The 72089-nt window shown below is 40.6% G+C and overlaps 1 protein-coding gene across 1 annotated transcript; it reads left to right on the top strand.

Moving 5' to 3' along the window:
* The first annotated feature begins 25830 nt into the window (after nt 1–25830).
* Nucleotides 25831–54180, top strand: klhl36 (kelch-like family member 36). Its single transcript, XM_060837982.1, has 5 exons — nt 25831–25946; nt 29585–29664; nt 41784–42857; nt 48434–48591; nt 49477–54180. Exons 2-5 carry the CDS (start codon nt 29605–29607, stop codon nt 50006–50008), a joined length of 1824 nt encoding a protein of 607 aa, XP_060693965.1. The 5' UTR covers nt 25831–25946; nt 29585–29604; the 3' UTR covers nt 50009–54180.
* The last annotated feature ends 17909 nt before the right edge of the window (nt 54181–72089 follow it).

The following is a 72089-nucleotide window of genomic DNA, read 5'->3' as shown; positions in this document are numbered from 1 at the left end:
AAATCTTCATCTCACCTTTGGGTCTTTTGCCAATTATTTTGAATCCAAGTACTGAGGGTACCAACTCTTGGAGCATTGGAAAGGTGCCTTAGGAAAAGGAAAGTTTGTTGAAGTTGCCTGGGGACCAGACAAGGGTATTGAGGCAGGAATGGTTCCTTTTGAATTCTGAAAGGAATGGGAAGGAGGCAAAGCAATATTAAGGTGGCAGAAATAGAAGAGTATATTCCATTGAATTTACACACTGCTGCAGTGGAAATGGAGGACATGAAGATCCTATTTATGGTTCTGAGAGGGAGTGGAAAGGGTCTGAAGGGAAATGCTTGAAATTGAACCTTCAAAATGTGTCTGATTTAAATAAATCAGCACTATTCATTCTCCTAAATTTCACATGAGCATTTTACAATGTCTTGATATTCTCTCTAAAGCACTGTGCCAGAATAGAACATAATACTTCCTCCAGCTGAGACCAAATCATGTTTTATAAAGTTTTGGCATCCTTTCAATTATCAGGAATAAACTTTAGAGTTACCTATATAACAATAACACTGTAAACATCAGTTAATTACTTCAAGGGAGGAAGTCTTGCTACTCTCCAAAGGGAGGCTTTGGAAAAAAAACGCTCATAATTTTAAAAACATCATACATTGTATACAACATAGGAAGCAACACAGAAACATTAATAAGCTTATCAACCTCTTGAACGTGTTCCACCATTCAATTAGATCCTGACTGACATGTTAATTTTTGTTTTAATTCAAAGTCAATATGTAGTTAAAATACTAATAAGTCAGGCATGAACAGTGTTCAATCACTGTCCACTCTAAATGGATTGTCTGTATAATTGGTGATTGATAACTCACCCATTGACCCTGTTGCCACATTTCTGATCTCTTTGTCAGAAGTTAGGAACAGAAGCAGAATCCAGGCCCTTCTGCAATTTAATTAAATCAAAATTGTATTAAAGAAATAATGTGAATGCCAGACACAAAAACATCTGGAAACCTTTTGTGATGGAAGTTGTGACTGAGGGAGAAGGCACAGCAAAAGGCCTTCTCTCTTTACCTCCACACCCACATCTTCAGCAAGAATACCTTCTCCCTGCAAGGAGGCTCTTTTGCTCAACTTCTGAATTCTTATTTAATTACTCTTGCTTAACATACTATCAAGTATCTTCCACTTTTGATGACTTCCTTGTTGCTTTTTCCCACCACTATACTTCAACATTTTCTGAATCTGATGAAGTCTCAGTGATAGTTTTTCTTTTCATGCCTGCTACTCCACCTGGTGAGTGTTTCCATTCTTTTCAATTTTGAATTCAGAGCAGAATATTGTTCAAAGTACAGTTGGACTCTGAATAACCTAGCTGAGCAATTGGCTTATATTTAAGATCATTTCCAGAACTAGTCAAGACTTGTTCAAAGATTACAAATTAGTTATTGGATGAGGTAGGCTATCTCAGTTAATCTTTTGGATAGATCTTGAAGTTTCTCCTTGTTAGCATCAGGAATTCCTTAAAGCTTTTTACTATTTCTATTGTTTACCTGGTTATTCTTTACTTCTTTAATGACAGTTTTTATATTGAAATGTAATCGAGAAGGAGCCCATTTGACATCTTTTGTTCACACCAGCCGATAAATAATCATTCAATTTAATTCCATTTTCCAGTCCCCCAGTCTCATGGGTTACAGTTCTTCTACTATATTTCCAAATACTTTGTAAATGTTATGAGTGTCACTATGTCTACCATCTTTTCAGACATCACCTTCTTGATGAAGGGATTTTCCTTCCAATCCCCTCTAAAGCTCCGATAATCTAGATTAAATCTATGCTACTTGGTTAATGACCATTCACCAAAAGGATTAGCATTCTCCTGTCCACTCCATCCAGACATCCCAATTTTTTTCACATCAATTAGGTCTCCCCTCACCCTCCTCTATTCCAGAGAAATCTTTTCCAGCTTTCCTAATAAAATAATTCTCTAAACCAGACCAGACTAGACCAAACCTTATGAAAGTATAAAAGCATTTTTCATTTTCTTGTCTCAATGAGTACCTACTTATTAAATACCAGATGTTAAAATATTGGTTAGACAGCATCTGGGCATATGTTTTTTGTTTCTGGTCAGGATTTCATCTCCGCTCATACACCATCAGCTCAAACCCCATTGATTACTTGTTCCCTGCATATATACCCCAGTTAAGTTCTCACCCAGTTACCCTCAATTAACATATAACGGTCATCTGTTCCCAAGTTTCACATGGGTGTGGGCATCCCCACCAAACAAATTCTACCTTTCTCTTTTCAAAACCTAAACTGTACAGAGTTTGCACTTTCTCCCTGAGTCTGTGTGGGTTTCCTCCAATTGCTCTGGTTTGTTCCCAGATTCCAAAAATGTGCAGGTTAGGTGGATCGACCATGCTAAATTTTCCCCTGGTGTCCAGGGATGTGCAGGCTAGGTGGATTAGCCATTGGTAATATGGGATAGCAGAATTGCTGGGATAGGGTGGGATGCTCTTCAGAGGGTCGGTACAACTCGAGGGGCCAACTGGCCTCTATCTGCACTGTTAGGGATCCTATAATTTTATGATTCCATGATTATTGTGGTACATGCCCTTCACCACTGGAGTTAATACAAGGGCTTGGCCTAAATGCAGAGAAAGTGGGGTATCAAAAGCAATCCTCTGATGATAAAGATGAAGGTGAGGATGAGGACATTGACCAGGAGGGACATCTAAGACACCCTGGTAGAACAATATATTATCAAGCATGAGAAACCAGACAGAACCTAACTGAAACCTGTGTCCAGGCTAAATAAGCTGGCTTTATCATTATGTTATTTTCTGTTAGTTAGATGGCAAGCAGCACTTGGTCAGTCCTCAGCACATATAGATGTGTTTAATTCTGCACTCCTTGAGCTTTTCTGTTCCTCAATAAATGCTAACATATCCATATGATTGTATGGATGCTGTCTTTGGCTAATCCTGCCTTAAAGTGTTTGTACTTTACAGGTCATCCTCATAGAAGCAGCGGTCAGTGATAAAGGCAGTAACATTACATGTCACTGAGGCTCCGTGTCTTTTATCTGAGTGTTGTGTAGTACAGTTCCTCATGGTAGGCAGCAAGTTGGGAGCATTCCAAAGCCACCTCCTTTTCATCTTTCCATTATCGGTTAACCTTCAAAGTTTCAAAGTTAGTGTGGACTGCCAAATTTCCCTAAAGTGCTAGAATATTGTGCAGGACACCTTTTAACACGAGACGAGCAGCTTGCTTTGGCAGACTCCTGAGGGAGAGTGCAGATGTGGAATTGCTATTGTACAGGCCCCAGCCTTCAAATCCACCCTCTTGAATAGAATGAAGGTTTTCCTGCAGAGATGTTTCCAATCAAGGCTTGACCTTTCCAATTAGGATGCTGCTTCATTTGTCCTGACTTTCCTATGTCCACATGATGGTTAGCTGATGTAGTGCACTCAGGTGTAATTCCACAGATTAACTTATACTTTCTAAGTGGCCTTAGGAGATCCTTCTGCTGTCCTTCCTCCCAATATTAAAACAGTGTCTAACTGTCACAGTATTTCTGTTACCTAGTCAAATTAAAGGATGTTTATTTTGAAAACTGTTTACCTCTCTTTCTACCCACTCTTACTGTATCTGTCAACATTCATAACTCTTACTACCTTTCACATTTGTTCCTCCTTATTCTTTTCCTAACGTTGATATCTTTTCACTACATTTGGGGATATAACTGCTTCCTGTGATCAAGAGTATTAATCAGAGAGGTCACTTATTAAACCTCCTCATTACTTCATACGGTCCACTGAATCTTCTTTTCAGATGTTCATCTTATAAAGGCAACAATACCAATACTTCACATCCTACTTGAAAGTTGCAAGTTGCTGAATGATTATTTGCCCGTTCTTTCATTTTTACTTAGGAAATGTTTTAGTGCTCTTGTGCCAAATTTCATGCACCTCTGAGTCTTTCTAGCAACATGGACATGTAATCCAATATTGGGAATTCATCTTTTTGATTCACAAACTACTCCCAAATTAATTTTAGTAGATCTCTAATCTAATGAACATAAATCAATAGACTAAATCCAGTAGGTTCATTTGGGGAATCTCTTATGACAAATAATTCAAAAACTAATTCCTTGTCCCAATCCCATGGGTATTCCTAGGAGTAGGCCCTAATCATGGTTTTCAGAGTCTGATGATCCTCTGCAAAGTTCCCTAAGTCTGTGGTGATACACAAGCGACTTCAAATCTTTTATATCCAAACTGCATATGATTTCTCGGAAAACTTCAGACAGAAAGTTAGAACCCTACTCAGACCGTATCTCAATTGATAGCCCATGAGTAAAAAAACCAAGTTAACATTTCCATTAATATCCTAGCTATAATTATCATTCAAGGAATAGCTTCTGGGAATTGGATTGTCATATCCATACTTTTAAGAATTTAATGATAATTTGCTTTCATTTTCGGTAATGGTCCTACACAGTCTACCTGCGCTCGACTGAATGTTTCTTCAAAATTGGTATGGGCATCATACTTGTTGACCTGGTTTAAATGTTGATGTTTTCCAACCACTTGAGATGTTTGACAATGTTTTATAGAACTACTATGACTTTATTAAGTCTTGGCATGTAAGGTGCCTGTCTAATGATGCCTGCCTTTTCCATACTCTGGTGTGTCCTGTCATAGGAGCTTGATGTGCTACTCACGATACTTTGTTGCAATGTCTGGTCTGTACCAAAATTTGATGGACAACCTTTTGTTCTTTACCTGGACATCAGTGAGGATGTCTCCTCTTCTTCATCAGGACTCCACATTTCACATAACAACGCTTTGGAATTCTTTCAGCTTCAGTGCTCGCTGCCAATACTAACCTATTTGACTCAGTTTTGCTTCATGGACCTCAATTAATGAAGACATGCTATTCTCATTCCTAAATGGAATTTTAGCTACCCTAATGAATGCTTTTGGTATCGCTCTGGCCTCTGATGATAGATTTTGTTTAGCCATTGCTCTGGTCACTACACATACCCAGAACCTGTTCTTGTTCCTTGAGAAGGTGGTGGTGAACTGCCTTCTTAAATTGCTGCAGTCCATGTGCTTGCTACTGTTTGATTTCTTTAGCCTTAATTGGACTCTCCATAATTATAGGTGAAGTTATAACATTCACTCCTACTAAATCATTCCCCAGAAGTAAATCAACTCTGTTTGCAGGTAATTTCTTAAGTAACCTGACTACCACTAGTCAAGCCTAGAAGTCAAACTCCAATTGGACTTTATGCATTGGAATCCATATACACAATCCCATACCAAAAATTTGGCTGTCATTATACTCTAAAGAATTAAACCCTTCCCCAGCAAGAGAATTTGAGTATATGGGTGAGTTTGTATCCCTTACTTTGCTTATAGACTTATGTACTTCATTTGAAGGAAAAGGGATTATCTTCCTTTTTGACAAAAACCCTTCATATCTCTCATCTACCTTATGTACCTCTACACTCACAATCATGTTTAAATATAGTCTCTTGATTGTATTTGAGCTACAATTTGATCTGTGGCTTTTTCCTTTTGAGTTTATTTTTCAGACTAATTCTTATGAACTCTGATCAGTCCCATGGGTTATTGCACACAACTTCCAACATTCTGAACAAATGTGTCCCATATTGTTATAATGGAAACACATTGGCCTCCAATTTTCATCTCCGCCCTCCATACTTTGCCTTTTAATCTGAGGAGGATACTTTGGAATATTTCCAACTATTTATTCTTTACGCAGGCTACTTGCTGTTATTTCACTCTCCCATTTTCTATCCTTTCTGAATTAAAAAATGTGATATGGAAAATGTTTGTTTTATGCATTAGCTCATGATTGTCAGACATCATTGTTGCCTGTCCAGCAGCTGTAACCCTTTGGTCCTCAAATGGGTTCTTATTATAGAAGATTTTTCAACTCCTCTAAGAGAATTCATATGTGGTTTCAATTTCTAATGCTACTGTAGTTGCTACCACTATGCAGACTGAAGATAGCAAAAGAGTCCCACTGGAACTAAATTGAGTAAAGGAAATCATAGGCCAATTTCCAGGAGAGTGCACACCCAGGAAAGTCCACCCTTATCTGGTTTGGAGCAGTGAAACTACTTAGCAAATCCAATTAAAAACCAATTAAAATAAACCTCCGGTTAAATGATCACTTGGTTCTCATAGAGGTCAATACTAGCACAGCTGTATAAGTGATCTCAGAACCAGTCTTTAGCAACATTCACTCTGGACTCCAATCCTTAAGATTGTACAAGACGTTAGCTAGCCTGAGAACCTTTATAGATTAAGAGTACAATTTTGGTTCCGGTCTTTTATGAGAAGCAGCTAGTTCAGTTATACCTGATGTAGTAAAAGATGGGAGCCCAAACTTGATGGGATGGAATTTTTAGAGAAAGGTTCACATTGATTAGCTCAAAACTTTCAATTGGAGAATGGCTGTCTGAGTGGAGTCCTAATTAAATATCTGGAGGTTTTTCAGGAAGGTTTAGGGACTATCAAAGGAGATAAGGCCACCTTGCATGGTGACCAGGGAACAATTCAATGATTCTGCAAGGCCCCCCACCCCCACCCCCAGTGCCATTTGCCTTTCGAGCAAAAGTAGAGGCAGAAATCAGAAGGCTGGAAGGTGAAGGAATCACTAAACTAGTCAAGTTTGGAAATGGGCTGCACCAGTTGTACTGATTGTGAAGCATAATTCGCCTTTGTGGGGATTTTAAACAAACGGTAAACTACTTTTCACAGCTGAATAAATACCCAAACTCTTGCAAAGATGATTTGTATGCTATGTTGGTGTAGGGGGCTATCCTTCATGAAGCTAAACATGAGCCATGTGTACTTGCAATTGTGGTTAGATAAGGATTCCCAAATGTTTGCTACAATTAATACTCATAAAGATTTGTACCAATGTACAGGCTGCCATTTGGGGTATCGTTAACCAGTGCAATTCTCAGCGGATGATGAAGAACATTTTACAAGGTCTACCCCAGGTCATCATTTATCTGGATAAAGTGCTAATAACAGGCAAGACCACTTAGAGAATTTGGACACAGTCCTTAGACATTTCTCCCAGGCAGACATACACTTGAGAATGGAAGAAAATGTGTTTTCCAGGCATCTCAAGTGACATAGTTGGGCTACAGAGTCTACAGACAGGTTTACACCTATTGGCAGATAAAGTGAACATGATCAAAGGTGCTCCAGCTCCCACATCAGTACCGGAGCTTAGGTCTTCCTTGGGCTGGTGAACTATCATGGAACGTTCATATATAACCTGGCCACTATCCTGCATCAACTCTTTAAAAAGGGCCAGCCTTGGAAATGATCAGATAGTCAATGGTCTTTCTCAGGATGGCAGCCAGTGATAAGAGATTTTCTGCAAGGGTCAGTGCTGCGACAACAACTTTTCACTTTATACATTAATAATCTCGATGAAGGAACTATAGACATTATGGCTAAGTTTGCAGACAACCCAAGGATAGGTAGAGGGACATGTAATATTGAGGAGGCAGGGAGGCTGCAGAAGGAGTTGAACAGATTAGGAGAGTGGGCAAAGAAATGACAGATGGAAAACAACATGGGAAAATGTGAAGTCATGCACTTTGGTAAAACGAACAGAAGCATGGACTTTTTTCTAAATGGGAAAATTCAGAAGTCTGAAGTGCAAAGCGTCTTGAGAGTTCTAGTCCAGGATTCTCTCAACTTGCAGATTTAGCCAGTAGTTAGGAAGGCAAATGCGATGTACTGGCCCTGGAACGTGTTCAGAGGAGATTCACGAGAATGGTCCTGGGAATGAAAAGCTTAACATATGAGGAATGTTTGAAGACTCTGGGTCTATAATCGATGGAGTTTAGAAGGATGAGAGGGGATCTAATTGAAACATACAGTATACTGAATGGTCTGTTAGGAGAGACTAGGACCTGAGGGCACAGCCTTCAAGTAAAGGGAAGACCTTTTAGAATGGAGATAAGGAGAAACATCTCTGGGCACCCGCACCAACCAACCCCACCGCCCCATGGCTGAATATTTCAAGTCCCCCTCCCACTCTGACGAAGACATTCAGGTGGGCCTCCTCCACCGCCACTCCCTCACCACCCGATGCCTGGAGGAAGAACGCTTTATCTTCCGCCTCGGGACCCTTCAACCCCAGCCATTAACATTTCCCCTCCTGTCACCTTATCCCAGTTCCAACCTTCCAGCTCAGCATTACCCTCATGACCAGTCCCACCTGTCAATCTTCTTTCCCACCTATCCACTCCACCCTCCTCTCTGACCTACCGCCTTTACCCCCACCTCCATCCACCTATTGCATTCTCAGCTAGCTTCTCCCCAGCCCCACCCCCTCCCATTTATCTCTCCACCCCTGAGGCTCCCAGCCTCATTCCTGATGAAGGGCTCTGCGCCGAAACGTCGGTTTTTCCTGCTCATCGGATGCTGCCTGACCTTCTGTGCTTTTCCACTGCACTGTCAACTCTGATCTCCAGCATCTGCAGACCTCACTGTCTCCCACTACTCTCGTGTAGTCTGTGTGTTCATATATCACCTTGGAAGAATGCTGTCTTGTTTTTATTGTACCAGCTGTATATGGTAGAAAGGACAAATAAAATTGCTCTACTCTACTTGGTCGAATGCAGGCTTGATGTCAAGGGCTGTCACTTTCACTTCATTTCTGGAATTCAGCTCTTTTGTCCCTGTTTGAACCAAAGCTGTAACGAGGTCAGGAGCTGAGTGGCCCTGGCAAAACTCAAACTGGACATCACTGAGCAGGTTATTGCTGAGCAGGTGCATGATTTAACGGATGCATCAGAATATGGACATCTCCTGTGCAACTGCATAATTTTAGTCTGATATCCCCTTTTTCTCTTTGTCCCTTGAATCTATAGTTCCAATCTTCGGATTTGCATTTTTGTTTGTATTCTTTTCAATTTCCGATCCCTTTCCTTAACTTTCTCTGCTTTTTCTTTATCTTTCTTCGGCCATCTCCAGTTCCTTAATTTCCTCTTCATACTGAAACTGCTTTAACCATGGCTGAATACCATTTGATTCACTAGACAGGTTAACAGGTCTCTCTTGTATTTACATTAAACCTAAGCAATGTGCCAGCACCTCCATTATATATACCTTAATAATTCTGTCTGACAATCATTATTTTCTTTCCAGAATAATAGGTCTCCACGGTCAGTGTACAGCAGCGACTTCCAGCATTGGAACTCTATGCCATGATCGGTGCTGATGTTGATCATGGTGCAGAGAACCTTGTAGTGACCGCATATCAACTCAGCCTCATAGCTTAGAGCAAAGGTTGTAAGCAACGCTGCCCAGTTTAACCAGTATTTCAATCAACCTGGGCTTTGAAAATTCCCTTAGGACTGCCAAGGAGAACTCCACCACTTCCAGGAAGTCCTTTGCCTTTTCCACTTCCACTTCAGAACAGAACCTGGCATTTCCTTTCTCCAGTATTATTTCTTAATACCAACACACATCCTCATTGTTCATTTTTCACAGAAGCAAACTTTGCCACTGCAATTTTTGCCACAATTTTCCCCAATGGGACAGCATCAGGAAATTTCAATACACCAACAACTGAAAGATACTGACTTCTACTCCTGGTTTTGAATAGGGGTGCAGCGCAATGTATTAAGACTCTGGTAGTTATTTTCTGAACAGTGCTATCAGTATTAATGGCACAGAAGGGGTGACCTGACAAGAGAGTCATGAAGGGAATGGTTTCTTCGGAACATTGATAGGAGTGGGGAGGGAAATATATCTCTGATGGTGAGGTCCGTTTGGAGGTGCAGAAGTGGCAGAGGATGATGGGGATGTATACAGAGGTTGGTGAGGTGGAAGGTGACAACCAGCAGGGTTCTGTCCTTGTTGAGTTGGGAGGGGTGCAGTTCAAGGCAGTGGTGTGAGAAGTGGAGGAGATACACTGGAAGGCATTGTCAACTAATTTTTGTGGTGGCACCCAACCAAAATTTAACTGGTCTTTCTCTTCTTTCCATTTTGTGTATCTGTGTGTGCTAACAAAAACATTTCCATCCCAGATTATCCATTCCTCCAATTTCCTCACTGAGTCCCATTTGACCGTTTTCCCTCTGCAACTGCCTGTGTGGGATATCATAGGTATCCACTGTAATTGCAAATTCTTGCAGCTTTGATACTTGATGCTCATCTTGATAAGCCTTAAAGATTGTCAAATAGTACTCCAGAATTCTTCTATAATTAAAATTTGCCCTACATTGTCATTTTTCTGTCTTCACTTCAGTGATCGACAAATGTAATTTTCAGTGTTTATTTTACTCTTGTATATCCTACAAATGCCTGATTAGGTTTCTTTCATATAATTAATATTAGATGATATCATGAAGCAACTTACAATAATTGAGTATTACACTTTTAACAGTTTTGTAGTTATGGAGTGTTCTTTGGACGAAAAAGACATTCATAGTTACACCTGTCAGGACACTTTCGGTAAGTCAAAGCATCTTTTGGTGACTTCGACTTCATAGCTATCTTTTCAAATGGAATACAATGTCTTCAAACGCCATCCTCATTAAGTTTAAGCTGTAAATGCAAATTTTTAGATAAATCAAGTCCCTCACTGGAATTGGAATTGGAATTGGAATCATCCTCTGTATTACTATCTGTTCCTTTATCCTTTACACTAAAATATGTTTGATTTCCTTCCCTCTTTTTAATTCCATTGCTCTTTTTTAAGAATTAGAAGCCCTACTGTGTGGAAACAAGCCCTTTGGCCCAACAAGTCCACACCGACCCTCCGAAGAATATCCCACTCAAACCCATTCCCCTACATTTACCCGTAACTCATGCACCTAACCTGCTCAATATCAGCTGCAGGAGACTGTGGATGGGAGAGTAATGAGTGACAGAAACACAATGCTGCAGATTGTGGAAATCTGAGAGAAGTTACGAGAAATCCTGATCAAGTGGGCCAGTGGGCTGAGGAGTGGCAGATGGAGTTCACCCCCGGCACCTTCCCCTGCAACCACAGGAAATGTAAAACTTGCGCCCACACCTCCACACTCACTTCCCTCCAAGGCCCCAAGGGATCCTTCCATATCCGCCACAAGTTCACCTGTACCTCCACACACATCATCTATTGCATCCGCTGCACCCGATGTGGCCTCCTCTATATTGGTGAGACAGGCCGCTTACTTGCGGAATGCTTCAGAGAACACCTCCGGGCCGCCCGAACCAACCAACCCAATCACCCCGTGGCTCAACACTTTAACTCTCCCTCCCACTCCACCGAGGACATGCAGGTCCTTGGACTCCTCCACCGGCAGAACACAGCTACACGACGGCTGGAGGAGGAGCGCCTCATCTTCCGCCTGGGAACCCTCCAACCACAAGGTATGAATTCAGATTTCTCCAGTTTCCTCATTTCCCCTCCCCCCACCTTGTCTCAGTCGGTTCCCTCAACTCAGCACCGCCCTCCTAACCTGCAATCCTCTTCCTGACCTCTCCGCCCCCACCCCACTCCGGCCTATCACCCTCACCTTGACCTCCTTCCACCTATCCCACCTCCATCGCCCCTCCCCCTAGTCCCTCCTCCCTACCTTTTATCTTAGCCTGCTTGGCTCTCTCTCTCTTATTCCTGATGAAGGGCTTATGCTCGAAACGTCGAATTCTCTATTCCTGAGATGCTGCCTGGCCTGCTGCGCTTTGACCAGCAACACATTTGTAGCTGTGATCTCCAGCATCTGCAGACCTCATTTTTTACTTTAATTTATATAAATGTGAGGTGCTGCATTTTGGCAAAGCAAATCCGAGCAGGACTTAGAAACCTAATGGTAAGGTCCTAGGGAGTTTTGCTGAACAAAGAGACCTTAGAGTGCAGATTCATAACTCCTTGAAAGTAGAGTTGCAGGTAGATAGGATAATGCAGAAAGCATTTGGTACGCTTTCCTTTCATGGTCAGAGTATTGAGTATAGGGGTTGGCAGGTCATGTTGCAGTTGTACAAGACATTGGTTAGTCCACTTTTGGATTCTTGCGTGCAGTATTAGTCTCCTTTCTTTCAAGTTGTGAAACTTCAAAGAGTTCAGAAAAGATTTACAAGGATGTTGCCAGGGTTGGAGGATTTGAGCTATAGAGAGAGGCTGAATAGGCTGGGGCCCTTTCCCTGGAGTGTCAGAGGCTGAGGAGTGACATTATAGCGGTTTATAAAATCATGAAGGGCATGGAGAGGGTAAAGAGGCAATGTCTTTTCCCTGGGTGGGGGAGTCCAGAACTAGAGTGCATAGGTTCAGGGTGAGAGGGGAAAGATATAAAAGGGACAGGAGGGGCAGCATTTTCATACAGAGGTTGGTGTGTTTGTGGAATGAGCTGCCAGAGGAAGTGGTGGAGGCTAGTAAAGTTACAGCATTGAAAAGTCATCTGGATGGGTATATGAATAAGAAAGGTTTAGAGAATCATGGGCTAAATGCTGGTAAATGGGACTAGATTGGGTTAGGATATCTGGTCAGCATGGATGAGTTGGCCCAGAGGGTCTCTTTCCATGCTGTATATCTCTACGACTCTATACATCCCTGAACACAATGGGCAATTTAGCATTGCCAATTCACCTAACCTGCACACTTTGGATTGTGTGAGGAAACTGGAGCACCTGGAGGAAGCCCATGCAGACACAGGGAGAATGTGCAAACTCCACACAGACAGTCACCCAAGACTGGAATCAAACCTGGACATAAATTTAAGGTGAATGGTGGAAGGTATAGGGGGGATGTCGGGGTAGGTTCTTTACCAGAGAGTGGTGGGGGCATGGAATGTGCTGCCTGTGGGAGTGGCAGAGTCAGAATCATTGGTGACCTTTAAGAGGCAATTGGATAGGTATATGGATAGGTGCTTAAGCTAGGACAAATGTTCAGCACAACATCGTGGGCTGAAGGGCCTGTTCTGTGCTGTATTGTTCTATGTTCTATGTTCTATTCTTGGTGCAGTGAGGCAGCATTGCTAACCACTGAGCCACCGTATCGATCTTTGTTTATCTTTCTCCTCACTTACCAATTCAAGCTTCTTATTTCCAGTTCTATTTTTTCTTTCCATTTTCTCACTTCCAATTACACTTTCCATGATCTACCCAGTCCATTTTTTCTGTTCTCTTCTTTTTCTTCCGATTCAAGTTTCATTTCTAACTTAATCTTGGCTAATTCTAGTGGTGACACACCAATTTCAGGTATCTCTCCTTTAGCTCTAAATGCTAAGTAATCACTTCAATCATCACATCTTTATATGGTACTGTTTTTATTTCAACCTTCAATTTGTCTGCTTACTCTCTCAGCTTAGCCGTAGTGAAAGATTTTAAGGAGGCAATACTACACTCCCAGTGAAGTCTTAGCAACAGTCAACTGCAATTTCAATCCATACACTTTTCAACAACTTCCAATTCTATGCTCAGCCACTCCACATTCTCATTTCTAAAGATCCACAGATGTATTTTAATTTCAAGTAATTTTGATCCTTTTTTGTTATGATCTCAGCAGATGATAATATTGACAAGTAGGATCCAAAGTGAAACCTGGATTCACAGACTATAGGTAGTCACACAATGGTGGCCAGTTACTGAATATAAGTTTGGCAATGTACTTTTAACAAAATATCATGAAAATTTATTATACACTATAAGAGACCATAAATTTTTACCTTTTGGGCTATAAATTTGGAAATTGTAGATCGACACTGCTGCATGTCTACAAAGTACCAGGAGAGTATTTTTTCTGCAACTTGAAGATTGAGTGCAATTGTGCGATGTCCACCTGAGCTATACAAAACAATTTTACATTTTGAAGCACTGGGGTAGATATTTTATGGGACAGACTGGTACCAGGTGTTTTGATTTGAGATAATATTGCCTCAGAACAGCCTTCAGATTGGTCTAGTTACAGTTTGTTACAGACTTACAAGCTCAGTGCACTCTGTGACACCTAGAGGCATTCAACCAAAAAGCGTCTCTCATCATTTCTCTCTGTGAGTGAGAAGAGGGAAAACTCACTACTTCGAAAGAAAGAATTCTGATATAAAAAAAGACCTAAGTCTACATGATCAGCTATTGAATTAAAGATCGATCATCACTTTTGTAGGGTTCAATCAATTACATTCCAAACTTTAAGCGGTTCAAATTGCTCCCAGACCCCGGTTCCTGGACACTGGACTTATTTAGGGGATGTGAAATGAAGAGGCAGCAGACAGATGTTTCAAGGCAAAAGAATCTCTGTGTTGATTTAGAGTAAAAAAGGTCATTGTAACACAAGAAAATAGGTAATGTAATAAATCAAGGAAATCAACACAATCAATTAAACAGGAGAATAGTAGGATTTTAAGTACACTATTAATTAGATTAACACTATTAGAACACTATCCTATTGACACCACAGAGAAACAACAGTGTTTAGTTTCAGACTCCTTAATCAGAAATCCTACCCTTGGGGTTCCAATGCATTGTCACTACGCACCTTCCCCTCCCTGCTCGCTAGGTCGAAGATTGGAATCTCAGAAATTCATGCTCACTACTCAAAACATGGTTTTGAAGTGCACCTGGCTGTTCTGCATTGCCGTACCAGGAGCCTAGATGAAGACTTCGGAACGTGTAGGCTTTCAGTTTGGGTTGAGTTTGTTAATGTGATATAATTTGTGTAGGATCTATCAGGTAAATATCTGTTTTTCTTACTTTCTACTGGTTTGGCAGGCCTGATTTTCACATCAGGTTGTGTCTGAGAACTTGTGGTTTGTATATTTCCCATGGAATTCAGACCAGCTGTGCCCTTTTTAAAAAGAAAAATTGCAAAGCCCAGGACTTTGTCCAGTATGTTAAATATTGGTATTTTTGCTCGACCCTACACATTGCAGAAGGGCCAATGGGCTGAGGAGTGGCAGACGCAGTTTAATTTAGATAAATATGAGGTGCTGCATTTCAGGAAAGCAAATCTTAGCAGGACTTATACACTTAATGATAAGGTCCTCAGAAGTGTTGCTGAATGAAGAGACCTTGGAGTGCAGGTTCATAGTTCCATGGAAGTAGTGTTAGGACATGGGGTAAACCCTCCTGTTTAATTTAAACCAGCAACACAGAACAGATTTATCCCTTGCAGTAATCTGAAAATTCAAGGCCAAGAAATATTTAAAGTACAAATTAACAACTTTAATTTCTTTAAGTATAACAGAGAGTAATTAACTAATAACTACTTACAACTCCTTCTTCTAACCTATCTTTTACTTTCCCTTCTATAAAATTAGTACGATAAAACCCCCGATTAAGATTTACTGTAAAATTCAAATTTCAAGACCAGCCTGGTGTTGAATCTTCTCGCTGCAGTTTTGCTCTCTAGATCAATGTCAATGTTTTTCTCTGTACAAACTCCTTCTCTAGACAGGTACCTCTCAGACAGTTCTGACTAGCAGTCTACATCTGTTAGTCTTTCGGCAGTTCTCTCTCAACTGTTCAATTTTTCCCAGTCTTATACCTCCAAAGCATTGGATTGTGTCATTGGCTTTTAATATTGTCAATATACCAAATTCAAACTTGATTGAAGTTTGGTATTTTTTGGGGGGGCATAATTTAAACTGATTGGCCTAATTCAAATTTGTTTTTATCTCCTGGCAATCAGCTATCCTAGCTGCTGGACCACATTTTACGTTGTATCTTTTTCAAAACACTTAATGCTGTCAAGTAGTTCTGCAAGCTTTTAACTCTCCTAAAGATACAATACACCCACATCTTCCTAACACCCACATCTCCCTTTAAGAAAACTGAACTATCATAATGAAAAGATGGCTTTGTTTGTTCTCTCTATTCTTTAAACACATTACCCTAACATACCAATAACTTTAATCAAAGTTCACCTCAACTTCTTCCCATATAACTGTGTATATATAGTGTATATATAGTTAACATATAAGTCTTATGACCTTTTAGATATATAAAAACAAAAACATTAAATAAATACAAATCTCATCTAAACATTATCAGTTAAATCTTCAATAACGTATCTGCGATTACATTCATACGACCTGCAACATGTACGATTTTTAATCTAAAAGTCTGTAACATAAAACTCCTGTGAAATAGACTCATATTTTTGTCTTTAAAGCACTCTAAGAATGTAAGAGGATTGTGATCCATGTACACCACCATTTCTGACACATTGTTCGTGACATACACATTAAAATGTTGTAAGGCCAGTACCAAACTCAATAGTTCTTTTTCAATTGTGGAGTATTCCCGCTGGTGGATGTTGGTTTTTTTTGAAAAGTAACCTACTGGGAGTTTAATCCCATCATCATCTTCCTGTAGGAGTACAACTCCAACTCTATTGTCAATAGCATCGATGGCAACTTTAAAAGGTTTTGAAAAGTTTAGTGTAGCTAAAACTGATTTGGTGCTTAATACTGATTTCAAATGGTTGAATGCTTCCTGACATTGTTCTGTCCACGGAAACTTTGTGTTCTTCTTCAGCAAATCAGTTAATGGTGCCACGACACTGCTGAAGTTTGGAACAAACTTTCAATAGCATCCGCTGAGTCCTAAGAATCGAAGCACCTCTTTCTTCAAGGTTGGTTGTGGAAATTCCTCGGTGGCCTTTGTCTCTGTCTTTGCATTCCATGGGGTCAACCTTCCATGACTGATATTACTTCCCAAAAATGTCACGTCTGCTTTCACAAATTCAGTTTTATTTTAAGCTTATCACCAGTTTTGCTTCTTGTAGTCGTTCAAAGAGCTCTGCCAACTGTACCATGTGATCTTTCCAGGATTTACTAAAGATCACTGCATCGTCCAAATAGACTGCACAGTTTGTTACCCCAGCCACAACTCTGTTCCTGAGTCTTTGGAATGTGGCGGGTGCGTTCTTCATTCCAAAGGGCATCATTATAAACTGATACAGCCCATTTGGGGTTACAAATACAGAAATTTATTTCACCGACTCTGATAAAGGTACCTGCCTATAACCACGCATTAAGTCCAACTTGGTGATGTAACTGGCTTGTCTGACTTTCTCGATCCAGTCCTCCAATTTCAGAATTTGTAAATTTGTAATGGCATTGACCTTCCGATAATCTACGCAGCTTACTAACTTATCCCACTCCTCAAGGGCTTCTTCATTTTTTAATCAATTTTGAGACACATTAAAATTCTCGTCATCTGGATTTGATTCCTCACTCTGTGGGGCAGTAACACACACCTGTTTCTCCAATTTGTTCTCTCTAGTATAATACGGTTTCAACATGTCCACTTGACATACTTGATACTTTTTTTCCTATCTGGCATCTCTACTAGATAGTCCACCTGACTCAACTTTTCTCAATTTGATAGGGACCACTAAACCTGGCATTGAAGGGATCTCCTATCACTGGTAACAGTACTAACATGTCATGCCCTCGAGGAAACTTCCGAGTCTCAAAGCTTTTATCTGTCACCTGCTTCATCCTATACTGTGCCCTCTTTTGGTGCTGTTTAGCTAATTCACCTACTCGATTTAATCTCTTCTTCACCTCTGATATATAATCAAAGTGCGAGATCTTCGACTTTGGTCCTATCAATTTTTCTTTAATTAATTTCAAACGGTCTCTCACTTCATGCTCGAATATTAACTTGAAGGGAGTGAACTGCGTAGATATGTTTGGAGCATCTCTAATGATAAACAATATGAATGGGATACCTTTATCCCAGTCACTTGGGTAATCCTGACAATATGCTCTTGTCATGGTCTTCAAGGTCTGATGCCACCTTTTTAAGGCTCCCTGGGATTCCGGATGATACGCGCTGGATTTAAAGTGCTGTATAGCTAAGCTATCTATAACCTCCTTAAACAGCCTAGCAGTAAAACTTGACCCTTGGTCCAACTGAATCTCTCTGGGTAGCCCATACAGTGTGAAGAATGCTATTAACTTCTGTACCACATTTTTTGCCTTGATACTCCATAAGGGAATTGCCTCCAGAAATCTGATAGACACATCCATTATAGTTAACAAGTATTGGTTCCCACTTTTAGTTCTCGGGAGGGGATGTACAGAATCAATTATAACCCGCTGAGATGTTCTTCAAATGCAGGAATTGACAACAAAGGTGCTGCTTTTATTACCGTCTGTGGCTTACCTACCATTTGGCATGTATGACACGTATGGCAAAAGTTAACCACATCCTTGTGTATTCCATGCCAATAAAAAAGGTTTTTGTACCTTAGTCTGAGTCTTTTGTACCCGTAGGTGACCTCCTGCAGGTATCTCATGTACTATTCGTAACACCACCTCTCTGGATGCAACCGGCAACACAATCTGGTGCATTTCAGCTCATTTCTTCTCTGCTCTAACCTGCCATGGTCTCCATTTCAGTCTTAGAGTTCTATCTTTCATACAGTAACCCGCGGGAATATTCCCTGCCTCCTTTTCGGAAGGATGCATCCACATATATATCTTTTATCATCTTGACTTGCTATTATAAGTCCCTGAGCCTTTCAGGACTAAACACTTCTGTCTGACCCTCTGCCTGTTCAGGTATTTCCTGCACCATTACATCAAACAAGGTATTCACTAACTGAACCTCAACTCCTCCATCTTTTTCTTTACTTTTCGCTTCATACAGTGACTTATGATAGTGGGATCCGGTTACCACACAGTCTGGGAAAATACCAGGATATTTCTGTTTTAACTCCTCAGTTTCTGGATCTTCCTTGGGCTTTTCCACAATATGGGGTGTCACTCCCACCTTGGATTCTGCCAAATCATTCCCAAGAGCAAACTGACCTCCTGGAACTGAGGCTCTGTCAATCACTCCCACTGTAACTTTTCCAGTCTTGAGTTGGCACTCCAATCTGATCTTACATAGGGGAATGCTAAATTTGTGTTCATTTATCCCACAAATTACCACACTCTCAGGTAACAGATCAGAAAGAGTGCATATTTGCTCATCCCTTACTATTAGCTATTGGTTAGATCCTGTATCTCTCAAAATTATAACTTCTTATCCTTCTCCCCCTGTTCTTTCTGAGTACATTTTATCCACATTTTGTAGAGATCAGGTACTAACTCCATACCCAGCCCCTGCCTAGGCTGTGCACTCTCCTGCAGCTCCTCAGCTCTTCTTGGGTCTCCTTTACTACCTTCACTATTGCCACTGGCTTAGTTTCTTTTACACATCTTTTCCCACAATGCCTTTCTTTAATGGCCTGCTGTGTGACTTTATCCTGTGGTAAGTTCTTACCAGTGCTCTTTACTCTTGTTTATGTAGTGTAGATTCTCCCTTCTCCCAACTTTTATACCTCACAGGACAAAATTCTGACCAGAAGCTTGTCTTATGCACCAACATGTGCTAATTCTGCTGCCCTTCTCACTTTCTGGACTTCCTGTTCCTCCATGTGAATTCTTATTATCTCTGGAAGTGAGTTCTTAAACGCCTCCAGCAGAATAATCTCCTGTGGAGCCTCAAAGGTCCTCTCTATTTCAAAGCACGTACTCATTGATCAAAATGACTATGTTTAATTTTTTCGAACTCAACATAAGTCTGACCTGGTTCCTTATTTGTGTTTCTAAACTGCTGTCTATATGCTTCTGGTACCAATTCATAAGCACTTAAAATAGCCTATTTAACTTCTTCATGATCTCTTGATGCTTCATCTGACAGTGTGGCAAATACCTTACTAGCTCTGCCTAACAGTTTAGTCTGAACGAGCATTACCCATAGATCCTCAGACCACTCCAGCTGCCTAGCCAATTTTTCAAATGAAATAAAGAAGGCTTCAACATCTTTCTCATCAAAATCTGGCAGTTTTGAGGTATTTGTTTCTATCACTTCCTTCTCTTTTAATCTCCATCCTGTTAATTTGACTTTGCTGACTAAGTCTCAGCTTCTCAAGTTCCAATTCTCTCTCTTTTTGCTTAGCTAAGAACCTTCTCTCTTTTTCTTTTTCCTTTCTCTCTCTATCTTTCTTTCTCCTTTCCTTCTCTCTCTCTTTCTCTCTCCTTTTCTTCTCTTTCTCTTTGCTCAGTTAAGAACTTTTTCTCTCCCCCCCCTTCTCTTTTTCTCTCCCTTTGTTTTTCTTCTAACTCCATTTTCCTCAATTGTTATTTAAGCTTTTCTACCTGTACTGCACTTGTCTGTTTTTCTGATATACCTAAGTAGTAGTAACTACAATTTCAGCTTTACTTTTATCCTTGGTTAAACCCAAATCTAACTTATTTGCAAATTCTAAAGTTATGGCCTTTTCCTTTCCTTCTAAACATCCTTGCCAAATTTGACAATTATCTTCAAATCCCAGAAGCTCTTCAGCAATTTTAAGTGCCATATCTTTGACTTTTAGTTTAATCAACCACAAGTCACTGAAATTAAGTCAATTGTCTCACCTATGTTTTAATTAAAGATATAGGATACTAACCAACAAGTGTTTCAATCTGCTGGGACTTTTCGTACCCCCAAATCTATTCAAACCTGTCTAAACGAATTCAAATCCTGATATCGAGCCCCCAAACTGTTATGACACGGGGTAAACCCTCCTGTTTAATTTAAACCAGCAACACAGAAAAGATTTATCCCATGCAGTAATCTGTGAAAATACAAAAGGCTGTTTAAAGTAAAAACTAATAACTTTATTTCTTAAAGTATGAGAGAATAATTAACTAACATCTATTTACAAGTCCTTCCTCTACCCTATCTTTTACTTTCCCTTCGATGATACCAGTCCGATAAAACCCCCGATTAAGATTTACTGAAAATAAATTCAAAATTCAAGACCAGCCAGCTGCCGAATTTTCACTTTGCAGATTTGCTGTCCAGGTCAATGTTGATGTTTTTCTCTGTGCAAACTCCTTCTCTAGACAGATACATCTCAGACATTCTGACTAGCAATCTAGTTGGTTCTCTCTCAACTGTTCAATTTTTCCCAGTCTTATACCCCCAAAGCATTGGATTGTGTCATTGACTTTTAATATTGTCAAGATACTAAATTCAAACTGGATTGGAGTTTGTTTTTCTTGGGGGGGAGGGAGTATAATTTGAACTGATTGGCCTATTTCAAGTTTGTTTTTGTCTCCAGGCAACCAGCTACCCTGGCTGCTGGACCACATGTTATTTTGTATCTTCTTCAAACCACTTGGTGCTGTCTGTTAGTTCTGCTAGTTTTTAACTCTCTTAAAGGTACAGTACACCCACATCTTCATAACAGTAGAGTCGCAGGAAGATAGAATACTGAAAAAAGCATTTGGTATGCTTTCCTTTATTGGTCAGAGTATTGAGTACAGGAGTTGGGAGGTTATGTTGCGGCTCTCCAAAACATTGGTTAGGCCACTTTTGGAATACTTGCAATTCTGGTCTCCTTCCTATTGGAAGGATGTTGTGAAACTTGAAAGAGTTCAGAAGAGATTTACAAGGATGTTGCCAGGGTTGGAGGATTTGAGCACTACGGAGAGGTTGAATAGGTTGGGGCTTTTTTCCCTGGAGCATCTGAGGCTGAGGGGTGACCTTATAGAGGTTTATAAAATCATGCGGGGCATGGATAAGATAAATAGACAAAATCTTCTCCCTGGGTTGGGGAGTCCAGAACTCGAAGGCATAGGTTTTGGGTGAGAGGGGAAAGATATAAAAGACATCTAAGGGGCAACTTCTTCACGCAGAGGGTAATATGTGTATGGAATGTGCTGCCAGAGGAAGTGGTGTAGACTGGTACAATTGCAACATTTAAAAGGCATCTGAATGGGTATATGAATAGGAGGGTTTGGAGGATATGGGCCAGGTGCTGTCAGGTGGAACTAGATTGGGTTGGGATTTTTGATTGGCATGGCTGAGATGGACTGAAGAGTCTGTTTCCATGCTATATGTCTCTATGACTCCAAGTCGCTAACCCTTTTACCCTTACAGATACTCATAACTTGTTGAAATGTTTCGCTGTCTCCATTTAAATGTCATTGCTCATCAGTTGGTTTCTGGAGCTTACTTCTTATGAACTTTTAAGTTTTTTTGGGATATATGCTGATTATTACATATTGTTCAGTACTATTTACTTGCAAAAATTGTTGCAAAAATCAGAATAAAGTACTCTTCCATATTAAATGTTTAGGTTCAATCTAATTGATTAACCACCACAAGTTCCATCCTATAAATTGTGGCATCTTCATACCCACAATATAGAAAGTTTATATCTTCTGAACTTCTAATAACCTGCAAATTTCTAAATAAACACTATTAATTTGGAATTTTCACAGACTAATCTTTCCTACTGTGCTGACCACTTCCCCTGAACTGCCCAATATTCTAGTAAGAAGGAAAAACTAAGCCCACTTAACAATGTATTGTACACAAGCTAATGGATTTTAGTGTTATTCTACCTGTTATAAATCTTCACAGTATAAACATTTTTCCATTAACACTCCAGGAGCTCGTGGTCACCTGCTTTCTGACACATTCTGAGCTAGTTCATTGTTCAGTCAGTGTGAGACCTAGTTTTATTTTTAAAATACACCTCACAATGTGACCAATACACATATACCACTATTCTGAAATCCAAATTCTAAAAATGTTATTAGCACATATAAATCACCCATTTTTCACTGAGCATTGAATTTTAGGAAAGATATGAAGCTCCTAGAGAGGTTGCAGAAAAGTTTCACAAGAATGATTATAGGAATAAAAAGTTTCATTTATGTAGTTAGATTGGAGAAGCTGGGATGGCTTCTTGAGGAAGAGAAGATTAAGAAGAAGGCTAAAGTGTTCAAAATCAGGGGTTTGAACTGAGTGAATAGGAAGAAACTATTCTTCTTTCCAGATGAAGTGCATCAATTTAAGGTAATTGGCAAAAGAAACAATAACAATTTGAAGAAAGCTTTCTTACATAGCAAGTGGCCTAGATTTGGAATTAACAGCTTGAGAGTATGATGGAGGTAGAATCATAGAATCACACAATAATAGAATCCCTACAGTGCAGAAAGAGGCCATGTCGTCCACCTAATCTACACTAATCCTCCGAACAGCACCCTGTCCATATCCGCACCCCACTCTATTCCCAATAGCCCCACATTTACCTTGGCTAACCTACTTAGCCCGTACATCCCTGGACACTTTTGGCAATTTAGCATGCCAATCCACCTAACCTACATATCTTTGGACTGTGGAAGGAAATCGGATCAGTCAAGCTTTCAAAAAGAAATTAGATAATTCTCTCAAGAGAAAAAGTGGGATTACAGAGATAAGACGAGTGAGTGGCACTAAAGTAGTCTTAAAAAGTCCTGCCTTGAAAACAATGTGCCAAATTGTTTCTTCTTGCATTGTAATCATTCTGTGATACTATCACATGATCATAGAATGATGAAGACGTAACAAGTACAATAAATAAAGGCATACAATTCATGGAGTTTATCTGGATTTTTCAAATGACATTTCATTATGTGTCATTTAAGAAGCTACTTCAAAGGAGTTCTTGATGGTAGAGGTTACATACTAGCATGGACAAAGGTTTGGCTTAACAAAAAGGGATTGGAGAATTGGGATAAATGGCTTATTGTCAGGTTGGCACACTTAATAGAATCAAGGCTAGGTCCTCAATTATAGATGATCTATACTAATGCTTTAGATTTAGTGACTGATTGTATTGCTTGAAAAGTTACCAATGATACAAAGATAGGCAGGAAAACAACTTGTGACGCGGTTACAAAACATTTATAAAGGTCATGTGAGTGGACAAAGTAGGGATGATAGAATATAATGTGGGAAAAATATGAGGTTCAACTTTGGCAAAAAGAATAGAAAGAGAGAATATTATGTAATTGACAAGAGGCTGCAGAATATTGTCCCAAAATGTCAGCATACAGATAGAGCAAGTTCTATTGGCCTTTGTTGCAAAAGTGGATGGAGTATAAAAGTGGAGAATTCTTGCCACAGTGTATATAAAAAAGTAAATTTGCCAATGTCCTACCAGAGAATAGGGCTAGGTCTCTCATCCTTATTCCTGATGAAGGGCTTATGCTCGAAACGTCGAATTCTCTATTCCTGAGATGCTGCCTGACCTGCTGTGCTTTGACCAGCAACACATTTGCAGCTAGGTCTCTCATTCAAATGAGTGACAACTGGCAGTGGTTTAACCTGAGAGTTACCATGCCTCAGGCAAAAGGGAGAGGTTGAGAAGGAAAGTCCTTAACAGTAAGGGCATTTAATCCACAATGTTGGCATCGCAAACCAGCCATCCAGCCAATGGAGCTAACTCAATAAATGTAAAGTTGGAAAAGCGCAACAGGTCAGACAGCATCTGAAGAACAGGGACATATTGACTTCCCTGCTTCTCTGATGCTGTCTGACCTGCTGTGCTTTTCCAGCTTCACATCTATTGATAGTGGCTCCCAGCATCTGCAGTCCTTACTGTCTTTAACACAGCTAACTGACAAGTGTATAGGGTACTTTTGAGTCAAAATATTGCAGATGTTGGAAATTTGAACTAAAAATTGAAAACACCAGAGAAACTGAGCAGGTCTAGTAGTATTTGTGAACAGAGAAAAGGGGTTAATATTTCAAGTTCAACATGATTGTTGGTACTGAAGAAGAGTCATAATAGACTCAAAACATTAACTCTGCTTCTCTCTCCATATATGCTGCTGGACTTTTTTTAGATTACTTACAGTTTGGAAACAGGCCCTTCAGCCCAACAAGTCCACACCGACCTGCCGAAGCGCACCCACCCAGACCCATTCCCCTACATTTACCCCTGCACCGAACACTACAGGCAATTTGGCATGGCCAATTCACCTAACCTGCACATTTTTGGACTGTGGGAGGAAACCAGAGCACCCAGAGGAAACCCACGCAGACACAGGGAGAATGTGCAAACTCCACGCAGTCAGTCACCTGAGGTAGGAATTGAACCTGGGTCTCTGGCGCTGTGAGGCAGCAGTGTACCACTGTGTTTCTCCAGCACTTTCTGCTTTCAGTTTCAATATCACTCTTCTCTGAAACCCAAAGATATGGTTACATTGGAAGCAGTTCAAAGGTTCACTAAGATGACTCTACTTATGAGGAAAGTTTGAATATGTTGAGCATAAATTAATTGACGTTGAGAAAATAGAGCTGTAATACAGTTGAAACATATAACACTTGACAGGTTGCACCCTGAGAGGATATTTCAACTTGTGGGGTAATCTAGGACTGCAGGGTACAGCTTAAAAGTAAGGAGTCTCCCATTTAAGATGGAGATGAGGAATCTCTTCTCTCAGAAGGTTGAATTCAGAGAGCAATGAATACTAGCTTACACCTACTAGGTTGACTTTTGGTTGACAAGAGAATCAAAAGTGTTACATGTCAGATAAGAAAGTTGGTTATCTTGACAGTTGGATCAGATGATCTTATTGAACAATCATTTCCTATTTCTTATGGTGTTTTGGCTGACAACCTTTCTAAGTCAAATTTCTGGAAAGGCCATTCCTGCTTTACTTTCCAAGTTTTTAACTTTATTTATTATCACACCCCACCTCCTTTCCCTGTTTTCCTGCAAACATCCCAATGCTTTTTCTAAAAATTACGATATTTTTGTAATTTTCCAATTAGCCTGATGTTGTTCATCCCCTTGGAACAGGTGGCACTTGAACCTGCGTTCACCTGGCTCAGGGGTGGGGGGCGGGGCAGGTGGCAAGCACCACGTGATTTCAGGTGGGCGTGGATACAGCTGTCAGGGTTGCGGAGGCAGTGGTAGGCGGGACTCCGCTGGGATTGGTCGTTGTCTGATTGGCGAGTTGTCCACTAGGCCCGCTCTCCTATTGGTCTGTTGCAAACGTCATTGAATTGACGTGTGCGGCCTTCCGCGCCGGGCTGGCGGTGACGGGTAATTGAAGAGATGCCGTTCGCCGAGAATGGCCAGGTGGCTGTGAGAGTGAGCGAACTCTCGGAGAGACAATCAGTCAATTCAGGCCGGTAAAGATTGAACATGTGTTTTTATTTGCCCCTTTGCTATTTTATTTTGGGCCGTGTTTGTGATGGACGCTGCCGTGGGCCAGTAAGCGCATGCGCAGATGTCACTGCTTGGGAATCCAGCCTCCCCCTGGTCCCCACCACACACCCACAATGCTCCCCATCTCTCACTATGTACACCCCCAATGATCCTCCCCATCTACAACCCCCTCCTCCCCCGCTCCCCATCTCTATCTACAACCCCCTCCTCCCCCGCACCCCATCTCTTCCAGTCTACACCCCCAATGATCCTCCCCATCTACAACCCCCTCCTCCCCTGCACCCCATCTCTCCCAGTCTACACTCCCAATGATCTTCCCCATCTACAACCCCCTCCTCCCCCGCACCCCATCTCTCACTATCTACAACCCCCTCCTCCCCCGCACCCCATCTCTTCCAGTCTACACCCCCAATGATCCTCCCCATCTACAACCCCTCCTCCCCTGCACCCCATCTCTCCCAGTCTACACTCCCAATGATCTTCCCCATCTACAACCCCCTCCTCCCCTGCACCCCATCTCTCCCAGTCTACACTCCCAAAGATCCTCCCCATCTACAACCCCCTCCCCTGCACACCATCTCTCTCAATCTGCACCCTCAATGATCCTCCTCATCTCACCCCATCATCCTTTCTCCTCTCCCCCCCCCCCCATATGTTGTGGTCTTTCATTCCCTGAAGACTGTTTTACAACAAAATTATCAATTAGCCCTTTTTAATTGCTTAATCCAAGGCCCAAAATAACCTGTCTTCTCGTCACTCTTCAACACACTGCTCTAGAAAACCAAAGGTATAGCACTCCAGAAACTCATCCGCCCAACCTTTAATGCCTCATCGGTTGACCCAGTCAAAATGCAAATTCATGCAACCCATCAACTGGAGGGCATGTAGCATACTTGCCTTCAGTGATCAGAGCCAAGAATGTAGTGCTGGAAAAGCACAGCAGGTCAGGCAACATCCGAGGAGTAGGAGAATTGATATTGAGGCCTTTATTGGTTGGAGTATTGGGTACAGGAGTTGGGAGGTCATGTTGCGGCTGTCCAAGACATTGGTTTGGCCACTTTTGGAATGTTGCGTGCAAATCTGTTCTCCTTCCTATCTAAATGATGTTATGAAACTTGAAAGGGTGCAGAAAAGATTTACAAGGATGTTGCTAGGGTTGGAGGATTTGAGCTATAGGGAGAGGTTTAATAAGCTGGCTTTGTTTTCCCTGGAGCGTCGGAGGCTGAGGGGTGACTTTGTAGAGGTTTATAAAATCGTGAGGGGCATGGATTGGATAAATAGACAAAGTCTCTTCCCTGGGGTAGGGGAGTCCAGAACTAGAGGGCATAGGTTTAGGGAAAGGAGGGAAAGCTATAAAAGAGACCTAAGGGACAACTTTTTCACGCAGAGTGTGGTACGTGTATGGAATGAACTGCCAGAGGAAGTGGTGGAGGCTAGTACAATTGCAACATTTAAGAGGCATCTGGATGGGTATATGAATAGGAAGGGTTTGGAGGGATACGGGCCGGGTGCTGGCAGGTGGGACTAGATTGGGTTGGGATATCTAGTCAGCATGGCTGAATTGGACCGAAGGGGTCTGTTTCTGTGCTGTACATCTCTATGACTCTATAAGCCCTTCCAGCACCACACTCTCAACTCTGATCTCCAACATCTGCAGTCCTTACTTTCTTCAGTGATCGGAGCATAGAGTACAAGAATCGACAAGTCATGTTGCAGCTGTACAGAACTTTAGTTAAACTACATTTTGTAATACTGCTTATAGTTCTGGTTGCTGCACCACCAGATTGATGTGGAGGCTTTGGAGAGGCTGTAGAAACAGTTTACCAGCAAGTTGCCTGGTTAGATGGTTATTAGCTATGAGAAGTGATTGGACACACTTTGTTTTCACTTAAACGTTGGAGGTTGAGGGAGTGACCTGATAGATGTTTACAAAATTGAGAGGCATGGATAGTCATTTATGAGGGGACGTAGGTTTAAGTAAAAGGAGAAAATTTAAAGGAGATGTGGAAGGCAAGTTTTTTTTAAACACAGAATGGTAAGTGCCTGGAAATGGTTGCCAGAAGAGGTGGTGGAGGCAGATATAATAGCAACATTTTAGAGATATGTTGACAGATATGTGAATAAGCACAGAATACTGGTGGACGGACCACGTAGAGACAGAAGATTTCTTGTTTAGAAAGACGTTATGTGTCAGCGCAGTTTTGGTGAGCCAAAGGGTGTGTTTATGTGCTGGTCTGTTCTTTGTACATTATTCTCCATCCGTTTCCACTATTCTGGGATGCAGTTAGGCAGACATGATTCCAGTTGTAATGGGATTCTTGGTTTCAAATCCTGTGTTTTTCTTTTCAAACAGATGCTAATTGAAAAGATTTGTAAGGAAATTAAGACTGAAATTAATTTCCAAGCTTATGGGAGACGGAAACCATACAAAAGGACTTCAAGCCATCAGAGCTCAAATGAACCTAGTAGGACATTTCAGACAGGCTGAAGATGAGAGGCTAAATGCAGAAATTTAGGATAGACAAATGTGCACATGTAGTTCTGTTGAAGCTGGGGATCGGGCTACATCCCAGAAAATGATTAGCTGCAAGTCTTTGTGAGGAAGGCAGAGTTTTGAAGGACTTTGTGACTGAGATTGTCATATGTGCTGTGTGGACAGTCAAGCTAAATCACAAGATGTACCTTTGTACCAGGTGTTTAATGTGCAGTTCATTTATAATTGACCTCAATTTGTTTATTCATGTTTGACTTGTGATGATTCTAGATTTTAGTGGATAAGTGTTAGCCAGGATGGTATTGCTTTGTTTTCCTCATAGAATCATAAACATTATTTTATTTTAAATAGTGGAATTCTGTAGCCTCATTCTTTCATTAAATAACTGGTGTTTCAAATTTCTTTTCTAATTCTATAATGATTTACTTGCCTTTGCTGGACTTTACTTGTCTGGTTATGTTCGCTTGTTGAGTCTCAATCTTATTTGTTAAAGCCCCAGTCTAGAGGCTAAGGCATGTCATCCAGGCTGACACAATCATACGGTACTGATTGAGGGTTAATCTGCCAACAATGTTGTTTCTCGTGATGTGAAACAAAGGCCTTATCTGCACTACGATGGAGCAGAAGTTTCCACATAAGTTTCCAAGAAGTTTTTGGATTTTTCATCCATCAACTCTACAAAAATTAACATTGATCCCTTTTACACTCCCTCCCATTTTCTTCTGAAATTTATTTTGATGCCTAGTTCTTCTATGTATACCAGCCACTCCTACCTGCGAACAAAAAGGAAAAGTTGAGTATCTTATGGAATTATTGATTCCATAAAGATTAGGCAATTTTGGTAAGTGAAGATTTGATCGATTTAAGGAGTCATGTGGTACTGCTTCTGGCGAGAAGTCAGGATTTGATCGCCAGGGAGATATGTTCCATCAACCTGTGTTAATGAATGTAGAGACTTAATTGGTGAATTTACTGGAGTGGTCAGCAGTGGCTGAAAGGAAAGTGATAAAAATTCTTGCACAGTATTTTGTTTGAAAGCAGCATGTCCCACCCAGCAAAACTTACACTAAGAAAAACTGACCAATTCATGTTTTTTTTTTTGGCTAGGTCTTATCAGGAAAGTTGCAATGGAGGGGACAAAACAGTCAAGAGTCTCTCGTCCACACAAGATCAGCGAATCATCAAAGGTCAGTGTCGCCTCAAATTCTTGAAAATCTGCATCTGATATTGTTAGCATTTAATGAGAGAATTGCACAACATAATACTTATTAAAAATGTTTTCTCATCTATACAGATTCAGCAACACATAAGAAACGTTTTATAGTTATTTTGTTTACTTAACAAGGCTTATTGAAGCTTCCTCAGCAGATCATGGGTTTGACTTTATTTGATATTTTATTGTCACATATACTTAGATACAGTGAAATGTTCTGTTTTGCGTGCAGTACAGGCAGATCATACCACACAAATTTTATGGGGGAAATTGAACAAAGCGAGTCATATAAAATTACAGTGCAAAGAAGGTGCACAGAAAGCAAGGTCAACATTGAATTTGAAGTTTGAGAGGTCCATTCAGAAGTTTCATAACGGCAGGGAAGAAGCTGTTCTTGAACCTGTTGGGACCTGTATTTAAGCTTTTATATATTTTGCCTGACAGAAATGTTTGGAAGAGATTATACCTGGGATGGGAGGAGTTTGTGATGATGATGGCTGTCTGTCTGAGGCAGCTGAAGTCAGCAAATGGAAGGTTGGCTTGCACGATGGACTGGGCTGTATTCAGAACTCTTCATAATTTCTTATGGTCCTGGGCAGAGCAGCTACCATACAAAGTCATGATGTATCCAGATAGAATGCTTTCTATGGTGCATTTGTAAAAGTTGGTGAGCGTTCTTATGGACCTGCTGAATTTCCTTAGTCTCCTGAGGAAGAAGTAGTGCTGTGCCTTCTTGAGCATCACATCAACATGGATAGTCCAGGACAGATTGTTGGTAATCGTCACTAGGAACTTGACGCACTCAACCACCTCCATCTTGGTTCCGTTAATGGAGATAGGGGCATATCACCCTCCTTGATTCTTGAAGTCGATGATCAGCTGTTTAGTTTGGCTGACATTTGGGGTGTGATTGTTATCTTTACACCATGCGACCAAGCACTCTATCTCCTTCCTGTATTCTGTCTCTTCATTGTTTGATATCCAACCTACGATGGTGGTGTCAGCAAATTGTAGATGGAGTTCAGAGGAAATTTGGCCCCACAGTCCTGAGTGAACAGGGAGTACAGTAAAGGGCTGAGTATGCAGTCTTGCAGGGCACTGGTGTTGAAAATTGTCGTGGAGAAGTTGCTGTTGCTTATTCTCACTCTTGGTGGTCTGTGGGTGATATATTTTCTAATGATAGGTGCACTTTTGTTGAACAGGTCATTAAGTAGCATTCGGTTTAAATAGCATTCAGTCACTCTACCCAGTAAAACGCTTGTGTGTTTCCTACGGTACAATAATAGTCGATGTTCCTTCTAAGATGTAAGCAGTCACACAGCAAACTGGAATGTACTGCACACGGGCCTCAATCAACTTTGCCAGTTCAAGCATCGTGAAAGTCACAATTTTAAAATATAAACTGCAAAAGTTGTATTCTGCTCTGTTCAAAGTAAATTTGGAAATTAGTTAACAATGACTACAACTGAAAAGTACTTCACTAGTCGTGGTAAACTTTGTGGCATCCTGAGGTCATGAAAGTGCCAGTTGTTTATTTTTGAGATTGACGAAACAGAAACTGTTTTCCTTGGGAAAAGGCTGCCCTGAGATTTGTTAGGGCTTTTCAAAAGTGGGGGCAGAGGGGCGGTTTATATTTGCGACACTACCCACAACCTTCATCACCTCCAGGATGTTTGTTTCCCTGGCCTCCGACGCCGCATCTTCACCAATGACATCCAGTCCCTGTACACATTGATCTGCCACGATGAAGGCCTCAAGCACTCAGTTTCTTCCTCTCATGCAGTCCCAACGAGAACCCTTCCAGTGACACCCTCATCCGCCTGGCTGAACTGGTCCTTACCCTCAACAACTTCTCCTTCCAATCCTCCCTCTTCTTCCAAACCAAAGGGGTAGCCATGGGCACCCGCATGGGACCCAGCTATGCCTACCTCTTTGTTGGGCTCATGGAGCAGTTAATCCTCCGTAGTTACACTGGCACCACCACCCACCTGTTCCTCTGCTACATTGATGAAGGTATCGGCATTACCTCATGCTCCCACAAAGAAATTGAACAGTTCATCAACTTCATCAACTTCACCAACACCTTTTCACTCCAACTTCAAATTCACCTGACCATCTCAGCAACCTGCCTCCCCTTCCTGGACCTCTCCATCACTGTCTCTGGCAACCGACTAACCACGGACATCTACTACAAGCCTACCGACTCTCTCAGCTACCCAGACTACACCTCCCATCCTACTTCCTGTAAAAACGCTATCGCTTATTCCCATTTCATTTGCCACATCTGTTCCCAGGATGACCAATTCCACCTTAGAAAATCCCAGATAGCCTCCTTCTTCCAAGATCTCAATTTCCCTTCCCACATGGTCGACACTGTCTTCCAGTGCTTCTCCTCCACTTCCCGCACCACCGCCCTGGAACCCCACCCCTCCCAACACAACAAGGACAAAAACTCCCTGGTCCTCACCTTCCACCCCACCAACATCTGCATATATCATAGTGCCATCCCGTGTTCCCAATTCCTCCGCCTCCACCGTATCTGCTCCCAGGAGGACCAATTCCACCACAGAACACACCAGATGGCCTCCTTAAGAGACAGCAATTTCCCTTCCCACGTGGTTAAAGATGACCTCCAACGCATCTCGTCCACATCCCGCACCTCCGACCTTAGACCCCACCCTCCAACCATAACAAGGACAGAACCCCCCGGTGCTCACCTTCCGCCCTACCAATCTTCGCATAAACCAAATCATCCAACAACATTTCCTCCACCACCAAATGGACCCCACCACCAGAGATATATTTTCCTCCCCACCCATTTTCACCTTCCACAAAGACCGTTCCCTCCATGATTACCTGGTCAGGTCCACACCCCCAAACAACTCGCCCTCCTGTCCTGGCATCTTCCCCTGCCACTGCAGGAATTTCAAAACCGGCGCCCACACCTCCTCCCTCACCTCTATCCAAGGAGCCTTTCACATCCATCAAAGTTTAACCTGCACATCCACCAGTATCATTTATTGTATCCGTTGCTCCCGATGCGGTCTCCTCTACATTGGGGAGACTGGATACCTCCTAGCAGAGCGCTTTAGGGAACATCTCTGGGACCCCCGCACCAATCAACCACACCGTCCTGTGGCCCAACATTTCAACTCCCCCTCCCACTCAGCCGAGGACATGGAGGTCCTAGGCCTCCTTCACCGCCACTCCCTCACCACCCGATGTGAATTTAGGTGCAACCAGGACCTACCCTGAAGAATATATTGAATAAATAGTCAAGTAAAAGCATGACACTGTGGATGTTCGAAATCTGTTGTAAAAAAGAATGCTGGAGGAACTTAACAGGTCTGGCAGCATCTGTGGAGAGAGAAACAGCTAACACTTTTAGTCTGATATGACTGATCAAAAGGATTCTGGGTAATCCAAGATGGAGAATGGGGAAAAAAAAACATTGTGGCTGCAAGAGATGCTTTTTTTGAGGTATTTTGTGTTGGAGCTGATTTCCTCAAATTTCAGGGGCAGCAATTACTGTTTCATAAGCTGTTGCACTGTTTGGAACTTTGGAGATAAAAGGATCAAAACAACAGCACTTGAAAAAGGACGATGAGAGACAAGTGCAGAGATCACATGGTCAGTGACTGCCAGAGAAGGTGGTGGAGGCTGGTACAATTACAACATTTAAAAGGCATCTAGATGGTTATATAAATAGGAAGGGTTTAGAGGGATTTGAGCCAAGTGCTGGCAAATGGGACTACATTAATTCAGGATATCTGATCGGCATGAATGAGTTGGACCAAAGAGTCTGTTTCCATGCAGTGCATCTCTATGACTCTGTGTTATGTTCCTCCTCTTTACCTGCAGTTCACAGTTCAGCTTTGATATTCCATTAGGAAGCAGAAGTCAAGCAATCACATTATCTGACAGCTCAAAGCTGATTGTAAGATAAGTGATTATTTTGAGTATCAGATCTAAATGTGTTAGCAGGACCTTCCCTTGACTTAACTATATCACATCAGCATAGAGAATTCCTTCACTGTAGGATTTAAACAAAAGGTGCTGAAGGGCTCTTACTTGAATTGACTTAACTTTCAATGCATCATATTAAAAAATTCATTAATTTTATTTGCTAATGCTTGTTGGTGAATTATAAAATGACAATTGACGGAGGGGTGAAATCAGGATAATTCTGTGATAAACAGCAAAATCTGTATTTGAACCAAATATGGTTGGTGTACCGTCAGTTGTGATGGAGATCTGTTTCTTGACTGGAATCGTTCTCAAGCACTTGTGCATTTTGAACTCTGTTGTAGATATATTTGCCCTTGTTCTCTCCTTAACGAGTAAAAGGATGAGATGATCCTTTTTTTGCACAAAAGTAATCAGCTGGGTTGTGTTTGTCATGTCAATGGATTAATTGAATTCATATTTCAAAGATTCTACTATTGTTATTGTGAAAGCACTAAGTGATATGCTCCAGATTGTTCTTAAAGTCTCTGAATAAAGAGTCAGTGGCACAGTTATTACTTCATTAATTATTTCGCGCTCTAAGTGATTTTTTGTTTTTCCAGAAAATTGGAAAACTACCCTTGAATCGATTGTGCATTGTACCTGTTGCTATTCCAAATTCCCCTTTTTACTCTCAACATCACAGAGTCATAATGATGTACAGCACTGAAACAGACCCTTCGGTCCAACTCATCCATGCTGTCCAGATATCCCAGCCCAATCTAGTCCCACCTGCCAGCACCCGGCCCATATCCATCCAAACCCTTCCTATTCATATACCTGGAGAAAGTGAGGACTGCAGATGCTGGAGGTCAGAGCTGAAAATGTATTGCTGGAAAAGCACAGCAGGTCAGGCAGCATCCAAGGAGCAGGAGAATCGATGTTTTGGGCATGAGCCCTTCTTCAGGAATCTTCTTCATTCCTGAAGAAGGGCTCATGCCCGAAACATTGATTCTCCTGCTCCTTGGATGCTGCCTGACCTGCTGTGCTTTTCCAGCAACACATTTTCAGCTATTCATATACCCATCCAGATACCTTTTTAAATGTGGAATTGTACCAACCTCCACCATTTCTTCTGGCAGCTCATTCCATACACATGCCACCATCTGTGTGAAAACGCTGCCCCTTAGGTCTCATTACATCTTTCCCGTCCCACCCAAAACCTATGCCCTCTAGTTCTGGACTCCCTGACCCCACGGAAAAGACTTTGTTTATTTATCCTGTCCACGCTCCTCATGATTTTATAAACCTCTATCAGGTAACCCTTCAGCATCTGACGCTCCAGGGGAAACAGCCCCCCAGCATATTCAGCCTCTCCCTATAACTCAAATTCTCCAACCCTGGCAACATCCTTGTAAATCTTTTCTGCACACTTTCAACTTCCACAACAACCTTCTGATAGGAAGGAGACCAGAATTGCACACAATATTCCAACAGTGGCCTAATCAATGTCATGTATAGCCACAACATGGCCTCCCAACTCTTGTACTCAATACTCTAACCAATAAAGGAAAGCATACCAAACGCTGCCTTCAATATCCTAACTACCTGCGGCTCCACTTTCAAGAAGCTATGAACCTGCACTCCAAGGTCTCTTTGTTCAGCAACACTCCCTAGGACCTTACCATTAAGTTTATAAGTCCTGCAAAGATTGCTTTCCTAAAATACAACACCTCGCATTTATCTAAATTAAACTCCATCTCCCACTCCTTGGCCCATTTCATCAAGATCCTGTTGTAATCTGAGGTAACCTTCTTCGTTGTCCACTACACCTCCAATTTTGGTTTCATCAGCAGACATACTGACTATACCTCTATATTCACATCTAAATCATTTATATAAATTATGAAAAGCAGTGGACCCAGCACCGATCCTTGTGGCACTCCACTGGTCACAGGCCTCTAGAGTGAAAAACAACCATCCACCACCACCGTCTGTCTTCTACTTTGAGCCTATTCCGTATCCAGTTGGCTAGTTCTCCCTGTATTCCATAAGATCTAACCTTACTCACCAGTCTTCCATGAGGAACCTTGTTGAATGCCTTACTGAAGTCCATATGGTTCATGTCCACTGCTCTGCCCTCGTCAATCCTCTTTGTTACTTCTTCAAAAAACTCAATCAAGTTTGTGAGACATGATTTCCCACGGACAAAGCCATGTGGACTATTCCTAATCAGTCCTTGCCTTTCCAAATAGATGTACATCCTGTCCCTCGGGATTTCCTCCAACAACTTGCCCACCACCGACGTCAGGCTCCTTGGTCTATAGTTACCTGGCTTGTCTTTTACCACCCTTCTTAAACAGTGGGACCACGTTTGCTAACCTCTAGTCTTCCGGCACCTCACCTGTGACTATTGATGATACAAATATCTCAGCAAAGGGACCAGCAATCATTTCCCTAGCTTCCCACAGAGTTTAGGTCCTTGGGGATTTATCTACTTTTATGCATTTCAAGACATCCAGCACTTGCTTCTTTGTAATATGGACATTTTTCAAATGTCATCACCTTTTTCCCTATATTGTATATAATCCATGTCCTTTTCCACAGTAAACACTGATGCAAAATAATTGTTTAGTATCATCCCCCATTTTCTGCGGTACCACACAAAGGCCGCCTTGCTGATCTTTGAGGGGTGAAAATGTGTTGCTGGAAATGCGCAGCAGGTCAGGCAGCATCCAAGGAACAGGAGAATCGACGTTTCGGGCATAAGCCCTTCTTCAGGATCTTTGAGGGGCCCTATTCTCTCCCCAGTTACCCTTTTGTCCTTAATATATTTGTAAAAATTCTTTGGATTCTCCTTAACTGTATTTGCCAAAGCTATCTCATGTCCATGAGAAACAGGAAGAGAAGGCCATTCACCCACTTGAATCTGTTCCGCCCTTGAATAGGATTGTGGCTGATCCAACATTCCTCACGTCCATTTACTTTTTACAGTTGTGAACAAAAATTCATTTTCCCATTTCATGTGGATGTTGTACATTTCTGGCTGCTTTTTAGATGGTCAGGTTCTTTGCTTGTTATTATTGCTTCACCTTTGTAATTCCTGACATCACTCTGCCACTGGTGATGTTGCAGGTAGATCTTTAGATCTGTGCTTTTGGAGCATTCAGATTGTTGCTGCCTGCTTCAAATATGAAGGTATTGAAAGTCATTTTGGTGCTTCTGATTTTTTTTTCCAGGTGCCCTGGATACAGGATGTGGGTGTGTTAATATTCCCTGTAATTGTTTTTTGCATCCTTTATGGGCCTATCATAGGCAGCGAAAGAAACAAAGCTGCAGGTCCACAGACAGCAGACAGAGGAGTGAGACTAGCTGAGCTGCTGTTGCAGAGAGATTATGTGAACATGATGGGCTGAATAGCCTCATATGTTTCCAATATTGAAATATATTGGCTTTACACATCAGTTCCTTTTTTTATATTGCATTGGCACCACAAAATGTTCCATGCAATGACAGTCCATCTGGCCCAACTGAAACATAATGTAACAAAATTGAGGGTTTGGTTAAGAAAAAAGAAGGAAGCGTATGTCAGGTGTAGACAGGATAGATCGAGTGAATCCTTAGAGTGTAAAGGAAGTAGGAGTATACTTAAGAGGGAAATCAGGAGGGCAAAAAGGGGACATGAGATAGCTTTGGCAAATAGAATTAAGGAGAATCCAAAGGGTTTTTACAAATATATTAAGGACAAAAGAGTAACTGGGGAGAGAATAGGGCCCCTCAAAGATCAGCAAGGCGGCCTTTGTATGGAGCCACAGAAATTGGGGGAGATACTAAATGAATATTTTGCATCAGTATTTACTGTGGAAAAGGATATGGAAGATATAGACTGTAGGGAAATAGATGGTGACATCTTGCAAAATGTCCAGATTACAGAGGAGGAAGATCTGAATGTCTTGAAATGGTTAAAAGTGAATAACTCCCCAGGACATGATCAGGCGTACCCAAGAACTCTGTGGGAAGCTAGAGAAGTGATTGCTGGGCCTCTTGCTGAGATATTTGTATCATCGATAGTCACAGGTGAGGTGCCTGCAGACTGGAGGTTGGCAAACGTGGTGCCATTGTTTAAGAAGGGTGCTAAAGTCAAGCCAAGGAACTATAGACCGGTGAGCCTGACCTCAGTGGTGGGCAAGTTGTTGGAGGGAATCCTGAGGGACAGGATGTACATGTATTTGGAAAGGCAAGGACTGATTAAGGATAGTCAACATGTCTTTGTGCGTGGTAAATCATATCTCACAAACTTGATTGAGTTTTTTGAAGAAGTAACAAAGAAGATTGAGGGCAGAGCAGTAGATGTGATCTATATGGACTTCAGTAAGGCGTTCGACAAGGTTCCCCATGGGAGACTGATTAGCAAGGTTAGATCTCATGGAATACAGGGAGAACTAGCCATTTGAATACAGAACTGGCTCAAAGGTAGAAGACAGAGGGTGGTGGCGGAGGGTTGTTTTTCAGACTGGAGGCCTGTGACCAGTGGAGTGCCACAAGGATCGGTGCTGGGTCCTCTATTTTTTGTTATTTACATAAATGATTTGGATGCGAGCGTTAGAGGTGCAGTTAGTAAGTTTGCAGATGACACCAAAATTGGAGGTGTAGTGGACAGCGAAGAGGGTTACCTCAGATTACAACAGGATCTGGACCAGATGGGCCAATGGACTGAGAAGTGGCAGATGGAGATTAATTTAGATAAATGCGAGGTGCTGCATTTTGGGAAAGCAAATCTTAGCAGGACTTATACACTTAATGGCAAGGTCCTAGGAGGTGTTGCTGAACAAAGAGACCTTGGAGTGCACGTTCATAGCTCCTTGAAAGTGGAGTTGCAGGTAGATAGATTAGTGAAGAATGTTGCGGCTGCACTGGACATTGGTTAGGCCACTGTTGGAATATTGTGTGCAATTCTGGTCTCCTTCCTATCAGAAAGATGTTGTGAAACTTGAAAGGGTTCAGAAAATATTTACAAGGATGTTGCCAGGGTTGGAGGATTTGAGCTATAGGGAGAGGCTGTACAGGCTGGGGCTGTTTTCCCTGCAGCGTCGGATGAGGGGTGACCTTACAGAGGTTTACAAAATTATGAGGGGCATGGATAGGATAAATAGACAAAGTCTTTTCCCTGGGGTCGGGAAGTCCAGAACTAGAGGGCATAGGTTTAGGGTGAGAGGGGAAAGATATAAAAGAGACCTAAGGGGCAACTTTTTCACGTAGAGGGTGGTATGTGTATGGAATGAGCTGCCAGAGGATGTGGTGGAGGATGGTACAATTGCAACATTTAAGAGGCATTTGGATGGGTATATGAATAGGAATGGGTTGGAGGGATATAGGCCAGGTGTTGGCAGGTGGGACTAGATTGGGTTAGGATATGTGGTCGGCATGGCTGAGTTGGACCGAAGGGTCTGTTTCCATGCTGTACATCTCTATGACTCTAAATAGAACAGAAGGGCCACTGGACCCAAAATATTAATTCTGCTTTCTCTCCACAGATGCTGCCGGATCTGCGGAGTTTCTCCAGCAATGTCTGTTTTTGTTTTAACTCAAGATTATACTTTTGATCTGAAGCCAATGGAGAGGATTACAAAAGGAGGGGGAAAGCAAATTGTCACATACATTTTCTCCCTTGTTTCCTGAGTCAGCTGAAATCCAGGAAGACTATTATGCTTCTGTCAATGTAGCCTCAATGGTGTGGATATGCTACTATACACTCCTACCGTAACATGGATTTGCTTAGCAAATCACTTCCATGATATTTATTAACATTATTAGTTTATTATCAGTTACGATTTGATTTCTGGAACCATGTGTCAGTGTTTAATGAGGATTTTTCCCAAAGTTACTGGCAAAATATGTTGTGCAGAATTCAAAGATTCACGCTGAGTAAAGCCAAGTGTCATTATTGTCTTCTTTCTCCTTCCACAGTCTTACCCTGGATCTGCTACCTAGTGGATTGCACACCATCCCTCCCCTGCCACTAATTCATTATGGACTGAAGCAAATTGAGAAAATAATGTTGCCTATTGGAATTGAATTGAGAAGTTTTTTCTGGATCTGCTTGTTAATGGCTGACTAGCACCCTAACGTTCATCATCCAGTTGTTTAAAAGTTCACAAAGTTTATGGTGGTCCAATCAGATAAGCCCAGTGAACATTATATCAATGTTACAGGCATCCACAGCTTAAAAACCCATACTTCAATGTATAAAAGACAAACTCATTATTTTTAATACCATCCAAACTATAAACGTCCTATACTTACAATAAATGTAACTAAAAATAGTTATAATTTCACAAATTTTAGTCAGTACATATCTCCATTACATCGACTTATCAAGTACATTTCATTTCTGCCAAATTTGTTTTTTGAGGAAAAAGAGGAAATGATATTAGCCAGTTGCTAATATTTCAAGTTTTGATGAAGGGTTGTTGACTTGTAACATTACTCTTGTTTCTCTCAACAAGATTTGACCGTCCATATTTCCAGTGTCTTCTGTTTTTGTTTCAGATCTTCAGCATCAACAATATTTTATTTTTGCTTGACCGGTATATTTTATTTTCTGTCACTTAAAGATTTTTTAAAATGGATTTTAAAGAACAATGGAGTTAATTTGAATTTACACAAATTAAGGGGTTGAGCAATTGTTAAGATACAAGCTGCCAGATCAGGAGTCATTTTATGGGTAACAATTAGTTTATTTATTGGTATTTTCTTCTTTGTCTTTGTTCCTGGGACAATCAGATTGCCTGAATACAGCAAAGAAACAGGAATTGGGCAAAGCAGCATGTGATCCTAATGGAGAATTGTTAATTTTTTATTTCCTCATTTATTAATTAAGCTGAAACGGTTCTAATATTGATATTAACAACTGATTTTATTTTTCCCAGTATTTGATAAAAATTTATCCCATAGCCTCAAGAATAGAAAACCATTCCAACTGATACAGGACCGGACACAAGACCATTAACTTACTTTATATTCCAAGTGATGAGATGTCATCTTCCCCCTGCATTTATACTTTTTCAGTGAAAAAGAGGGAATGGATGAAAGACCAACAAAATAGGCAATAAAATCTGATCAATTCATTATACTGAAATGTTTGAGTAATGTTCTTAATGGCATCCTTGGCCAGTGTTGAGTGGTCAAAACCCTATGGGTTTGGTGTGATTTCATGGTATCCATATCACTTCATAGACAGAGTCTGCTTACTCCGTAGTACTTGTGTTGAGGGAGTGAATAAGTTGTGGTATGCAGCATTGTTGGTCGGCTAAATGCCTCTATTTTTACATTTTTGGCATTTATTTAGATCGTTACAACTTTTTATATCTCAAAACCTGAAACCTATACAAGCAGATATAAAATTTAACCATTTATGAGTAGACTGTATAATTTTTTTCCCAACGTTAATCATCATTGCATAATCACTGGTTATTTTGTGGTAATTTGCTGTTCCAATTACTTAAAAAAAAGGATAGTATTTGCGTTTGAATACATACTTATTTATGCCATTACAAAAATATCACAACATTGTTTTGGTTGCTGTGGCTAAAATGATAAATCCTCAAAGTGGTGCTGCACTTAATTAAAATTATACTGGCATCCAGCTGAACTTAAAGGCAAATTGATTTTCACAATTTGAGAGCACAGCTGGATTGAATTGTCTGATTGCATAACTACTTTCGGCTGCTGGCCAATTTAGCAAAACAACACTTTTCGAATTGTTTATATTGCAATTGCATACTGAAGCTGTTTGGAAAGCAATAAAGAAACAAATATAGTTGAAAAGGATTTAGGTGTGATGACTGGTCATAATAATGGTGAATATTTCTAGTGGAGCTTGTTTCAAACTAATTACTATTAAGCCAAATGGGCATTAGTCTGTATCAGAACAATCTATTCAGTCTTCTATTGGGTATTGAGTGATTCACAACACTGCAGTTTGTGTGCATGTAATTGAATACTTAAATATATAGTGTGAACTCAAAAATACAATGAACAAGTACATAAGTATCTCAATAAGCACAATTCTAGGATTTCCAAAGTGCACATTTTAACTCAATATGCCAAATGAAAAGTATGTTGATCTTAAAGTGAATTCTCTTTCAGGTATACAGATGGGCTGATCATTCTAGTGTCATCCTTCAGGGGCTAAATGAGCAGAGACAGAAGGGACTGTTCTGTGATATCGTGCTTGTGGCAGATGAACAGAGAGTGTCAGCCCACAGGAATCTATTGGCTGTTTACAGTGACTATTTTAACTCTATGTTTACAATTGGAATGAGGGAAGCTTATCAAGAAGAAGTTGAGTTGGTTGGAGCCTCTTACATAGGTCTGAAAGCTGTGATTGACTTTCTATATAGCAGCGAGCTCCCTTTAGATGGTGGAAACATTGACTATGTGCTGGAAACTGCTCATCTTTTGCAAATTTGGAAAGTAGTGGATTTTTGTTGCGAGTACCTGGAGAATGAAGTTAGTGAAGAAAACTACCTTTATCTTCAAGAACTAGCCTCAATTTATGACCTGGAGCGACTGGACTGTTACATCGATAGTTTTATTCTGCATGGTTTTGGTACACTTTCCTTCACTCCAGAATTTTTGCAGAACATATCTGTGCAAAAACTTTGTCTTTATTTGGACAGCAACAATGTGCAACATGAATGTGAGCATGATTTGCTACAGGCTGCACTGCAGTGGCTAACACAGAGTCCTGATCGAGTGCAAGATGCTCGCCTTGTCCTCAGAAACATCCATTTCCCACTTATACCTAAAAGTGATCTATTGCAACGTGTTAAACCAGCAGTGTGCTCCCTACTTCCCAAAGAAGCAAATTGTGAAATGTTTTTGGAAGAAGCAATATATTATCATAATAACATTACAAAACAACCAGTACTTCAGAACAAACGTTCTGCCCTTCGCTCGGATATTGAAAGACTGTTGTTTATTGGTGGGGAGGTGTCAGAACGTGGAGAAGAGCTAAGTGATGATATGTGCTTCTTTGATGCAACAAAAGGGCAATGGTTTTCTGAAACAATGCTGCCTGCAAGACGGAGCCATCATTGTGTCACTGTCTTTGGAGGATTTATCTTTATGGCAGGTGGAAGCTCATCTCGTGATAATGGAGGTGATGCAGCTTCAAACATCCTTTATAGATATGATCCTAGATGTAATCAGTGGTTCAAGGTAAGTTACTTCTCTTCTACAACTTGGCCTCACTTCTGTTCAAACATGAAAAATGAACACAAAAATAAATGTTTCTACAGCAATACTTACAGCTTCTTCCAGGTGTATGATTGTCATTACCTTTGTGGTAGAGGACAAGTCACTTAGAGATTGATGGCCTTGTATATTAAATTGGCAGAAAAGCTGTAAAAGGCAGCTGAATAAATGGGTTCAAGAAACTGCTGTTCATGTCCCTTGAAAAGTTATTCCAGATCAGTAAGAGAAATATTGAAACCTCTCCTGTGGGTGCACACCTGACTTGAAAATTTAAAATCAAGTGTGAAAGTCCAGCATTCAACATAGCTTTTTAAAAAAAACTTTCTGTAACTTTTATACTTTCACCTCTACTCATTTGACAACTGAGGGGAAAACATTGAAACTGCTCTTTTTATGGTAGCAGAAACAAGGAAGGACAATGATATGCCAATGAAATCTGCTAGTAAGCTCCAATTATTTGTACAAAGAAACGGCTACCACTGAACTTGCATTATTTTAATAGACATAAAATTAAGATGTTTGCTAGTATAGCAAAGTATTCACTACAAGGGACCTCTATTTGAAAAACTTGTAGTTAACTCATTTACTAGATTGTCTGATAGGAGCTAGTAATTTGCTCAGTTTCCTGTTTAGCCATTTTGTACCTTTTAAAACTTTTGGCAAATTTTGGAAATGACCCTTGTAAAATAGTTTTGGCAACTGAAATAAAACAGAATGGCAGATGCTGGAAATCTGAAACAAAATCAAATTGCTGGAGAAACTCGGCAGGTCTGGCCACACCTATGGAGAGAAAGCAGTTAATGTTTCTAGTTCAGCAAGTGCTCTTCAAATTAAGCAAACTTTTAAGCTGTTTCTCTCTCCACAGATACTGTCAGACCTGCTGAATTTCTCCAACAAGTTTTGTAAAAATTATGCCGGAGAACAGGAAATTTTTTTTAGGAACCAAAAACTGGTAATTAAAAAGCTTATAAAGAGGGAGAAAATTGATTTATTAAAAGTGAATTGATAGGATATAAAAATGCAAAAGTGGCAAGAGCTTCTGCAGGTATGTAAAAGAAAGCCTAGCTAAAGTAAGCCATGGAAAATGGAATGGGAGGGTTGATAACAGAGAGCAGGGAAATGGCAGATACTTTAAACTAATGTTTCGTATTGGTGTTCATGGTGGAGGATACTATAGATATCCTGAAGGTAACAGATAAGCAAGCTGCTAATGGGAGGACAGTTCTTGTAATAAGCAATATCACAAGGGCAAAGTATTTGACAAAATAATGGGACTAAAGGCAGACAATTTGCCTGGACCTCATAGTCTGCATCCAAGATTTTTAAAGGAAATGGTTACAGAGATAGAGTTATACAGCACGGAAACAGACCCTTTGGTTAAACCCATCCACGCCAACTGGCTATCCTAAACTGATCTAGTCCCATTTTCAATTCATGTACCCTATTCACGTACTCATCCAGATGCCTTTTAAGTGCTGTAATTGTACTAGCCTCCACCAGTTCCTCTGGCAGCTCATTTCATATTTGCACCATCCTCTGTGTGGAAAAAGTTGCTGCACAGGTCCTTTGTAAGTTTTTCACTCTCTCCTTTAAACCTGTGCCCACTAGTTTTGGACTTCCCTACTCTGGGGGAAAGACCTTAGCTATTCACCCTATCCATGCCCCTCATGATTTTATAAACCTCTTTTTTTGTAAGGTCACCCCTTAGCCTCCGACACTCCAGAAAAAATGTCCCAGCCTATTCATTCTCTGCTGATACCTCAAACCCTCTAATTCTAGCAGCATCCTTGTGTGAGAAACAAAGCTCACTCACTTCAATAATTTCATTTTTGTTGACTCAGCTCTTGGCTGAAACAATTATACACTGGTGTGAGTTCATTTACCTTGCATAAGTAAATATGATTGCAGAAGTAACACTACTTTACCTATATCCCACACTTGAATGCTTTCTAGAATTGAATGCAGTACTCTAAAAATGGCCTGACTAATGTCCTTGCATTTTCAGATTCATTCAATAAGATACCTTATAAAAGATTATTGCACAAGATAGGGAACTTGCTGTATTAGCGGTAATGTATTTGACTGGATTGATTCATTCACACACAAGACAGGTTTGGGATTATTGGGTCTTTTTCCAGTTGAATGTACTTAACTAGTGGAGTGCTATAAAAATTGGTCTTAGAGACTCAATTATTTACGATTGATATTAATGGTTTGGAGGAGGGGCAGAGTAATGTTTCCAGTTTTGCTGTTAGGTGGCATGTTGTGATGTGGACTTAAAGAATCAGCAAAGGATACATATATAGGTTGAGTGAGTGGGCAAAAACCTGGATCGGATTTAATGTGGAAAAGTATGATGAGTCAAATGGCAGACTATTATTTAAATGGAGAGAGACTCCAAGAAGGTGGAACATCGAGGGATCTGTGGTCTTGTGCAAGAAATACAAACAGCATGCAGATGCAACAAGTAATTTCAAAGGCAAATGGATTTTTGTCCTTCATTTGCTAGGAGGTTGAAATTTAAAAACTGAAAAGTCTTGGTACAACTTGTCGCAGGATATTGGTGAGATTAGACCTGGGGTACTCTACAGTTTTGGAACCCATATTTAAGAAAGGATATATTGATATTGGAGGTTTTCAAAAGAGATTCACTAGTCTAATTCCTGGAATAAATTCAGAATGATAACTGGAAATGTGTAACTGTGCATATTATACAGTATAAATGTGAGGTTTTTAAATTGTAGTCTTTAGTGATCAATTAATTAGTATGCAATTAATTTGTATAGCTTGATGTTTTTAGCTTTAATTATCAGAAATCCTGCAGTTTGTGATAGATATGTACAGAGCACAGTCTTTTACTTTGGGTGTAAAGTGATACTTAACATAGACAACAAAGAGTCAGTGAACCACAGAGTTAATTCGAAAGGCATTGGAAAGAGTACTGTAAGATAAATTCCTGGGATGAAGAACTTCAGCTGTGAAAATAGTTTGGAAAGTTAGGACTCCTTGAAAAAGAGAAGGCTGAGAGGAGATTTGATAGAGGCATTCAAAATCATGAGCAGTCTGGACAGAGTAGTCTGAAACAAGCTGTTCCAACTCAGAATCATAGAAATGTACAGCATGGAAACAGACACTTCACTCCAACTCATATCCATGCTGACCTGATATCCTAAATTAATCCAGTCTCATTTGCCAGCATTTGACCCATATCTCTCTCAACCCTTCTTATTCATTTACCTATTCAGATACCTTTTAAATATTGTAATTAAAGCACCCTCTACCACCATCTCGGGCAGCTCATTCTGTACACTGACCACCCTCTGCGTGAAAACGTTGCCCCTTATGTCCCTTTAAAGTTATCCCCCCACACGTTAAACCTATGCCCTCTAGTTTTGGACTCCCCTACCCTAGAGAAAAGAATTTGGTTATTCACCCTATCCATGCCCCTCATCATTTTATAAACCTCCATAAGGTCACCCCTCAGCCTCTGATGATCCAGGAGATATAGTCCCAGCTTATTCAGACTGTCCTTATAGCTCAAGCCCTCCAACCCTGGCAACATCCTTGTAAATCTTTTCTGCACCCCTTCAAGTTTCAAGACATTTTTCCTATAGCTAGGGAAATCAGAATTGGATGCAGTATTCCAAAAGTGGTCTAATCAATGTGCTGTACAATCATGACATGACCTTCCAATTGCTATACTCAATGCACTGACCAACAAAGATAAGTGTACCAAATGCATTCTTGACTATCCCATCTGCCTGCACCTCCACTTTCAAGGAACTATGAAACTACATTTCAAGGTCTCTTTGTTCAGCAACACTCTCCAAGACCTTACCATTAAGTCGAGAGTGTAGTGTTAGAAAAGCACAGCAGGTCAGGCAACATCCGAGGAGCACGAGAATCTAAGTTGCGGGCATAAGCCCTTCATTAGAAATGAAGGCCAGCATTTGGCCGATATCTCTTTAAACCCTTATTCATTTACCTATCCAGATACCTTTTAAATATTGTAATTAATTACAGCACCCTCTACCACCACCTCTGGCAGCTCATTCTGTACACTCACCACCCTCTGCGTGAAAAAGGTTCCTGTTGAATGGCTTATTCCCGAAACGTCAATTCTCCTTCTCCTCTGATGCTGTTTGACCTGTGCTTTTCCAGCACTATACTCTTGACTCTGAGCTCTAGCATCTGCAGTGCTAACTTTCTCCTCATCATTAAGTATTTACTTCCTGCCCTGACTTGCCTTACCAAAATGCAGCACCTCTCATTTATCTAAATTAAACTCCATCTGCTACTCCTCAGCCTATCAGCCCATTTGATCAAGGTTCCTCTGGACTCTGAGATAATCTTCTTGGCTGTCCACTACACCACCAACTTCGGTGTCATCTGCAAACTTACTAACCACACCTTTTATGCTCACACCCAAGTCAGTTATATAAATGACAAAACACAGTGGACCCAGCACTAATCCTTGCAGCATACAGCTGGTCACACACCTCTAGTCTGAAAAGTAACCCTCCACCACCATCCTCTGTCTCCTATCTTCTAGCCAGTTCTGTATCCAAATGGCTTGTTCTCCCTGTATTCCATGCGATCTAACCTTGTTCAGCAATCTACCATGCAGAACCATGACAAAGGCCTTATTAAAGTCCACATAGACAATGCCTACTTTACTGCCTTCATCAATCTTCTTGGTCAACCTTTCAAAAGAAAACTCAAATCAAGTTTGTGAGGCACAGTTCTCCATGCGTGCAGGCTTGCTGACTGTCCCTCATCAATCTTTGCCTTTCCAAATGCATGTCGATCCTGTCTCTCAGAATCCCCTTCAACAACTTAACCACCATTGACACCAGGCTCACCGATCTATACTTCTTTGACTTTTCTTTGCAACCCTCCTTAAATAATGTCACAATATTCGCTACCCTCCAGACTTCCAGCACCTCCCCCATGGCTGTTGATTATACAAATGTCTCTGTTAGGGACCCTGAAATTTCTTCCCTAGCTTTCCACAATGTCCTGGGATACACTTGGGTCATATCCTAGGGATTAACTACTTTCGTGCATTTACAATCTCCAGCACCTTATCTTCTATAATGTGGACTTTATTTTCAAGACATCACGATATTTATTTCCTTGAATTCCCCAGTTTCCGTGTCTTTGTCTATAGTAAATACTGATGTGAAAAATTCATTTAGAATCTTACCCATCTCCTGTGGTTCCCCACACAGGTGGCCTTGTTGACCTCTTTAAAGGGTCCTAACATTCCTTTTCAAATAGCCGTGCAGAAATACTGAACAATGACAGAAAGTGAACTGCATATTTGAAGTGCTAACACAGACATGCAGGCTGAATGATGTCCTCCTCCACTGGATTGATTCTGTGATATACACATGTGTGTATTTCAGAGGAAAAAAAACCTCAAATTAAGTCTTGTGTGAATAGCATTCAAAGGTTTCAGTGAATACAGTGTAAAACTTATGAAAAATGCAGTTACTTTACCGATGTGGTTACTTAGATGTTCTAGGTTTGCTTTTCAGGTTGCTCCCATGAATCAGAGACGAGTGGATTTTTACTTGGATGCCTTTGCAAACTTTCTGATCGCTGTCGGAGGAAGAAATGAAAATGGTGCTCTGTCTTCTGTGGAAATCTATGACCCTAATAATGATTCCTGGTCCTATGTCGCTGGCCTACCAAGGTATTGCATTTAAGTTTTCATCTGTTTAGTATTGTACAATTCTGTGGATTTCTTGCATCAATTTACTGCAGATTCTGAAATTAATGATGCATATTTTAAATGTGTATATTGGTTTTCAGTGATATATTTTAAAATATCCATGTGCACAGCAGTTGGGTAATAGATTGAATGCAGAAGACATTGTGAAATGCCTTGTCCATGAAGGAGAACAACAGGAAAAAGCATTCAGAGTGGAAATGAAGGAATCATCACCGAGGCATCGAAAATGCAGAGATGATTGAATTTGATTATCAAAAATGAGTTTCAAGACATTGTTTGACATGGAGGTGTTAGACAGGATTTAAGCAGTGTGTAGAAAATGATCTCTGGTTGTCTGGATTGCTCATGAGGATTGCTACTGATGACTGTATTTCAAGGTTGAGGGCTCTACACTGTATTGTTAAAGAAAATGGCATTTTTGGCACTGTCCAGTTGGTATGAGCTGGATGCTATTCAGTTGAGTTTTATATTTATATTTATATTTATATTGACAGTGAACAGTCCCTGTTGATTGCTCTGCTATCTCTGTATTGTCAGCTGCTTGTCTGTTGACCAGTACCACCACCTTTAAGAAACTTCTTAAACCTTTTTGGCCAAATATTTAGTTACTTGTTCTAATCCTCTCTTTTTTTCTGGCAGTGTTTTTTTTGTCTCCTGTTTTGTGAGCTGTCATGTTTGACAGTTGTTAACATCATATGAATGCAAATTGCTGCATATTAATTTTAAAAAGCAGCCCAGTGATTTGATATCATTTGAGACTGTTTTCTCCTTAAATCTATTGTATAGATCTTTTGCATCATGTTTGTTATGACTTCTATTAATGAAATTCTTGCTGGTCTTTTGTAGGTTTACATATGGCCATGCTGGTTCAATATATAAAGAATTAGTGTACATCTCAGGAGGTCATGATTACCAGATTGGACCCTACAGAAAGAATCTTCTTTGCTATGACTATCGAACTGATGTTTGGGAAGAAAAACGACCAATGATAACAGCTCGAGGATGGCATTGCATGTGCACACTGCAGGATCATATCTATGCAATAGGTGGCAGTGATGATCACATTGAGTCTATGGAGAGGTTTGATATTTTAAGTGTGGAATGTTACAGCCCACAGTATAATCAATGGACTAGAGTTGCCCCTCTCTTGCAGGCCAACAGTGAGTCAGGAGTGGCAGTTTTGAATGGAAAAATTTATATTCTCGGTGGTTACAGCTGGGAGAATACAGTGTTTTCAAAAGCTGTGCAGATATATAACAGGGTTGAGAATAAGTGGCACCGTGGCCCAGACCTCCCAAAATTAATTGCAGGAGTGTCAGCATGTAGTTGTGTGCTTAAACCTTGGTCCCCAGAGAAGAAGCTAAAGACTAAACACTAGGATTTATAGTAGATTGTAACCAGTTCAAAAAGGCACAACCTCAGGATGTCTGTTAGTTTGATTTGAACTCATTGTGATGTAGAAAAAGCATTAAACAATCCTAACTACTGTTGTATTTCTGCCATTTGGCAGTATTGTTTGAAAAGAACCATCAGTTATTGCTATGTATATTGCTGTGAAAATGCATAATACATTGCTATCTGTGATATATAGAAACTGAAACTACTGTGCGAAGGATCCTGAAATGTGAACATTAGTTTTTTTTTTAAATATATTAAGAACAATATCTTGAGTAGGCTGGGGGTTGGATTAATAAGTACTTTCTCCTTTCAACCAAAGTTAGCTATATAATGTTGCTTCTAAGTATATTTGGGGAAGTAATTTATTTAAAAAGCCACATCAAATCTTAAGTTATTTGTGCATGTGCATGAATGAGTGGCATGCATGCTTGGGCTTCTGAGCAGTCTGGCCTAATTTTTATTTATCTCAATTCTACCAGGCTCAATGTGACTACATTTGTGTGTTTGCTAAGATATGGGGTATTTTGTTGGAATGGCCAAACTGGATGTGTAAGATAAGCAGTGTTAAGGCAAATGCTTGAATCACTTGAAAGGGTAGTGTTACAAGCATAATATAGTATGAGTCTCAGCCTCCGTCTCCTAGCTGGCAGTCAAGTGTGTTTTATTTCTAAAGTAGCAATCAGCTGTTTTACGGGTCAGTAAGTGCAACAATAAAATGGAATGATCACCAATCTACACAATCACCAATTCAGAGGAGTTTTAAACAATAATGAAGTGGCTTTGTGTATTTTTTTAAATCATATTTTCTTTTACGCTCACATCTCTGCCAGTGTTGTCTTTCGATGGAAGCTGCAGAAACTCAAATGCTTTCCTGCCGTGGTTAAAATTAGAAACATTCCTGTCTAGAATGAAGTTCCACTGAAGTATGAATGTTCTGCAGGTTATGTTATACTTTTTAAAATGTTCTTTAAGATGAGAATCAAAATCCATGATTCTAAAAATATTTTAAGGAATAATAGTATTTTTTTCTCATGAGACATCGCTAAATAGTTGAGAAATTATCAGCATTTTCTGCATATCGGACTATTCTAACAGTGTGTTCAAGCACAAAAATCTGAAATCTAAATGTAAGATTGCATTTTTTTTGTCTTTCAAAATATAAAGCACATATATTTCAATGTTTTGTAACAAACACCTGAACATTATGAAATTTAGCAATAACATACATGTAAGGCTTTTAGATTTCTAAAGATTTTTAGACTTTTAACAATATGCTTATACAACTCAGCATGTTTTTGAGAGCACAAGTCCTGCGGTATCCTTTTCAGTGTACCTTTTTAACAATATGCATTAAAAATTTGTAAAGCCCTCCTCTTTCTGTCCCCCCTGCGCGCACAAACAATTCAAAGGAGTAAATGCAACAAATTTGGATGATTATTAATGGAAAGACTTTTATATGTCACCATAGTTACTGATCTTACCTTAAGTCATTAAGAAGTGTACTAAGTTTTTTTTATGGAAGGCAGCTTTTTTTAATATTATTTTTAAAACTATAGCTGAGGACTAACTGAGCCTGTTGCACATTACTGTATGGGAGCTGAATGGATGGGTAGGACCCAGGGCTGCATTTGCAAAGGCTCTTCATTTCATGTCTGATGATTTTAGCACAGTGCAATTCTTTTCTTACCTGCCTTTCATACTTGCCATTTGTAGGAATACAAAAACTGACAAGAACATCTGCCTTTTGATGCAATTCTTCACATTTCTTTGCTAATTTGTATATTTTCTGAAGGGTACCAAGGAGAAATGCTTGCACATTTGATTTTGTTTTAAATAAGCACTTTCCAAGACAGAGGTTTAACATGGCAAAAACAAAGAATCTGTGGCTGTAAACACCAGTAATTGTACCGAATGGCATTGTTGACAGGATGAATTATATTTCTCAAAGAAACTATAGAATTGATGTTTAAAAATTAAAATGCTAGAAACTCTCATCTGACAGCATCTGTGGAGGGAGAAAAAAAAAGTTCATGTTTCAGGTTGATGGCCTAACATCAGAACAGAGGTTTTGAGGTCATGCAGAGAGTTAACTTTAGAGAAGTTACAAGAAATGCTGCAGTGCCCTTTGCAAAGAACAAAGAGCTGCAGGACAAATAGACATAGAAATGTATCAGGTTTCTTTGTGGGAAACTGGATTGTAGATTTATATAGACAACGTTTGCTCCTTCCAGAAATTGTTACTAAGTTTTGAGAAATTTCAGTTTTTTTCTACCAGTTGATGGGTGAATCCTGCATATGACTATTGTCCCAGTCGACAAGCGTAACAAATATTATCTGCCTGTTGCAAGCACTCCCATTGCTGGCTGCATAACACCAACCAGTTAGCTGAAGTTGGCAACAAGTAAGTAGGCCGAGGGACCTTTGCAGTGAAATATAAGTCATTTGTAATCCTGATTTTTTTTATGGAAATATGTTTCCATCTGGAGTACACTTGGAGGTGGGAAACAAGTTCCTGCAGCTTTCAATAGTACAGTAGCTGTTACATCTCGGGGCATTGCATCAAAAAGCTACAGATCTCTGTATAGTTATGTATGTCAAAACACATAATAAGAACAAATAAGAGGCAAACATGCCATTTATTTGCTTTAACTTGAATAAGGCAATTATTCTAAAAGGTATCATAAGTTGTAAAAATCATAAATTATACTATGAGTAAGCAGTTGTATATAATGAAAACAGAGTCCATATTCGACCGTGTATTCATATGTTTAGTACCACCAACCAACATGTATAGTGTTTCCTTGTACAAAATAGCATCTATTTATTTTGATAGTAAATTGGACTTATTAACCTAAAATGAGCATGTTTGCTTGAGCTATGTTTTAAATTGTTTTAGTTTACAAGATGTCTTTTTAATATATACACTTCAGGAAACTTGATCTTTGAACCATCTTGCTTTACAAACATGATGTTGATGTGTTCAACTGTCGAAGTTAAATTGTCTTATGAATGTCAGTGTTTTGTGATTATAGATGTATCTGCTTTCTCCTGTAATGTTAACAGAACTAAGTCATGTAGTTATTCAGAAATTAAATACTCTTTATGGATTTTGATGAATTGGTACAGTAAAATTGTGAATTTGCAATTTTACATTAGCATTTCGGAATTCTAAACTGTAATCTGCTACACATTCATTCCTGTGCTAACCATTCAGCTGAATATTTATAGTCACCCAGTAGGTGACTCTGAAGCTATGCTTCCTACAAATTTGTATGGATACCACTTGAGCTTGCAGTATTTTAATAGACCAAAATTTGAGAGATTTGCTAGCATAACAAAATATCGAATGCACAAAACCCCCATTTAACATTCTACAATATGACAGACTTGCAGTTAACTAATTTTTGATAGTGATTTGTTCAAATCCCTGTTTTAGCCATTAATATCTTTAACTATTGGCAAATTTTGGAAATTAGACCTGTAAAATAGTTCTGAAGAAGGGTCACTGGACTCACGTTAACTCTGTTTCTCTTTACAAATGCTGCCAAACTGACTGAGTTTCTCCAGCAATTTCTGTTCCAGTTCTGGCAACTGGTTGCTTTTGGATTACTTCATCCACTCCACTCCTTGGAGTTGACACGTTATGAGCAAGTCTCCCACATTGCCAGATTTTGTTTGTTGAAATTTTGTGATTTCTGGCCTTGTGCATATCAGATGCTGAGAAATTGTAGTATTAATACCAAGATATTGACAGATTTATTTTGATGCTGTGAACCAATGTACTTTGAGGCGAATCATTGGCTAGATTTTTACTTTGCAACTGGTACTGTGGAACAACTGATCATTGGGGAAAATACCAGGTGTTTATTGGTTTCATTGAAAATGAAAATTGGGCTATTGCCATAATAGGTGGCTATTTCATATTGCTGGTTTAAAGCCATGCAGTAACTTGAAATCTGTTCCCCTGTTATTGGCTTTATAAAAATAATGTGTACATGGAGCCACATATTGGTACGGTTTTAAACTTCTTTCTCATTTATTAGCATGTAAATAAATCCTACTACAAATCTCTAACTGATGATATATGTACTCTTTTTATTTCCCTTTTACATTCTCTATTTTTCATTTATTAAAAATATTGATTTGTTGATCTGGATTCGACTTGATTAAAATAATCAATAAACTGGAATAATTAAGTTGAAAAATATTTTCAGTTTGTCAGTATTACCTTTTGTAGACTTTATGTGCAAATTATTCCTAACATATCTGACAGCTCATTCTGTACTTGGTTGATTACTGGAAATGTAGGAACCAACTTGTATTAGTTTTAAAATGCTGAGTTTGGAATTTGCCAGAGCAGATTGATGACACAGTACATAGCTAACTGAAAGTCCTAGCAAAAGGGATTAGATTGTTATATTGTATTTGTTTCATTAACAACTGATCTGCTTTTCACTCATCTTTCACAGACACCATTAAAACTGGAAAGAGTGGTCAAACCTGCTCCTCTGCTTTTAAGACAGAAAAATATGTAGTGTTTTAGAAAGTAGGCAGGTAGGAGGCTGGAAGAACACAGCAAGCCTGGCAGCATCAGGAGATGGAGAATTCGACATTTCGAGTGTAACCCTTCTTCAGGACTGGGAGTGGGTATCGGGGAAGCTGTAGGTAAAAGGTGTGGTGGGGGCAGGGTGGTGAAGTGGGGATAGGTGAAGACAGGTGGAGAGTACGACCTGGTTGGTCAATGGGTGGAAAGAATCTGATAGATAGAAGGGAGAAGGATGGGCTGGGAAGGGAGTCAGAGGATGGGAAGGGAGTTAAGGGATGGGAAGGGAGGTTATTGAAATTGGAGAACTCTATATTGAGTGCTCTACTCTGTAGGCTGCCCAGGTAGAAGATGAGGTGGTGTTCCTCCAATTTACAGTCCTTATACATGTCCTTACCCCACAAGGATGGCCTCCATGCTCTCTGCTTCTTCCCCTCCAACAGATCCATCCAATTCCCCTCCAATACCTACCTTTGCCTCGCCAAACTGGTCCTCACCCTTAATAACTTCGTTAAACTCCTCCCACTTCCTCCAAATCCAGGGGGTGGCCATGGGCACCCGGATGGGCCCCAGCTACGCCTGCCTGTGTCAGCTATGTCGAACAGTCCCTCTTAAGAACCTAAACAGATGCTGTGTCCCAACTCTTCCACCATTACATCGTTGACTGCATTGGTGCAGCATCCTGCACCCAGACTGAACTGGAGTAGTTCATCGACTTCACCCGCAACTTCCATCCCACTCTTAAATTCACTTGATCCATCTCGGACCTCTCCACTTCCATCTCCAGTGACAGTCTCCAGACAAACATTTACTACAGCCGGGAGGACTCAACATTGAGTTTTCCAATTTCAAATAACTTCCCTCCCCCTCTCCCTCCCTTCCACTCCTCCCTGCCACCAACCGGATTCATTCCTCCCATCAACCAACCAGGTCATACCCTCTACCTGTCTTCACCTCTCTCTGCTTTACCACCCTGCCCCTGCCACAGCCTTTATCTGCAGCACCCCTTACACCTCCAGTCCTGAAGAAGGGTTACACCCAAAATGTCGACTTCTCCACCACCTGATGCTGCCTGGCTTGCTGTGTTCTTCCAGCCTCCTGCCTGTCTGCTTTGAATTCCAGCATCTGGAGGTTGCTTTTGTCTCTAGCATTTTAGAAAGCTGATACTTTTTTTTTAAAATGTTCTAAATTATTTCACAAAACAACTTTGCTCTTAATAAAACGTAGTTAAAAGTAAAACATTTAGAATTTGTTTACATTTCCAAACGTTAAAAAACTTGCATATGTAGAGTCAAACTGTTCACAACCTCAGGATACTCTCCCTCTCCCCCGCCCCCATAGCGCCTTGCATATCAGGAGTACTTAGTTAGCTATAATCAGTTGTAATATAGGAAACGCAGTAAGCAACATACAGTAAAATTCAGCAAACTGCGATGACCTGATCGCCAAATAAATATTTTTGAAGGTAGTGAAAGACACCAAAATGCTTGTCTAATTCTTTCTAAACTAAATACATAATTTTTAAAATGAAACCAAAAGAAACTGTCTCAGAACAATAAAAAACTATGTACAATAGGTGAGGAAGCATCTGTGATAAAGGTAAAGTATCAGAAATGAAGAAAGATTGAACCAGGAAAGAGAGGAATGGGACAAGACAAACAAAAATAAAAGTCTGTAATGGGGTGATGGATACAATAGATAATAAAAGATCATGATGCAGAAGCAAAGGACAGTGGTAATGGATTTAATAAAGAAACAATGGTGTGTAAATAGTTATACAGTAACCATCAACATCTAATTTAAATGTCTAAATCAAATAAGCAAGCCAAAACAAAGGATGGAGGCAGCAGTTTTCCAAAGCCAAAAGGGTGTGGAATGTCAAACAAAAGATGCTGTCGAGCTTCATTGGTACACTGGGTGGCCAGGGCAGAAAGGTTAGAGCGAGAGCAAAAATTAAAATAACAACAAACAGAATACTCAAACTAAAGAAGTTTCATAAAGCATCCACTAGTCTTTATTTGGTATCCCTAATATGGAGGTGATTGCATCAATAGACTGAAGTGAAAGAAGTACAAAAGTGTGTTGGGGACCTAGGATGGTGAGACAGGATGTGATTATACAATCCCTACAGTGTGGAAACAGGCCCTTCAGCCCAACAAGTCCACGCTGACCCTCTGAAGTCCACCCAAACCCATTCCCTGACTAATGCACCTAACCGACACATCCCTGAACATTATGGACAATTTAGCATAGCCTGTTCACCTAACCTGCACATCTTTGGATTGCAGGAACAAACCAGAGCACCTAGAAGAAATCCATGCATATACAGGGAGAATGTGTAAGCTCCACACAGACACTCGCCTGAAGCTGGAATCATACTTGGATCCCTGGTGTTGTGAGGCTGCAGTGCTAACCACTGAGCCAACATGCTGCCTCATATAGCAATGAAACAACAGATATTACATCTCTTGCAATGGTATTAAAAAGGTGGAAGGGAGGGGTGGCTGAACAGAGGTCTCTGCTGTCATGGAGGCAACATTCCCTTCACAGTGCTGCAAGGGGAAAACAAAACAAGATGTGTAGGTTGATGGTAACGCTCATAACTTGTGTGTCCATTTTTGAGGGGCGTTTTTCTTTTAATGGTTGTCTCTGTTTTTTATCCTTTCAAATTGGAATCCGGTGGCTGATATAAAACCATGTGTGCATTATTTTTATTACTTTACAGATCTGGCCCTGCAGTTGAGACATCCTGCCCTTCTTGCCTGCCTGCTAACAATGAAACACCCAAACATCCTAGAACAACCCTGAAGACTGGGGCCAACAAAACCAATATATTTTCTTTTGGGGGGTTTGGTGATGTGGAGAACGCAAGGCAAGAGGATCAGAAACCAGGACATGGTGGTGAATTCCAGTGGCCTACCCTGCTCCCTATCTGCTCCTGTCTGTGCCTATAATTGGGTGAAAGTGAGTACTGCAGGTGCTGGTGATTAGAGTCAAGAGTGTGGCACTGGAAAAGCACAGCAGGTCAGGCAGCATCCAACGAGCAGGAAAATTGACATTTCAGGCAAAAGCCCTGCCTGATGAAGGGCTTTTGCCCGAAATGTCAATTTTCCTGCTCCGATGCAGTCTGACCTGTGCTTTTTCAGCACCACACTCTTGACTGTGCCTCTGCCTCTAGACTGTGGCAAATGTAGTTCCTCTAGTGTCACAAGCCCCCCTCCTCCAGCCTCCCTCACCAAACTTGGCAGGCAAGTTGACCAGTTTCCCAGTCTGGAAGGCAGCCAATCAAGCTGGTGGTGGGCTATCAACCACATAAGGACCTTAATTGGTGTCAGGTCAAACATGCCAGAACTGAATCACAAATTGGGCAGGTAACTCTCCATTGCCAAACCACCCGATTATTTAACCATCTGGCACTTCGAAGGAGAAGCAATTATTTTCCAAATAAATGCTGCCAAAACTGGTGAATATTTCGAGCACTTTTTGTCCTTTGAAATGAAACTATGTGGAGGATCTTGAATTTAGGAGAAATTGGGCTGAATCAACCTAGAAGTGGAGCTGCAAATAATTATGATAGAATCAACATTCTACCTGCCTTCCATCATTTTGTAGTATTTCTCTTGATAGTGTTAGGTTATATAGAATCTGGGAAATGATGGAATTCCTAACCAGGTTAAATCTGAGTTTGTTAATAATTTCCTTATCTATGAGTCAAAAGTGAGGAGACTGCAGATGCTGAAGGGCTTTTGTCCTAAACATCGACTGTCCTGCTCCTCGGATGTTGCCTGACCTGATGTGCTTTTCCAGCGCCACACTCTCCTTCTCATCTATTGTCTTCTCTGGAATTTTCGTAAGTAAGTTGTTGGAAGTGATTCTGAAAGTTAGGATTTATATGCATTTTGAGAGACAAGATATGATTCAGGATAGTCACCATGGTTTTACGTGAGGGAAATTATGTCTCTCAAACTTGACAGAGGTTTTTGAGGAAGTAACCAAAAAAATTGATGAGGGCAGAGCAGTCGAATTGATACTTGGACTTTAGGAAAGTTTTGGACAAGCTTCCACATGGTATACTAATTAGTAAAGTTAGCTTACATGGGACTCAGTGTAAGCTTGCTAATTAGATAGAAAGTTGGCTTAACGGCAGGAAACTGAGGGTGGTGGTAGAGGGTTGCTTTTCGGACTGGAGGCCTGTGACCAGTGGTGTTCCACAGAAATTGGCGCTGAGTTCACTTTTAACTGTCATTTATAAAGAGTCATAGAAAGGTACAGCACAGAAACAGACCCCTTAGAGTCATTGAGTCATTGAGAAGGACTGCATGGAAACAGACCCTTCGGTCCAACCTGTCCATGCCGACCAGATATCCCAACCTAATCTAGTTCCAACTGCTAGCACCCGGCCCATATCCCTCCAAACCCTTCCTATTCATATACCCATCCGAATGCGTCTTAACTGTTGCAATTATACCAGCCTCCACCACTTCTTCTGGCAGCTCATTCCATACATGTACCACACTCTGCATGAAAAACTTGCCCCTTAGGTCTCTTTTATATCTTTCCCCTCTCACCCTAAACCTATGCTCTCTAGTTCTGGACTCCCCAACCTCAGGCAAAAGACTTTGCCTATTTATCCTATCCATGCCCCTCATAATTTTGTAAACCTCTATAAGGTCACCCCTCAGCCTCTGACGCTCCAGGGAAAACAGCCCCAGTCTGTTCAGCCTTTTTCTATAGCTCAAATCCTCCAACCCTGGCAACATCCTTGTAAATCTTTTCTGAACTCTTTCAAGTTTCACAACATCTTTCCAATAGGAAGGAGACCAGAATTACACGCAATATTCCAACAGTGGCCTAACCAATGTCCTGTACAGCCACAACATGACCTCCCAACTCCTGTACTCAATACTCCTGAGCAATAAAGGAACGCATACCAAACACCATCTTCACGATCCTATCTATCTGCGACCCCACTTTCAAGGAGCTATGAACCTGCACTCCAAGGTCTCTTTGTTCAGCAACACTACCTAGGACCTTACCATTAAGTGTATAAGTCCTGCTAAGACTTGCTTTCCCAAAATACAGCACCTCGCATTTATCTGAATTAAACTCCATCTGCCACTTCTCAGTACATTGGCCCATCTGGTCCAGATCCTGTTGTAATCTGAGGTAACCCTCTTCGCTGTCCACTACACCTCCAATTTTGGTGTCATCTGCAAACTTACTAACTGTACCTCTTATGCTCACATCCAAATCATTGATGTAAATGACAGAAAATAGAGGACCCAGCACCGATCCTTGTGGCACTCCACTGGTCACAGGCCTCCAGTCTGAAAAACAACCCTCCACCACCACCTTTGAGCCAGTACTACCTTTGAGTCAGTTCTGTATCCAAATGGCTAGTTCTCCCTGTATTCCATGAGATGTAACCTTGCTAATCAGTCTCCCATGGGGAATCTTGTCGAACGCCTTACTGAAGTCCACATAGATCACATCTACTACTCTGCCCTCATCAATCCTCTTTGTTACTTCTTCAAAAAACTCAATCAAGTTTGTGAGACATGATTTCCCATGCACAAAGCCATGTTGACTATCCCTAATCAGTCCTTGCCTTTCCAAATACACGTTCACCCTGTCCCTCAGAATTTCCTCCAACAACTTGCCCACCACCACTGAGGTCAGGCTCACCGGTCTATAGTTCCCTGGCTTGTCTTTACTGCCCTTTTTAAACAGTGACACCACGTTTGCCAACCTCCAGTCTGCAGGCACCTCACCTGTGACTATCGATGATACAAATATCTCAGCAAAAGGCCTAGCAATCACTTCTCTGGCTTCCCACAGAGTTTTCGGGTACACCTGATCAGGTCCTGGGGATTCCTCCTCTGTAATCTGGAAGTGGAGGAAGATTTGCAAGATGTCACCATCTATTTCCCTACAGTCTATATCTTCCATATCCTTTTCCACAGTAAATACTGATGCAAAATATTCATTTGGTATCTCCCCCATTTTCTGTGGCTCCATACAAAGGCCACCTTGCTGAATGTTGAGGGGCCCTATTCTCTCCTTAGTTACCGTTTTGTCCTTAATATATTTGTAAAACCCCTTTGGATTCTCCTTAATTCTATTTGTCAAAGCTATCTCATGTCCCCTTTTTGCCCTCCTGATTTCCCTCTTAAATATACTCCTACTTTCTTTATACTCTTCTAAGGATTCATTCGATCTATCCTGTCTATACCTGACATATGCTTCCTTCTTTTTCTTAACCAAACCCTCAATTTCTTTAGTCATTCACCATTCCCTATAGTTACCAGCCTTCCCTTTCACCCTGACAGTAATATACTTTCTCTGAATTCTTTTTATCTCATTTCTGAAGGCTTCCCATTTTCCAGCCATCCCTTTACCTGTGAACATCTGCCTCCAATCAGCTTTCAAAAGTTTTTGCCTAATACCATCAAAATTGGCCTTTCTCCAATTTAGAACTTCAACTTTTAAATCTGGTCCATCCTTTTCCATCACTATTTTAAAACGAATAGAATTATGGTCGCTGGCCCCAAAGTGCTCCCCCACTGACACCTGCCCTGCCTTATTTCCCAAAAGTAGGTCAGGTTCTGCACCTTCTCTAGTAGGTACATCCACAAACTGAATCAGAAAATTGACTTGTACACACTTGAGAAATTCTTCTCCATCTCAATCCTTAACACTATGGCAGTCCCAGTCTATGTTTGGAAAGTTAAAATCCCCTACCATAGCTACCCTATTATTCTTACAGATAGCTGAGATCTCCTTAAAAGTTTGTTTCTCAATTTCCCTCTGACTATTGGGGGGTCTATAATACAATCCCAATAAGGTGATCATCCCTCTCTTATTTCTCAGTTGTACCCAAATAACTTCCCTGCATGTATTTCTGGGAATATCCTCCCTCAGTACAGCTGGAATGCTATCCTTTATCAAAATGCCACTCCCCCTCCTCTCTTGACTCCCTTTCTATCCTTCCTGTAGCACTTGTATCCTGGAACATTAAGCTGCCAGTCCTGCCCATCCCTGAGGAGAAAGTGAGGGCTGCAGATGCTGGAGATCAGAGCTGAAAATGCCCTGAGTTCATCTGCCTTCCCTGTTGGGCCCCTTGCATTGAAATAAATGCAGTTTAATTTATTCATCCTATCTTGTCCCTGACTGTTTGACTCATTTCTGTTCTCAACTGTACCAGTCTCAGATTGATCTCTTTCCTCACTATCTCCCTAGGTCCCACCCACCCCCACCCCCCCACCCTACCAGTTTAAATCCTCCCGAGCAGTTCGAGCAAATTACCCTGCCAGTATATTCGTCCCCTTCCAATTCAGGTGCAGTCCGTCCTTCTTGTACAGGTCCCTTCCTATATCATTGGCTCCAACGTGGACAATGACCTTTTGCTGGCCCCTCTCCCCCGTGAGAACATTCTGCACCCTCTCTGAGACATCCTTGATCCTGGCACCAGGGAAACAACACACCATTCTGCTTTTTCTCTGCTGGCCACAGAAACGTCTGTCTGTTCCTCGGACTACAGAACCCCCAACACAATTGATCTCTTGGAAGCCGACGTACCCCTCGTTGCATTAGAGCCAGTCTCAATACCAGAAACTTGGCTGTTCGTGCTACGTTCCTCTGAGAATCCATCACCCTCTACATTTTCCAAAATAGCATACTTGTTTGAAATGGGTATATCCACAGAAGACACCTGCACTAGGTGCCTACCTCTCTTACCCTTCCTGGAGTTAACCCAACTATGTGACTGTATCTGAGACTGTCCCCCCTTCCTATAACTGCCATCCATCATATACTGTTGCTGTTGCAAATTCCTCATCGCTTCTATCTGTCTCTCTAACCGATCCACTCGATCTGATAAGATTCGCATCCAACAGCATTTATGCAGATATAATCCTCAGTAACCCTTAAATTCTCTTTGAACTCCCACATCTGACAAGACGTACATCTCACTGCAAAGGCCATTTTTTACTCCTTCACAATCTACAGACCCAAAAAAAAACACCGTCTTATTCTCTACAAAACACTGCACCAGGTTAAATTAATAGTTATGACTTAAAATATAAGTTTAATCAAGAGACTTATCTCCATAAAACATATAATCAAGAAATAACCCACTGTACTCACTACTGCAGCCTTATTATTGGACAGACTTAAAACAACAATTAACTTATCTGATTCTGTGCTGTGAAATTCGCCAAACAGTTCCTCCAAGATAAGTTGTGAAATTCACTGTTTGTTAATTTTCCCAGATGCACTCTGATGTCCAGCGATACATGAATTCAAAAACAGCAAAGGCAGTAACTGTGCAGATTCTCTCTCTCTCTCCCCCCAACTCACTCTCTCTCTCTCTCTCTCTCTCTCTCTCTCTCTCTCTCTCTCTCTCTCTCTCTCTCTCTCTCTCTCCTGCACTGACCTCACCATGTGCTTCCTTTGTCTGTTTTTCTCCTTTTTAACTCATCCATGCCGACCAGATATCCCAACCCAATCTTGTCCCACCTGCCAGCACCTGGCCCATATCCCTCCAAACCCTTCCTCTTCATATAACCATCCAAATGCATCTTAACTGTTCCAATTGTACCAGCATCCACCACTTCCTCTGGCAGCTCATTCCATACACGTACCACCCTCTGCATGAAAAAGTTGCCTCTTAGGTCTCTTATATATCTTTCCCCTCTCACCCTAAACCTATGCCCTCTAGTTCTGGATTCCCCCAGGGAAAAATTTAGATGAAAATATAGAAAGCATGATTAGTAAGTTTGCAGACACCACCAAGATTGGTGGTATAGTGGACAGTGAAGAAGGTTATCTAAGATTACAAAGAGATTTTGATCAATCGGGTCAATGGGCTGAAGAATGGCAATGGGAATTTAATTTGGATAAATGCAAGATATTGCATTTTGGTAAAACAGACAAAGACAAGACGTATACAATTACAAGTAGGACCTTGGGCAGTGTTGTAGAACATAGAGACCTAGGGGTTCAGGTGCATAATTCATTGTAATTTGCATCACATATAAATGGGGTGACATTTAACACTTTTGCCTTGATTGCTCAGATCTTTGAGTACAGGAGTTGGGATGTCATATTGAGGTTGTACAAGATGTTAGTGAGGCGTCTTCTAGAGTAGTGTGTCCAGGTTTGGTCTCCCTGTTATAAGAAGGATATTATTAAGCTGGAGAAGGTTCAAAAGAGATTTACAAGGATGTTGATGGGCATGGATGGTTTAAGTTATAAGGAGAGGCTGGATAGGCTGGGACCTTTTCATGGCAGCGTAGGAGGTTGAGAGGTGACCGTATAGAGGTTTATAAAATAAATAAATGGCAAGTGTCTTTTCCCTAGAGTGGGGGATTTCATTCTAAGGGGCATATTTTTAAAGTGAGAGGAGAAAGATTTGGAAAAGACATGAGGGGCTTTTTTTTTAGACAGAATGATTCGTACGTGGAATGAAATTCAAGAGAAAGTGACAGATATAGGTACAGTGACGATGTTAAAAGACATTTAGCTAAGTACATGAACAAGAAATGTTTGGAGGAATACAGGTTAGACATGGGCAGGTGGGCCTAGTTTAGTTTGGAAGTATGGCTAGCGTGGACTGGTTGGAACGAAGGAAACATTTCTGTGCTGTGTGACTCTATGACCTTTATTGTTACATCAGCTGTGTCTATAGCATACATTCTTTCTGGTCTATGCCTATGCTTATGCTTCATGTGAACCTCCTCCCACCCCATAAATCTATTCCTGCCTCCATCGTGTTTATCCAGCCTACTTGCAAATGCATTATGTGAACCATATCTACCATATTAATCAGATCCATGTAAAAATCACTGTCTATGTAAAGAAGTTTGTCCTGAACTCCATATCAGTATTGCTCATGACTGATTTATTAGTAATAGTCTCATACGTATGGACACTTAGTTTTGAACTCCTAAAGGTAGAAATGTCATCCCTACATTTATTCTATGAAATGATTTTATAACCTTAAAAACACATCACCCTTCAATCTTCTCTTTCTGTGGAAAAAAACTTCAGCTCTTAATCTTTCCGGACAAGTCCATCCTTTCGGCTGTGGTATCAGCTTTATAAATACTTTATGTACCTTTCCATTACCTCCATATCATAAAGGAGACCAGAACTATTCAAAGTGCTCTTAAATCTGGTCAACTAAAGTCTGTACAAGTTTAATATAACTCCTCTGCATTTCAATTCTATCCTTTAGAAATTAAGCACAATACTTCCATTTCTTTTATGGCCTAATTAATCACTTTTAATGATTTGTGTATCTGTAAGACTAGACCCCTATTTAGACTCTGAGGGGGAATAATCTAGATCCTAAGCGTGGAAGGATGGCTATGCAAACGAGGCAGTAGTGTATCACGATGGCTCTCCAAAGCATTTCCACTGCCAGAGAATGTGTTATACAGAGGAACCTTGATTATCTGGATATCAATTATCCGAATTTCGAATTATCCGAAGAAGATTTTAAGGTCCAGATAGAAACATTACATCAAAGAGGTGTTTCAACACTGATTGTGTGTTTTATTTACAATGATTAAAAGTGAATTTGGCTCACTGACATACTGCCAAGAACAGTCGTAAACATTGATTGGAGCCCAGGCACTGTCTCCAAGTGACTGACTGCCCGTGCTCTCTCTCTCTCTCTCTCTCTCTCTCTCTTTCACACACCCCCACACTTTCCCTGGAGTTCTACACAGGATGTACACTACCCCCCCCTTCCCCAGATAATGCCTCTACCATTGTCCTACACAGGGCAAAGGTGGAACCTGTCAAAAAGTTGCAGTAAAAAAGCATGTGCGCGTGTGTGTGTGTGTGTGTGTGTGTGTATGTGCATGCGCGCTATTTTGAGACTCACCCACCAAAGGCAGCAGCAATCTCACTGTTGGTGTCCAGTCCGGCTGCCCCAGAGAGGGAGTGGGGGTATGGGCTGACGGGGGGCTGGAGGGGAGAGGGGCACCGATGGGGGGGGAGTGGTCAGTGTTGGACAGGAGACAGGATCTTGTTCACAGTGTGCTGCTGCCTAGTCTCCTGAAAGGGGAGCAGACTTAGCAAGTGCTTGCTGTGCCAATCCCATTGCACTGATGGGGGTATTGGGGGGAGGCTTTAGCAATGCTTAGGGGCCCTTACACGCAAGTGTGTGTCTCCTCAGAAACAAACCCTGAGGCAGAGAGTGGGAGCAAAGCAGGCAGGGCGAGGAAGAAGGAAACTTCAGAAAACTCTGAGCCCTAGAGGAAAGGCATTGAATCAATTAACTGAATAATCAATTATCTGAATGAAGTAGTGCCCGCCCATCTCATTTGGATAATCAAGATTCCTCTGTAATACCAAAAGCCCTCATTAGGGTCAATTTTCCAAACTTCTAGTTGCTTTGCCAGCTGTCGAATGGGGAGGCCCGCCAATTCAAAGTAAGCTGTTAGAGACACTGGAGCTGAGATTGAGTGCCCCATTGAAGGTGTCTGCACACCTCCAACTATGTCCCTGGTGGGACTCCAACCCCACCCCTAACCTTCTGTACTTGATGTTCAGCTGTACAGTGGCAGACTGGAATGTATCTACAAGCATTCTTGAATTCAGGGTAGCTTGGCAATAGAAATTAAATATTTATGCACTTTGAATTTTAGCAGTATGCAAAAGATAAATACTGAAAGAATTGAGGGTGCTGTAAATCAGAAGTTGCTGGTAAAGCTCAGCAGGTCTGGCAGCATCTGTGAAGAGAAATCAGAGTTAACATTTCGGGTCTGGTTCTGAGGAAGGGTCACCAGACCAGAAACATAACTGTGATTTTGTTTATAACAAATAACAATCCTGTTTGTATACATTTAAAACTATAGCTAGGCACAAATTATTTGATTGTGAAGAAATAGCCAATGAAAAACATATTACTTACTTTTCTGGTGCTCTGAGGTACACTGCTAACCACTGCACCAATATTTCAAAATTTTTTTTCATTATTCATAGCAACGTGGGAACTTAGACCAATATTTTAATTTATGCTTAGCTAGAAAATGTTTACAAATGTATAACAAAGAAATACCAAAACAAAAGTTAACCGAACAGGCTAATGCAGTCCTTTGAGTGTTTGGAATTTTCAAACAAGTTTAACTTCACTTTCAACTGATGTGAAATGTTATCTGCAGCTAGTTGCTGCCTCAGGCAGATTGGGTGTGTCTTGTTTTTTTTCAGTTTCTCTTAATTTTTAAGTAATATATGAAAATTGCAGATACTGGAAATATGCAGCAAAATAGATATTGCTGGAAACATTCGGCAGATCATTTATTATTTAGTCAGAAATTTGAAGAAACATTAAATGTACAACTAATTTAAAGAGGAACATCGGGGGAAAAAAGGGGAACCAGGCCAATGCATACCAAACAAGTGTTTTCAGGAAAGAACTAACAAGAAGCCAAAGACATACAATAGGGTGAGAACTTGGTTAAAGAGGTAAGTGTTAAGGTAGTGAGTCAGGTGGAGAAGCAGAGAATTTTAGGGCCCCAATGACTGAATGTCAGGATTAAATGAGTTGGGGTTGTAGGCAGTGAGGTAAAAACAATGACTGCAGATGCTGGAAACCAGATTCTGGATTAGTGGTGCTGGAAGAGCACGGCAGTTCAGGCAGCATCCGAGGAGCAGTAAAATCGACGTTTCGGGCAAAAGCCCTTCATCAGAAATATAGGCAGAGAGCCTGAAGCGTGGAGAAATCTTTGCAGAGGAAAAAGATTTAAGGGAAAGGGTGAAAATACTAATTTGGAGGTACTGCCGTGTGATGGTGACAGGGTTGCAGATACAACATAATGAATATGAATCTAAGGGCAAGCAATGACTTGGAAGTAGGATCCTAGCAGTAGAGTTTTCGATTAACTAAAATTTATCAAAGGATGGTGCTTTGATGACAATTGGACACCAATCGAGTTTGGCCCATTGAGCCAGCTCTGCATTTAGTAACATCACAGATGAGCTCCACTTTCTTAACTCTATTTTGCTGCCTGACCCCCATAATTTTAGCTAACTTGACTTTGAAAACATTCAATGACCCAGCCTGCACCATTTGCAGTGGAAGAGAATTCCAAAGACTAACGAGCAATATCTGGTTAGGAATATGGATTTGACTGAAAAATAGGTATAACTAATTTGGCACACATGGAGTTATTGGCATTATCACGAGCATTGATGTTTTTTCTTGTCTACTTCTTTCTACTTTGTGGATACTGTTTGGGGAATTCTTTCTCCTGCTATACCTCATCTACAAACAAGGTCATCTCTGACTATTGCACAAATGCCATATTTGATTAACCAGTACTACCCCTCCACCTTTACCTACATTGGCAATTCATTTATTATGAATGCTGCATGCCTTCACAAAAACAGCCTCTTTCCTGGTCTCTCTGTTACCTTTGTAACATCTAGTCTTGCTTGTTGATGCATTCCTAGGTTTTTTCTTGTAATTCTTTTCTGGACTTCTCTGGAACTATGTAATCCCTCGTTTATTGTTGCTAAGTCAGAACCCTTCTCTAACAACACTGTGGAGATCTCCACACCATAAAACTCACTGTCACGTCCTCCCGGGCAATGAGTGGGCAATAAACGTTGGCTTAGCTAGTGACGTCCCCATCCTTTGAATTATGTTTTACAAGTTTAGTACATGTATGAATCAAAAAACACCCAAAATTAATTTCTCATATTCAATTCAATTCATCTTTTCATATACTTGATATTGTTAATTTCAAAGTAAATGAGGGATCAGAAAGATATCCATGAGCATAAATACTTTTAAAAAGTAATGGAGAGGACATTGCTTCGTAAACACCTTGCGCATCTTGGAGCTTGTGGCTAATAAAAGATTTTCTAAAATGCAGAACTAATATTTTCTGCCATTTGACCCTGATGTTCTTTGCCTTGTGCTGATAGCTATGTTTGCCTCTCATGTGAGTTGTCTTTGAAAAATTTTTGTTTTGGTAGTGAGTTAGCTTATTTTTCTCCAGTGGGGCATGTGGTGATCAAAACAATTATTCCATGTATTTTGAAGAGTTCCTGGTGGAGAATTATGTATTCCTTACAGTGTGTTGTATCTTTTCTGCCAAATTCAAACTCAGGCTTGTCAGTCTAGAATGAAAATGTGCTCAGACTTGAACCAGAGTTACATAACACTGGCGATTGCAAAGTTACTAAACTAATTTTCTATTTTAGTCTTGCCCCATGTATTGCTATATTCTTCCTTCTCATTTTAATTCTCAGTCTATTAATTCCTCATTTTCAAAACTATAAAAGTAACATGACTTCTCAGAGATCTCAAACTTACTTTCCATTATTTTGCTTTATTGCAACTGCTTTTCATTTATGTTGGGGTCAGCATTGGTTCAATTGTAACCCGCTTGCACTTCTCAAAAAACCGATGGTTTGATGCCCTACTCCAAAGACTTAAGCAAATAGGAGCATAGGAACAGGGGTAGGCCATTCAGCCCTGAAGCCCATTTTACCATTAAATGAGGCCATGGCTGATCTGTGACCTATCTCTATATGTGTACCTTTAGCCCATATCTCTTATTACATTTGCTTAACAAAAATGTTTTTAATCTCAGATTTAAACTTAACAACTGATCCTGCTGTTTCTGCCACCTTTTGAGTGTAGAAGCACTTCCTAATATCTCTCTTGAATTGCCTAGCCCTAATACTCAATCTATGTCCCCTGGTTCGAGAATCATCAACCATTGAAAATAGTTTATCTTTACCTAATCTGTCTTTTCCTGTTAATTTTTGAAGATTTTGATCATATCAGCCCCTAACCTCTAAATTCCAAAGACAACAGACCTAATTTGTATAATCTCTCCTTATAACATAACCCTTGCAGTCCAGGTAACATTCTTGTAAATATATGGTGTGTTCTTCCAAGGCCACTTTATACTTCCTAAAGTGTGGCAGCTAGTTCTGGTCACAGTACTCCAAGTGGGGTCTAACCAGGGTTTTGGATAATTGCAGCATAATTTATGGAAATTTATATTCCAGTCCTCTAGATATAAAGGCTAGCATCCCAAATGCCTTTGTGATTATTTTCTGTACCTTTCATGACATTTTAAAGATCCAAGCACCTGAACCTCGAAATCTCTTTGGACATCTATTGTATTTTACTTCATACCATCTAGAAAGTACCATGGTCTACCCTTTTTTTGATCGAAATGGATGATTTGCTTACACTGAACTGTATCTGTCATAGTTTTGCCCAGTCACTTAGTTTATCAACATCCTTCAGTAATTTTATGCTATTATTTACACTGACTACACTGCTGCCCAAGTTTGTATCATCAGCAAATTTGGATATATCACTTTATCCAAGTCATTCGTTTAAAAAAATGAGTAATTGAGTCCCTAACACAGATACTTGTGGTACAGCCCTAGTGGTATACTGTTTAAGGGAGAGTTAAAAATCACACAACACCAGGTTGTAATCCAACAGGTTTATTTGGAAGCACTAGCTTTCAGAGCGCCGCACCTTCATCAGCTGGTTTGGAGTATAAGAGTACAGTACAGTTGTAGGGAGAAATATCAAAGAGGAGGTTTGAGTTCAGTGTTCAGCAGTACAAGCAATCTTTATTCAGAGCTATTTTCAACCACATATGGGAGAGGCCAGAGACCACTCTAAATCTGGATTTCACATGGAGGCCAATTGCCCCTTTAAATCAGATCACAGGAGAGGTCAATGACGCTCTAACTTGCCCCAACTGAATACAACATTTTTATACCTTTCGTATTACAATAATTACATGCAACATTGATGTCATTGTTAGCCACATCCCCCTAATCTATACATCCAATCCAGTAAACACCCAATCAATGTTGGATAGCTCTATGGACAGCCCTAGGTCCTCCCATAATCTCAAGGTATCTACCAGATACCTCCATCATCTGTCTTTGGGAACGTAGTAAAAACAAGGGCTGCAGATGCTGGAAACCAGATTCTAGATTAGAATGGTGCTGGAAAAGTACAGCAGTTCAGGCAGCATCCGAGGAGCAAGAAAATCGATGTTTCGGGCAACAGCCCTTCATCAAGCATTGGGCTACAATGTTTCTGACCATTATACTCCTTCCCAAACATTTGCCAGCTACACATCATTCTTTTCCAATAACCTACATACTTGTTTATCAGTAAGAACTCTTTCAAATTCTGCACTAACTTTAGTACAGAGATTAGGAAGGATATTAATTTCTACCAATTGTTATAAAGTCTTTCAAAGCAACTCTAATATAAAATACCTACAGTTCTGTGACACAGCTGACAAATTGGGAATGACCCCTCTCTCACTTCAGCCTGACAGATCAAACAAACAGTGCTGACTTGCAGCTGCAATTACAACCCCCACTATTTGCTTGGTGAAAGTGAGTTTTAAACCAGAGTTTAGTCCTTGAATGAATCTTTTACTGTTTCTACACTAAACATTTTCCATTACTAATTTTCTTCTCATAATAAAAAACATCTATTTGAATGTCACTAATGAGGGTGAAATTCAATTACTTTACTACTTTACCAAGTCATTAAATGAAACTTGTTTGGATTCCACAAATAACAAGGGACATAACCCCATCTTCACTCTGTAATTTATAACCTGCCACTTTCACTCTTACCTTGATCTTCGGATGTACAAATCTGCATATAAGCTGCAATTGATTATCTTTCCATGTTTTACAACCTCTTTTGCTCTCTTAGAGATTGTCTGTTTGCATCATTTATTGCTGCATCTTCCCTGCCATGGAGGGGATCTCCTTTTACTGTTTACAGTTGTCTGCTCATAAACTTCATCAATATCTCTGTATGGGCGCTTGTGGGTTGTATTGCACAATACTGTACACATTTGAGTATGTTTAATATGTAATGACAATTACCTAGATTAAAGTGGAATCATACTTTTCCTTCTATGTTTTACTATGTAACAAATTTAGGACCTTGGCCTAACTAAATCTTTCAAAAATGCTCCTTATTAAAATGCTTATATCTTAGAACTGCCTGAATACAGAAACTCAAACAAATTCCCTCATGTTTCTTCTCACCAGAACCCTTTTGTGACCTCCCATGTGACCTTTCATTATCTTATCCGGTACCACTGTCAGAGGACCCCAAGTCTGGTAGTGAACATCTGCTGCCAACCCCTTTAAGCCATCTCGTATCAAGTTAAAAAAAAGCACCAAGCAGCCATCTTGTCAACTTTAGTCATGGGTCACTACAACATATACAATCTCAGCTAACCCTTCAGTACAATTCAGAGTGACATATGCTCAGACTGAACCTCAAATTGCCTTTTCAAATGAGCATGAAAGCATGGCACAATTCAATTATGTAAAATTCTTCCAATGTCCTGATCAATATTCATCCCTCAACCAATACACTAAAACAGATTAACTGGTAATTTATCTTCTTGGTGTTTTGAAACCTTGTTGTATTAACATTTGGATTTGCCTACAAGACAACAGGAGATATGCTTGCAAAGAAATTCAT

Source organism: Hemiscyllium ocellatum, chromosome 17 (genome assembly GCF_020745735.1).
Source record: "Hemiscyllium ocellatum isolate sHemOce1 chromosome 17, sHemOce1.pat.X.cur, whole genome shotgun sequence".
Classification (NCBI taxonomy): domain Eukaryota; kingdom Metazoa; phylum Chordata; class Chondrichthyes; order Orectolobiformes; family Hemiscylliidae; genus Hemiscyllium; species Hemiscyllium ocellatum.
This window is presented reverse-complemented; position numbering and strand designations above follow the sequence as displayed.

What these genes read in the sequence shown, in the direction of transcription:
- klhl36 (XM_060837982.1), top strand. Translation starts at nt 29,605, where the DNA reads ATGGAGGGGACAAAACAGTCAAGAGTCTCTCGTCCACACAAGATCAGC. An exon ending in AGATCAGCGAATCATCAAAG is followed by an intron (nt 29,665 to 41,783) that starts GTCAGTGTCGCC and finishes ATTCTCTTTCAG; the next exon opens with GTATACAGATGGGCTGATCA. An exon ending in TATGTCGCTGGCCTACCAAG is followed by an intron (nt 48,592 to 49,476) that starts GTATTGCATTTA and finishes GGTCTTTTGTAG; the next exon opens with GTTTACATATGGCCATGCTG.